The sequence below is a fragment of the Pipistrellus kuhlii genome, unplaced genomic scaffold, assembly GCF_014108245.1.
Source record: "Pipistrellus kuhlii isolate mPipKuh1 unplaced genomic scaffold, mPipKuh1.p scaffold_m20_p_5, whole genome shotgun sequence".
Taxonomy (NCBI): domain Eukaryota; kingdom Metazoa; phylum Chordata; class Mammalia; order Chiroptera; family Vespertilionidae; genus Pipistrellus; species Pipistrellus kuhlii.
This window is the reverse complement of record NW_023425551.1, coordinates 73,943,285-73,997,282: the sequence shown is the minus strand read 5'-3', so window position 1 is coordinate 73,997,282 and position 53,998 is coordinate 73,943,285. Positions and strand designations below refer to the sequence as shown.

At 52.7% G+C, this 53,998-nt stretch overlaps 5 protein-coding genes across 7 annotated transcripts in view; 3 read left to right on the top strand and 2 right to left on the bottom strand.

Annotated features, from left to right (window-relative positions):
• Positions 1 to 12,555: 12,555 nt before the first annotated feature.
• Positions 12,556 to 17,278, top strand: LOC118706009 (pre T-cell antigen receptor alpha-like). Its single transcript, XM_036415146.1, has 5 exons — positions 12,556 to 12,613; positions 14,066 to 14,386; positions 15,892 to 15,936; positions 16,515 to 16,661; positions 17,100 to 17,278. Exons 1-5 carry the CDS (start codon positions 12,556 to 12,558, stop codon positions 17,276 to 17,278), a joined length of 750 nt encoding a protein of 249 aa, XP_036271039.1.
• Positions 17,279 to 19,678: 2,400 nt separating this feature from the next.
• CNPY3 (canopy FGF signaling regulator 3) lies at positions 19,679 to 27,839 on the top strand. 2 transcript variants are annotated; one of them, XM_036413719.2, is made up of 6 exons: positions 19,679 to 19,913; positions 23,320 to 23,443; positions 24,182 to 24,437; positions 26,125 to 26,247; positions 26,403 to 26,520; positions 27,228 to 27,839. In XM_036413719.2, exons 1-6 carry the CDS (start codon positions 19,757 to 19,759, stop codon positions 27,431 to 27,433), a joined length of 984 nt encoding a protein of 327 aa, XP_036269612.1. In that variant the 5' UTR covers positions 19,679 to 19,756; the 3' UTR covers positions 27,434 to 27,839. The 2 variants fall into 2 exon arrangements, with proteins under 2 accessions (XP_036269612.1, XP_036269613.1); XM_036413720.2 differs by having other exon boundaries at positions 19,687 to 19,913; positions 24,341 to 24,437.
• Positions 27,840 to 31,881: 4,042 nt separating this feature from the next.
• On the bottom strand, positions 31,882 to 33,701 carry YJU2 (YJU2 splicing factor homolog). Its single transcript, XM_036413721.2, has one exon. The coding sequence runs from the start codon at positions 33,612 to 33,614 to the stop codon at positions 32,643 to 32,645; it is 972 nt and encodes a 323-aa protein (XP_036269614.1). The 5' UTR covers positions 33,615 to 33,701; the 3' UTR covers positions 31,882 to 32,642.
• Positions 33,702 to 46,822: 13,121 nt separating this feature from the next.
• GNMT (glycine N-methyltransferase) lies at positions 46,823 to 49,957 on the top strand. Its single transcript, XM_036413725.2, has 6 exons — positions 46,823 to 47,068; positions 48,088 to 48,215; positions 48,825 to 48,941; positions 49,152 to 49,294; positions 49,389 to 49,510; positions 49,597 to 49,957. The coding sequence occupies exons 1-6, from the start codon at positions 46,863 to 46,865 to the stop codon at positions 49,766 to 49,768; spliced, it is 888 nt and encodes a 295-aa protein (XP_036269618.1). The 5' UTR covers positions 46,823 to 46,862; the 3' UTR covers positions 49,769 to 49,957.
• Positions 49,958 to 50,041: 84 nt separating this feature from the next.
• The window catches only part of PEX6 (peroxisomal biogenesis factor 6), an 11,325-nt gene continuing 7,368 nt past the window's right edge, over positions 50,042 to 53,998 (bottom strand). For both annotated transcript variants that reach the window (XM_036413709.2, XM_036413708.2), the window contains 11 exons: positions 53,396 to 53,604; positions 52,803 to 52,998; positions 52,543 to 52,619; positions 52,261 to 52,393; positions 51,975 to 52,180; positions 51,829 to 51,890; positions 51,489 to 51,597; positions 51,098 to 51,214; positions 50,907 to 50,984; positions 50,635 to 50,774; positions 50,042 to 50,446 (listed from right to left, as the gene is read on the bottom strand). In XM_036413709.2, coding sequence (XP_036269602.1) covers positions 50,310 to 50,446; positions 50,635 to 50,774; positions 50,907 to 50,984; positions 51,098 to 51,214; positions 51,489 to 51,597; positions 51,829 to 51,890; positions 51,975 to 52,180; positions 52,261 to 52,393; positions 52,543 to 52,619; positions 52,803 to 52,998; positions 53,396 to 53,604 — 1,464 coding nt within the window. In that variant the 3' untranslated portion in view covers positions 50,042 to 50,309. The remainder of the gene's footprint in view (positions 50,447 to 50,634; positions 50,775 to 50,906; positions 50,985 to 51,097; positions 51,215 to 51,488; positions 51,598 to 51,828; positions 51,891 to 51,974; positions 52,181 to 52,260; positions 52,394 to 52,542; positions 52,620 to 52,802; positions 52,999 to 53,395; positions 53,605 to 53,998) is intronic.

Here is a 53,998-nt window from a genome sequence, read left to right as displayed (position 1 = left end):
GTGACTTATGGGAGGGCTCACCCACATCTCACTCTCCTGCTCTCCATGCACCCCTTCCCCCTCCCCCTGCCAGGGTGGAGCACAACTCTGAGTGAATGTGGGTCTGGGCACTGGTCTGCCAGGACCCGAGCCCTGTTGGACTGCGTCTCCCTGCCTTGCTTGGTGAGATTGGTCCTCTCTGTTGCCTGCCCAGGGACAGAGCGGTCAGACCCAATGGCTCCTTGTCCTCCGCCTTCTCTTCTCGGGGCTGGAACAGGTGTTGGTCCTTCTGTAAGGCTGTCTCTCCCTTTTCTCATCTGGCTAAAGGGAACCTCTGTGCCATGAAACACCCTAACTCTGCCTCCTTCTCCCCCCAGTCCCTGGCTGCTACTTTCCACATTCTGTCCCTGTGAGTTTGACCACCTCATGAAAGTGGAATTCCACAGAACATGCCCTTATGGGCTTGTCTGACTTTAGGAGGCATCATATCCTCAAGGCTCATCATCCATGTGGGATCACGTGTCAGAATGTCCTTCCTTTTAGAAAGCTGAACACTGTCCCACAGTCCCAGTCTATAATTCCTTTTGCTTCTTATCCTTCCATCTCTTAATGCACTTTCCCCCGGGGCTGCCTCCATTCTGAGCTGATGTGAACACCAATGCCCCAAATCCCTTCCGGACCCTGCTTTCCCTTTTATGTGTGAACATGCCCACAAGTGGCACTGCTGGCCCATTTGGTAATTGAATTGAATTTTTTTGTTTTGTTTTTCATTTCTTCTTCCTTACCTGAGGATATTTTTTCTATTGTTTTCTAGAGAGAGTTGGAAGGGAGGGAGGGGGAGCCCCAGTGGGGGAGGGGAGAGGCATCGATTGGTTGCCTCTAATACAGCCTTGCCTGGAAGCTGGAGATCAAACCCACCACGGAGGTATTTGTCCTTGAGTGGAAATGACAGCTGAACCCGTGATCATTGGGCTCCTGCTCCAAGCACTGAGAAACCTGGACAGTGCTGTTATTTTATTTGTTTCTTATCATCCGTATGATGTTTAAATATATATATATAAATTATATCTCTCAGAGGAAGGGAAAGGTAAGGGGAGAGAGACATCAATGATGACAGAATCGTTGACTGATGGCCCCTGCAGGCCCCGCATTGGGGATGGTGCCTGAAAGGCGGGCAGGTGCCAGGATCCCAAATCAAACCTTGACCTCCTGCTTCCTAGGTCCATGCTCAACCCCGAGCCACGGCAGGCAGGCACGAAATAAACGCGATGACAAATAGAACCACAGATGCACTCTAGTTTATTGAACCGATCCTTTATTGTTAGACATTTGGGACAGGAGACATGTGTGATCACCCAGTAACCCCAAATCCACAGGCACGTCCTGCAAACGCTGTGCAGCGCTGAGCGCTGGGTCTGGGCGTCTTGTCCAACCTCCCAGAGGACCCGGTGCTGCAGGCGCTGGCGTCCTCCATGGAGCTGTGGCCGTGCTCCCATACTGGATGCCGCGTCCGAGGTGCTGGGCCACGAGGCTGCACAGGGAGCGCCTGTCAAGGAGGCCCTGGGGGCGGGAGTGGGGGGGAGGGACAGGGAGAACCAGGAGTGTCCAGCTCGTGGCCCGGGGGACCTTCACGGCCAGCAGGTCTTGCAGGGTCCGGGCCTAGGGCTGGGGCCCAGGCCCCGCAGCCTGTGGCAGGTGCTGGCGGCCCGCTGGCAGTACTTCCTCTTCCTGGGGCTCTGGTGGAAGGCCGCCTTCTCCTCCTGGAGCGCCTTCTCTGGGGCTTCCTGGGTGGAGGGGCAGAACTGGGGACACTGGTCCAGGAACAGGCTGAGGGAGCGCTGAAGGGTGACTTTGTCCCCACCCTCTTCTGCTGGAACTGGCTGGTGTGGACTCTGCAGGGGTGGGCCTCAGGCCATGGGCTTGGGGGGCAGGGTGCTGGGGGCCACGGACGGCTGGTCTGACGGAGCGCATGTCTCTGGGAGCTGGCTGCCCAGCCCCTGGGTCTTGGCAGGCGGGCTGCTGCTGCTGCTGCTGCTGCTGGCCGGGAGGGGCCTCTTGGCACCTGCAGCCAGGCAGGGCTTGGGGACCAGGGCCACCCTCCTCCTGTCCCCGCCTGATGCTGAGATGTGGAGGAAGGAGAGCTTCGGGGCAGGATGCTGAGCAGCCCGGGGCCGGCTGACTGAGTACCTGGGAGGCTTCTTTGCCTTCAGTCCCTGGTCACACAGCTCCTGGGCGGGGGGCAGTGGGGTGCGGGGGGCCAGGCCTCTCCTCACCGACTGTGGCTGGATGAGGAGAAACTTGGGGGCCCAGCTGTCTCTGGGGAGAACCGCGGGCAGGCCGCCAGGGTGGGTAGGATGATGACAAGGATGCAGGGGCACAGGGATCTGGGCTGGGCAGGAAGCACGCATCTTCTGGGCCCTCCGAGCTTGCAGATGTGCGGGAGGATGACAGCTGGGTGCCGGGACCCTCAGCAGGGCTGGCGCTCGTGCTGCTCTTCTTCTGGGAGAAGACATGGTCCTGCTCTCCTGGGCTCTGCAGTCTAATGGCTCAGGCTGGGTGCCCTCCGCCCTTATATGGGCAGGAAGCCCCGCCTCCCCGCAGACTGACAGGCTAAGCCAATCAGTTCCACTGGACCTCATGCTTTCCAGTCTGCTGTTCAGATCACTACCCTGAATTAATTAATCTGATTTTCTCTGGATTGGCTTCTAGAGTGCCTGATCTCCCCTGGGACCACATCCACAGGAGGGAGCTTTCTGCCCAGGGGTGGGCTCCATCCTCTGCTCAGCCCTCCCTGTGCCAGCCCACTGAGTGCCCCTCACTGACCCCACAACCACTCCTGTCTCTCGGCCAAGGAGGAGGTCAAAGCCACACAGGGCATGTCGGGGCAAGGCAGGGACCAGGCACTGTGACCTTATGGGAGGGCTCACCCACATCTAACCTCCCTGCTCTCCAACCCCGCCAGTGTGGAGCAGAACTGTGAGTGAATGTGGGTCTGGGCACTGGTCTGCCAGGACCTGATTCCTGATAGACTGCGTCTCCCTGCCTTGCTTGGTGAGAATGGTCCTCTCTGTTGCCTGCCCAGGGACAGAGTGGTCAGACCCAATAACTCTTTGTCCTCCGCCTTCTCTTCTCTGGGGGCTGGAACACATGTTCAACCTCTGTAAGGCTGTCTCCCCCTTTTCTCATCTGGCTAAAGGGAAGCTCTGTACCTATGAATCACCCTAACTCTCTCCCCTTCTCCCCCCAGTCTCTGGCTGCTTCTTGTTGTGGGGTCGAACCCTGGGTTCAAAATAAAACCACCAGAGGCTAAGGTTGATTTTAAAAAGCAGGCAAGGATTTATTGAAAAACTGGCCAGGACAGCCGCAAGAGCACCACAGGCAGGTGGACTCACACGACCGTACCATTTCAGGTGTAGCCAGTCCTTTTATTTATTTATTTTTAAATATATTTTATTGATTTTTATCAGAGAGGAAGAGAGAGGGGTAGAGCGTTAGAAACATTGATGAGAGAGAATCATCGATCAGCTGCCTCCTGCACACCCCCTACTGGGGATGTGCCAGGAACCAAGGTACATGCCCTTAAACGGAATCAAACCCGGGACCTTTCAGTCTGCAGGCCAACGCGCTATCCACTGAGCCAAACCGGTTTTGGCGTAGCCAGTCCTTTTAAAGGGTCAAACCACAGGAATTTTCCTTTGTTCTAAATTCTAAATCCTAAAGACTACATTCTAAAGACTGGGGTCAGCCTGCAGGGTCGTTCCCAGTCACATCCCGCTGGACATTGGAGTGTGGCCCTATCTTGCCATAGCGGATAACGCAGAAGCAGAGCTCAGAGGTTATCTGCAGTTTCTATCGCTGAAGGTTACTGAGTCAGTGGGAAACAATCTCCTGTGGTCCTGGTCCCAGGCAAGGGAAAATGGCCTTAGCCTCCAGGTTTCCACCTGGAAGCTGAGGTAAACACCCTGTGTTTAGAGGAGAAGGGTTAAAATTCAAACAGCAGTTTTTACCTCAGATGTATATTCTTAATGTCTTTTTCACTACTTTCTGTCCATGTGCATTTGACCACCTCATGAAAGCAGAATTCAGGAGGAATCATCCCTCAAGGGTCATCATCCATGTGGGAGCATGTGTCAGAATGTCCTTCCTTTTAGAAAGCTGAACACTGTTCCACGGTCCCAGTCTATAATCCCTTCTGCTTTTTACTTTTCCATCTCTCAATGCAACTTCTCCCGGGGGCTGCTTCTATTCTGAGATGTTGTGAACACCGGTGCCCCAAATCCCTTCAGGACCCTGCTTTCCCTTTTATGTGTGTACATACCCACAAGTGGCACTGCTGGCCCATTTGGTAATTTTATTTATTTATTTTTCTTTGTCTTTCATTTGCTAATAATCTTCACCAAAAGATATTTTTTTCCACTGATTTTTTTTTAGAGTGTTGGAAGGGAGGGAGAGGGAGGGAGACGGGAAAAGTTAGAGAGAGAGAGAGAGAGAGAGAGAGAGAGAGATTAGTTGACTCCCCCACACCTTTTGCCTGGTAGGTGGGGATCAAACCTACCACTGAAGTATGTGCCCTTGAGCAAAAAAACCTGCCATATTTATTGGTTTAATTTCTATACTTGTTCCTAATTGGCTGGTGGAAATGGCTTGTGGGTGTAGTGGAGGTAAGATCAATTTGCATGTTTCTCTTTTATTAGATAGGAATGTTTGTGCTAATACTTTAATTTCTCCAGAATAGTCCTGATCTATCATCTCAGGGAGAATTTGAAATCATTTTACAGTCGAATTGCTTCTCCTCAAATTAATCCCATCATGCCCTCGGGAAGGGGAGCATGCAATGGCCTGAGGCCCCTTCTCCAGGGTCACTATGTGTCAGGAGGTGGACTTAGGTCCAGTCCTTTACTTCCCCGAGTGGCACGTTCAGGTTTCCAGTGGTTGGCTTTGGGACTGAGCCGCCGGAAAGGCTGCAGGGGGTCAAAAGGAAGGCCCCTCCTGTTTGGTGGGGCCGGGGCTGGCCCCGCTCGATGTTTCCCTGCCTAGGGGCATTAAATCGTCTTCAGCATCAGTCTTGGAGCAGTGGTCACTAACCCAATGCTTTCCTCTCCTCATCTGGGACACGGCCCAGGCTGCTTGTTTCCACTCCCTGTAGCCTTTGACTTCCATTTCTACCACTGCAGTCTCTAGCACAAGGCCCTAGCTCACACAGTTAAAGCACCCCCCCCCTTTCTCTTTCTGCTGACCAGTGATCATTTCTTTTAACGCGGCAGAAATACTGCTCCTTGAACAGAGGCTGGTCCAATGTCAGCACAAACACGGATGAAATCGGGTTCAGTACCATTCTTCCTGTAGGGACATAAAGCTTCTGGACATACTCCATTTGCATTTTCAACAGCCACTTGTTTCATGAGTATCATTCCAGCCTCAGGGTCAGCCACAACCCTGCCTACTGCTTGGAACAAGCAGCCACACATCCTGATACGGCTCCTCTGAGCCTTACCTAATTTTACTATGTCCAGAGATGTTTCCCCTTTTGCTGGCAGCTGCCTCCCGGCTGTGGTGGCACAGATATTTATCTGCTGAGAAGCTTGCATGGGGCATACTAACTGAGCCTGCAAAGCCCCAGGAGGTCCGGTGCCCATGAGCATATTAATTGTAATGGGAACCCCATGAGCTGGGTGTCTGCTAGTGTGCTTCCCACTAAGCTCTGCCCAACTAGATTTCCATAATGAGTAATCTCCAGGTGAGGGACAAGCGTTCGGGACAGTATTCCAATCACTGGGAGCCATGGCTTCCTTCGATATTGTCTCTAGTAAGCCTAGCACACAAGGGAAGTTGTTCCACACATAGAACAAGAGGCCTTCAACTCCTTCCAAGTTTTAAAAGGTATAGACTGAGGGCCACGGAGCATCTGACCTGCATTCTGATGATCAGACTGATCAAGGTACAGACTGAATCCTGAAGTATCTTCCTCGCCTGCCTGGCCTCATACAGAGACCGCTGGGGTAAAGACAGAGGCACTATATTGGTTTCTGCTTGTTTGGGGGTGAAAGGAGAGGCTTATGAGCATCAGTAAACTCCCCAAATGCTTGCACCTGACCCCCACCTTCCCATTCCCACAGGCGCTGTTCCCTGGCTGCCTCCTCCTGGGATTCTCTTTCACTTTTGGGAGGAAGAACATTGTGCTCAGGGCTCTCCCACAGCAGCTGTAGCCCCGGGACTGGAAGAGGCAGCAGAGGCATCCATGGTAGCTTTCCATTCTTACTTCCCCTGCACATCCACCCATTCCTTTTCCGGAGTGGGGCCCAGGCAGTCAGGCACCACAGACTGAAAGTAGAGGCAGGAATTCCCTCTGGACCTTCAGCTACGTAACGGTCTCTAAGTTGCTTTCCTACCTTCTCCCAAGTCTCTACATTTACCTTTCCGTCTTCTGGAAGCCATGGGCAAGTTTGATTTACCAAATCCAACAAACCAAGGAGCTGATGCTGTCTAACAGAACAGCCCCGTGCGTGGAGCACAGCTTTAAGCATAGATACATGTAAGTTCCTTTCTGCCATCCTGAATTTCCCATTTTTACACCTAGCTATTACTAAACCGTGTAAACTGCGCTCCTTACCTTACCTTTTGCTTTTCTGCATGTGCTTCCCTGGAGCGCCCTTTCACCTTGCAATTGTAGTTCCCCCGAACTCAGGCCCCGCGTTGGATGCCACAGGTGCCACGCCAGCACTGCCAGCTTTCCCAGGAGGGGCGATGGGGGAAGGACTGAAGAGAAGACAGACCAGAGAATACACTGGGCACCTCTGAGCCTGGATGAGGACACAAAAGGCACAGCCTGCAAGCAGATGCTTTATTTTATAGTCTGATTAAAACAGGGTAGATTAGCAGGTATACAATGTGTGGATCGAACTCCAGTGGACCACTGGAGTCCAGACCAAATTGAAATTTAGGGAGCCTTTATTAGCCCGCCGGCCGACTGCCCTGCCATCCTCCATGCAGGAGTCCGCTTTTAAACCCATTTCCCACATCCCATTTTTTCAGAACAAGCAACTCCATGTGGGGCAGAGTCCACGGCCTCAGTAGTGCTCAAACTCCAGCTCTCCAGCATACAAATGCTCTTTTTTTCTTAATATATTTCATTGATTTTACACAGAGAGGAATTGAGAGGGACAGAGAGTTAGAAACGTCGATAAGAGTGAAACATCGACCAGCTGCCTCTTGCACACCCCTCACTGGGGATGTGCCCGCAACCAAGGTACATGCCCCTGACCGGAATCGAACCCGAGACCTTTCAGTCCGCAGGCCGACGCTCCATCCACTGAGCCAAACCGGTCCCGGCATACAAATGCTCTTGTTTTGGCAACACATGCTGCACCTCTGATAGCCCATTTGCTGCTTAGGAAGGAATGACGGAGGCTACAAGGTCAGGGTTGATTATGTCAGGAGAGCTCTGCCCTCCAGACTGGGACTGATGTGAGGCCCTGCGACAGGTCAGGACAAGGCTTCACCGTAGAGACCTCCCAACAGGCCGCCGTGGCTCTGGGTTGACCTTTGACCTAGGAAGCAAAGGTCACGGTTTGATTTGGGGTCTGGGAACCAGTCAGGGTTGCAGGCTTCAACCACACGTGGGAATGCAGGAGGCAGAAAATGATTCTCTCATCATTGATGCTTCTCTCTCTCTCTCTTTCTCTATTTCTCTCTCCTTCCCTCCCTTCCAACTCTATAAAAAAAACAACAACAACAATAGAAAAATTATCATCTTGTGAGGATTATTAGAAAATTAAAATTTTAAAAATTAAGTTAAATTACCAAAGGGGCCAGCAGTGCCACTTGTGGGTATGTACACGCATAAAAGGGAAAGCAGGGTCCTGGAGGGATTTGGGGCACCGGTGTTCACATCAGCTCAGAATGGAAGCAGCCCCCGGGGGAGGCGCATTGAGAGGTGGAGGGATAAGAAGCAAAAGGGATTATAGGCTGGGACCTTGGGACAGTGCTCCCCTTTCTAAAAGGAAGGACATTCTGGCATGTGATCCCACATGGACGATGAGCCTTGAGGACATGATGCCTCCCGAATTCTAGTTTCACGAGGTGGTCAAATGCACATGGACAGAAAGTAGCAGCCAGGCACTGGGGGAGAAAGAGGGAGAGTTAGAGTGTTTCATGGGTACAGAGGTTCCCTTTAGCCAGATGAGAAAAAGGGGAGACAGCCTTATAGAAGGATGAACATGTGTTCCAGCCTCCAGAGAAGAGAAGGCGGAGGACAAGGAGCCATTGGGTCTGACCACTCTGTCCCTAGGCAGGCAACAGAGAGGACCATTCTCACCAAGCAAGGCAGGGAAACGCAGTCCATCAGGAATCAGGTTCTGGCATACCAGTGCCCAGACCCACATTCACTCACAGTTCTGCTCCACGCTGGCGGGGTTGGAGAGCAGGGAGGTTAGATGTGGGTGAGACCTCCCATAAGGTCACAGTGCCTGGTCCCTGCCTTGCCCCGACATGCCCTGTGTGGCTTTGACCTCTGTGAGCCTTGGCTTACACTCCTTAGACCAGAGACAGGAGTGGTTGTGGGGTCAGTGAGGGGCGCTCAGTGGCCTGGCACAGGGAGGGCTGAGCAGAGGATGGAGCCAACCCCTGGGCAGAAAGCTCCCTCCTGTGGATGTGGTCCCCAGGGAGATCAGGCAACCTAGAAGCCAATCCAGAGAAAATCAGATTAATTAATTCAGAGTAGAGATCTGAACAGCAGACTGGAGAGCATGAGGTCCAGTGGACCTGATTGGCTTAGCCTGCCAGTCTGCGGGGAGGCGGGGCTTCCTGCCCATATAAGGGCGGAGGGCACCCAGCCTGAGCCATTAGACTGCAGAGCCCAGGAGAGCAGGACCATGTCTTCTCCCAGAAGAAGAGCAGCGCGAGCGCCAGCCCTGCTGAGGGTCCCGTCACCAAGCTGTTATCCTCCCGCACATCTGCAAGCTCGGGGGGCCCAGAAGATGCGTGCTTCCTGCCGAGGCCCCATACCGGTGCCCCTGCGTCCTTGCCATCATCCTACCCACCCTGGCGGCCTGCCCCCGCTTTCCTCCAGAGACAGCTGGGCTCCCAAATTTCTCCTCATCCAGCCAGAGTCGGTTAGGAGAGGCCTGGTCCCCCGCACCCCACTGCCCCCCGCCCAGGAGCTGTGTGACCCGGGGCTGAAGGCAAAGAAGCCTCCCAGGTACTCAGTCAGCCGGCCCCGGGCCGCCCAGCTTCCGACCCCGAAGCTCTCCTTCCTCCACATCTCAGCATCAGGCGGGGACAGGAGGAGGGTGGCCCTGGTCCCCAAGCCCTGCCTGGCTGCAGGTGCCAAGAGACCCCTCCCGGCCAGCAGCAGCAGCAGCAGCAGCTCGCCTGCCAAGACCCAGGGGCTGGGCAGCCAGCTCCCAGAGACACGCGCCCCCTCAGACCAGCCGTCCGAGGCCCCGAGCACCCTGCCTGCCAAGCCCATGGCCCTTGGCCCACCCCTGCAGAGTCCACACCAGCCAGTTCCAGCAGAAGAGGGTGGGGACAAAGTCACCCTTCAGCGCTCCCTCAGCCTGTTCCTGGACCAGTGTCCCCAGTTCTGCCCCTCCACCCAGGAAGCCCCAGAGAAGGCGCTCCAGGAGGAGAAGGCGGCCTTCCACCAGAGCCCCAGGAAGAGGAAGTACTGCCAGCGGGCCGCCAGCACCTGCCACAGGCTGCGGGGCCTGGGCCCCAGCCCTAGGCCCGGACCCTGTAAGACCTGCTGGCCATGAAGCTCCCCCGGCCCTGAGCTGGACACTCCGTGCTCCCCGGCCCCCCTCTCCCCCAGGGCCTCCCCGACAGGCGCTCCCTGTGCAGCCTCGTGGCCCAGCACCTCGGACGCGGCATCCAGGACAGGAGGTCGGCCACAGCTCCATGGAGGACACCAGCGCCTGCAGCACCGGGTCCTCTGGGAGGTTGGACAAGATGCCCAGACCCAGCGCTCAGCGCCGCCCAGCGTTTGCAGGACGTGCCTGTGGATTTGGGGTTACTGGGTGATCACACATGTCTCCTGTCCCAAATGTCTAACAATAAAGGATCGGTTCAATAAACTAGAGTGCATCTGTGGTTCTATTTGTCATCGCGTTTATCTCCTGCACTTCCGCCGTGGCTCTAGGTTGAGCATGGACCTAGGAAGCAGGAGGTCAAGGTTTGATTTAGGGTCAGGCACCTGCCCAGGTTGCATATTCCATTCCCAATGGTGGGCATGCAAAGGCAGCTGATCAATGATTTTCCCTTATCATTGATAATTCTACGTCTTTCTCCCTCTCCCTTTCTCTCTAAAATGTACTACAATATATATTAAAATAATATTTATTTTTTATTTTTAACACAATTCAGATTTATTGTAGAAGATTTCAGAAATAAACAACTAGAAAGATGAAAAGGTAACTATTCAAAAATCCTACCATAGAGATATAAGAGTCGAAACATTTGATAAGCTTTCTCTAGGATTATGCAAAATTGAGTATATTATTTCTCTTTAGATTTGGAGCCTGTTTGTTTAAACTTCCTGTGTATGTAACTATGTATTCACATATATTAAAATGAAATAATATATGACTTCTTAGTATGCACCGTCAGTCTTCATTGTCAATAGGGTCTTCTAAACTGTCTTTAAGCAAAATGATGCATAAGAAGAGTAATCTTTACCATAGGCTCAGCAATATAAGCATGAGTTGTGTCTGCAGCATATTTGTGGGCACAAAAATATCACAATACTTCTAAAACCCAAAGTACTTCTAATACTAAACACTGAAAGAAATATGAACTTTCTGGTTCAGTGGTTGAACATCCACCCATGAACCAAGAGGTCACTGTTTTATTCCAGGTCAGTGCACATGCCCAGATTCTGGGCTGGAACCCCAGTAGGAGGCATGCAGGAGGCAGCTGAATATGACCCTCCCTCATCATTGATGTTTTTATCTCTCTCCCCCCCACTGCCCCTTCCTCTTTGCAACCAATAAAAATAATGTTTTAAACATGTGAAATATACATACATTTTTAAAAGATTAATAAAAATAAGATAATTATTTTCCAATCTGCTTATTCTAGTTCAGAAATGGAGAATTAGGGAAGTAAGTAATTTGGGGAAAGTCACATGACTCCTCAATGAACAGTCGGGGTTGAAAGCCAGGTGGTCTGCCTTCACAGCCCACACTCTGAAGCAAACTCTGTCCTAATCCCATGTCACTGAACATTCTTTGAAAACATGATTTGAAAAGCTGCTGTATAGTATTCACTAACATAAACATCCAAACATGCATTAATTTAACTCTTCCCCAGCATTGGGCAATCAGGTTGTTTATAATTGCGCTTGCATTTGTTTTTGGTTTTTGTTAATCCTCCCCCCATCCTCATCGGATATTTTTGCATTGCCTTTTTTTTTTCCCCTTTGAGGAAATGGATAAAATGCTAATAACTCTACTCTTCCCCCCCAAGCAAAGTTGCTTCCCTCAAATCCAATTAATCTTACAATGGAAATTACAATATACATTACTTTTATTTTATTTTTATTTTTTAAAATAATTCTTTATTGCTGAAAGTATTACATATGCCCCCTTTATTTTCATTGCTGTTTAGAAAGTGGGAGTGAGAGGGAGGTAGGGAGGGAAGGAGGAGAGAGAAATATCAATGTGAGAGAAGCATTGGTTTCCTCCCAAATGTGCCCTGACCAGGGATCGAACCTGCAACCCAGATATGTGCCCTTGACCGGAAATTGAACTCTCGACCCCTCCATGCACAGGCCAACGCTCTGACCACTGAGCGCCACCGGCCAGGGCCTGCTCCTGTGTTTTCTGTGTGCACACAGCTTTGTCTTGTAATGACCAAATCTCTCATTATTTCATTAGGGTGTACACCTAATGGGAAGTTTTAGCATCAAAATGATACCTACCTAGCTAAAGTTTAGTGGAGTCACTGCAAATGGCATTTGTAACAAGTTTATTTTTTAAGGGGTTTTACGTGACAGTGCAGGGAATACATAGGAAATCTTTGAACCTTCTGCTCAATTCTGTTGTGAACTTGAAATTTCTCTAAAACATAAATTGTATTTAAAAGGGGCAGAGTGACATGGACATGAGCTTTTGGGGCTTTTTGGCCAGCCACCAGGAACAGCTCCAGCCTGGCTCTGCCGCTGCCAGCTGGATGGCCTCGGGCAGGCCACTCCGTCCCTCTGGCCTCAGTCGCCTCACCTGTGAAAGGGAGGCACCGTCGCTAGGGGCCGGCATGCAGTGCTGTGTGTTTAGCCCTTGCCATGCTGCCTGGTGCTCTGTGGCCTACAGATGGCAGGGCCAGTGAGGGCGGTGCTCTGCAGATGGGAGGGAGGGTGGGCGCCCAGCTCCTGCTGTGGGGGTGGCAGCCTGAGCTCCCTGCCCCTGAGAGAGGAAGGGGTGGGGGCCCAGGTGGAGTGGGAGGGGCCCCTGTGGAGGGAAACGGCTCCCTGGTGGAGCAGCCGAGTGCAGCTGGGCCTGTGGCCTGGGAGGCAGCCTTGTGGGTGCCTGCTCCCCAGCCCACACCTCCGGGCTGCAGCTGCGACCTGCCTCCCGCAGATGGGCCATGGCCGGGGCTTGGCTGCTGCTTCTCTTGGCCCTCGGGTGTCCAGCCCTGCCCGCAGGTGAGTCCCTGCCTGCTTCTCTCTGTGCCCCGTTTGTCTGCCCCGAACCACCCTCTCCCTCTGGGCGTCCGGGTGAGATGCAGGGAGGCAGCACGGAGGCACTGGAGCCTCTGAGAAGGTCTCAGTAGCCCATTTCCCTTCCCCAGTCACTCTACCTCCCAGCCACCTTGCTCTGGGCCCCCGTCCTGCTCCCCTGGGGTCCACAGTGTTGGTAGGGAGGAGTCAGCTCGTGGGGGTACAGAGAGACAAAGCAGGCGGGCGGGTGTCCATGGGGCGGGCGGAGAGCCAGGGCTGCTATGTGATAGGGAGTGAGGGGACCTGGCAACACTGTGAGGCCCCCCCTGCCTGCCCGTCCTGTCCCGGTCTCCTGCCCTCAGGGCCCTTTCCAGCAGGGCTCCGAGTGCCTGCTGTTCACTCCCAGCTGCCCCTTCTCAGGGGGCTCTCAGGAGAAGGCCCAGGGCCTCAGTGACTTCCCGGGTATATGCACCCCAGGCTCCAAAGATCAAGGCTGGAGCCAAAGGATTAGAATTGTGAGCGTTCCAGCTTCATGTAGAGCCTGTGCAGATTTGCATGTGTGTGTGGGAGTGTGTTTGTGTGTGTGTGTGGGAGTGTAGGAGGGAGCCCTCGGCCTTTGAATGAAGACATCTCCGTGAGCTGGAGCTGACCCAGTGTGTCACAGCTCTCCCTCCCGAGGAGGCCAGCCATGCCCATGTGGAGCAGGGCATGCCCAGGGCAGGCGACTGAGCTCCTGGAAGGACGCAGCCAGGCTGAGGAGGAGCACTCCTGGGGGCCTTTGTGGAGGAGGCAGATGCTTAGCTCACTGTGGGGAGTGTCTCTGCATGTACCGCTGCGGAGGCTCTGGAGCTGTGGTTCCTGGAGCTCATTCCTCCCTTTGTCTGTGATGCCTCATTAATGACAGCATGGATGGAATCCGAATACTCATCCGCCAGGTGTTTTACATTCATCAGCTTTATTCTACCAACAAACTGTGGGGCTGGCGTCACTAACGCCATTGAGACTGAGGGCTTTGAAAGTGGGGACAATGTATATGTAAATTATTACATATAATATAATGTTGTATATAAATTAATGTTGTATTTTTAATGCCTTGCACAGAAAGGTTCAGATATGATAGATGGGTGATGGAAAGATGATGGATGGATGGACGGATGGATGGATGGATGGACGGATGGACATATAGATGGAAAGTAGAGAGAATCGCTGTAGAAAACATGGATGATGGAAAAGAGTGAATGAGTAGAGAGGTGGATGAAAGAGTGGAGGGAAGGAAAGGTGTTTCAGGGGAAACCGCAAGGAGAGAGGGCTGGTGGAGAGGACGGAGGGACAGATGGATGGGGAAGGACAGACAGAAGCATAGACGCCTGCAGTGAGGTGCGGGCCTGGGAGGGCATGGGCAGATCTGGGCGCCCACAGGTGCACGCTCTCTTACAGGTGTGGGTGGCACCCCCTTCCCCTCGCTGGCGCCCCCCAAAACCACGCAGGTGGACGGGAAGCAGCAGGTGCTGGTGGTCTGCCTGGTCCTGGACGCGGCGCCCCCTGGCCTCGAGAGCCCCGTCTGGTTCTCCGCTGGCAACGGCAGCGCCCTGGGCGCCTTCACCTACGGCCCTTCCCCAGCCGCAGATGGCACCTGGACCAGCCTGGCCCAGCTCTCCCTGCCCGCGGAGGAGCTGGCATCCTGGGAAGCCTTGGTCTGCCACACGGGGCCTGGGGCTGGGGACCGCAGCCAGAGCACACAGCCCCTGCAGCTGTCAGGTGGGGACGGAGCCTGGGCCCTGTGAGTGCCCTGCCCCTTTCGCTCTCCCTGGTCCCGGGGTTTGGTGGGAAGGAGGCCGGCTCAGACCATGAGGGCATGAGGGGTGTCCCAGTGACCACCAACCAGGGGAAGGGGTGCCTGGGCTCAGAGCAGGGCCACCTGAGGCCCTGAGGCCTGGGGTTTGCAACTGTGACATCTCACCCAAATCCGGGCTCTGTGCATGTGTCCCCCAAGGTGACAGAGCCTCCTCCCTCCTAGGATGGAGATGTACATTAAGGTACATAGCGTCACCTGCTACCTAGGCCACTGTCTCTATCCCCAGGATTAATATCTACACATCCCTGTATGTCACCCCACCTATTAGACCCAAACAATGAGTGAATAACTGATTGCTGCCACTTACTCAGTGCTTCCTCCTGCCAGGTACTATTTACTGTAAACACTTTACATTTATGAAGTCATATAATTTTCCTCATTGTATCGGGGACAGAGACGTTAAGTAATATGTCCAAGGTCATCTATTATTATCACTTTATTCTTTTAAAAAATATTTTTATTGACTTTTTACAGAGAGGAAGGGAGAGGGATAGAGAGTTAGAAACAGCCATGAGAGTTTTCATCTATCAGCTGCCTCCTGCACTCCCCCTCCCCCCACTGGGGATGTGCCGGCAACCAAGGTACATGCCCTGGACCTTTCAGTCCACAGGCGTACACTCTATCCATTTAGCCAAACCGGTTTTGGCTATTACTTTATTCTTTAAAAATATTTTTTTTATTGATTCCGGAAAGGAAGGGAGAGGGAGAGAGAGAGAAACATCAATGATGAGAATCATTGATCAGCCGCCTCCTGCATGCCCCACACTGGGGGTGGAGCCCACAACTCGGGCATGAGCCCTGACCGAGGATCAAACTGTGACCTCCTGGTTCATAGGTCGATGCTCAGCCACTAAGCCAGGCCCGCCGGGCTATTATTACTCTATGAATAACCAGATGGCTTCCTCTTTTTGGATTATGTTGGTTTTAACATAATTTTTGTTGAACGAACCCTCTGCCTTCCAAAGGCTGCTGAGAAAACGATTCCTTGTCCGGAAGTGCTGAGGCAGCTCGCCTCCCAGGGGCTCAGCACAGGGGGCGGCGAGAGCCAGGCAGACCTGGGCCCCTCGGAGGACCTGCAGCGAGTGGGCTCAGTTCCCACTGCCAGTTCCTTTGTGCATTTATCCAGCGTGCCATGAACAGGCCCGTGTCAGGGCAAGGGCACCGTACTGGGCCGGGGGGGGGGGGGGGCTCGGTACTGGGGCAGAGGGCTCGGTACTGGGCTGGGGGGCACAGTACTGGGGCGGAGGGCACGGTACTGGGCCGGGGGGGGCTCGGTACTGGGGCGGGGGGCTCGGTACTGGGCGGAGGGCCCGGTACTGGACGGGGGGCACAGTACTGGGGCGGGGGGCACCATACTGGGCGGGGGCACAGCCCATCCCAAGTCTCACTCCTTCTCCTTGGCTGGCAGGAGAGACGTCCTCAGCCAGGACCTGCCTCTGGGAGCCTCTAGGGGGTGAGTACTGGGGCCAGGACCGCAGGTGCCATCTGGCCTGGTGGGTCCGATGGGGGTTGGTAGGGTCCCTGAGGAGCTGTCTGTCTGGCTGGGTTGGTGCCCTGGCCAGCCTGGGCCTCTGTGCACCCGCGGGTAAGACCTCTGGCCCCAGCCCGGTGCCTGGCCTCCAGCTGGGAGCACAGGTGAGCCTGTGAGAGGGGCAGCCCAGGAGAACGGCAGCATCAGGGCCTCGGAGACCCCTGGGAGGCGTGGGAGCCGTCACTCCCACCTCCTGCAGGTCATGGTCACCCCCGGCCTCCTCCGGCCACAGGAGCTTCTGAGCGGCTCCTCTGCAGCGAGGCTGCCTCCTGCCCGGCCCGGCCCCCTGACTGGGGGATGTAAGAAAGGGAAGGTGAGGCGGGTATTTGTTATTCCCAGGAGGAGGTGCGCTTAGACACCAGGAATGACCTGCCCTGAAGTTGGGGGACCACATGGAGGGGGAATGGCCAGGGCAGAGGACCAGGCCCCTCTTCTCGGGGGACATCGTGGGGGTGGGGTGCTGAGGAGCCGGGGCCCAGCCTGCTCCTTCCCTCCCGCAGGGACGGGGGGCCTTGTGCTGAGGCTGGGGGTGCTGAGGCTGCTGCTCTTCAAGCTGCTGCTGGTGGACCTGCTCCTGACCTGCAGCCGCCTGCTCACCCCGCCCGCTGCACCCGGCTGCCCGCACTGGCCGCCCCGCAGCCTGGGCGGTAGGAGTGACCCCGCCCAGCCTAATGCAGTCGTCACCGGAAGAGGCCCAGGGCTCAGGCCTCCTGCCCCGCAGGCCTGGCAGCTCCGGGGTTCACCCCTGCCCTCTGGGTCCCACCCTGGCAGGAGCCCGGTCTAAGAACAGGGGTGCTCTCTGCCCACCCAGCACCCCGTGCTCAGGGCCTCCCGCCTCGGAGGGCACTGCCACCTGCTCCTCCTGGACCTGAGCTTCCTGGGGGCCGGCTGGTCTCCCTCCTTCCCCTGAGGCTGGTCTGGGGGAAAGGCTGGTCTCTCCCCTCTGACTGGGAGCCCCTGAGGGCGGAGATTGACACAGGCATCCTGGGACATTTGAGATGCAGAACTCTGAGGACAATTAAAGGAGAACTTCAATGGCACAAGCAAAGCACAAGTGTTTTCATTCCTGTCTTCTCTGGGTTTAGAGGAGGCAGAAATCTGGGAGGCCTTCCCAGAGGAGGAGGGCTTTCTGAGGGCAAGACCCTGGGAACTGCAGCATGGGGCTGGGGGCTGGGGGCTGGGGACTGTGCCTCCTGTCTCCTTACTCAGGGCCAAGCGGGAGGCCAGGCCCCTCTGGCTCCTCACCCTGGTCCATGCTCTGTGAGAGGTGGGGCGTGCAGCCCAGGAGCCCAGGAGCCCGGGAATGCGGGTGCCGGGCCTGATGGGAAGTCTTGTGCAGACACCACCGAGGTGAGCAGGGCCAGGATCCCAGAGGAAGGGGAGTGTGCTCAGCGCCAAGAGCGCTGACGGTCACCCCAAGCTTACTCTGATTAACCAAGTGAGGGTCATTATTCATTTCACAAGCATTCACTGACTGTCAGCTCAGCCAGGCACTGAAGCGGCTTTTGTTTGTTTTCTTTCCTGAAGAGGCTTCTTGTGGTGATAGGACATGGGGCTCCATGAGGGGTGTAGGCGGCGTGTCCCCTGTTCCTTCAGCACCGCCCTTCCAGAGGCTCCTCCAGGGGCTCAGCCCAGCACCGCTGGGCGCTGGGGCGTGGATGTCCCCGGGCCGCCCAGAGCAGCCGGCTGGGCCAGTGGTGCTACCGGTCTCCCCCAAGGTGTCGCTGGGAAAGCATGTTCTAACGCCCCTCCCCCAATGTGGTGTCAGTGACGTGTGCCCTCTTAGCTGCTGGTCCATGAAAACCCTCACTGTCTCCCCCACTGCCCACCTCTCACCAGCCTGTCAGAAGATTCTCCCACCTCTTTTTGGATTATGGGGGGGAGGGGTCCCACAACTTCTATGGATGAATCTGTCCACATCCCCACAGGGCCCGCTGCTTCCCCAACTCACAGACTGAGAAGGGTGGGCTGGTCAGGGTAGTCATGGCCTCAGACTTCCTCCAGTCATCATCCCTCCCAGTCCCAGCCCCGACGCTGACTCAGGGCGCCTGCCACACTAATTCTTGTCTCAGTAAATGTCCCCTCGTTCTGGAAGCCGTGTTCCCTTAGCTTCAGCACCCTCCCCATGCCCCCAGTCCTGCCTGCCCCGGACCACTCCCCACCGAGACAGGTTTAATGTTATCTTTCCGGAGGGCTCCTGGAAATGAAGTCCCTGCCTTCTATGCGCTCAGAATCCAAAGGAATAAATAATAGGGCATTAGCCGAAACCGGTTTGGCTCAGTGGTGGAGCTTCGATCTGCGGACTGAGAAGTCCCAGGTTCGATTCCGGTCAAGGGCATGTACATTGGTTTCGGGCACATCCCCGGTAGGGGGTGTGCAAGAGGCAGCTGGTCGATGTTTCTCTCTCGTCGACGTTTCTAGCTCTCTATCTTTCTCCCTTCTTCTCTGTAAAAAATCAATAAAATATATTTTTAAAAAATAAATAAATAATAATAATAGGGCATTAGAGGACCGATGTTACAGAGAATTAATGTGTGACCTTTCTACAATCTGCTCCATAAGCTTTAATCCCATTAACCTATTGGAACTTCCCAGGAACCGGCGAGCCTCCAACAGCCGCTGGAAGGATCCCTCAGTCATCACAGCGCAGACAGCGAGGCCAGAGAGGAAGTGGAATGTTTGGTTCTCACGGGAGAAATGTAGGGACTCTGGGCACGAAAAGAGCTATTTAGAGGCCGGGCATCTATGGCGGGCAGTAGCAATAACAACAATAATAAAACTTTAGAAAAGCTGCTCACAGGAGCTCTGCGTTATATCAACCCCGGGGAAGTGACGTGAGAGGAAGCGGAGAGGCGGTGAGGACGCATTTCCCACCTCTTCTAGGCCGGCAAGCCGCTCCCCCTCGCCCTTGCCCCTCCACACACACACACACACACACACACACACACACACCCCACACACAGACCCAGACACACACACACACCACACACACACACAGAGAGACACACACACAGAGACACACACACACACACAGATACCACACAGACACCACACACACATACACCACACACACACACACACAGAGACACACACACACACCACACACACACACACACACACACACATCCCACACACACCACACACACACACACACAGACACAGACACACACACACACCACACACACACAGAGACACACACACACACCACACACACACACACACACACACACACACACACATCCCACACACACCACACACACACACACACACACACATCCCACACACACGCCATACACACACTACACACACACACATATACACCACACAGACTTACACACAGACACACACACACACATCCCACACACACACCTCACACACACACACACACACACACACAGATACACACACACACACACACACACACACACACACACACACACACCCCGGTCCTAGTCCAGAGCCTCCGTTAGGGGGTGGGGAAAGACGTTGCCATTGGCCACCGAGGACACCATCCTCTCTCTCATTGGCCCAAACCGAAAGGGGCTCGTTCCCCCATTTGCTGGAGGGCGAGCCCGGAACGCCCATTGGCTGCGCAGCCCGCGGGCCTCGGCGCTCCGGGCGGCTGGCGGCCGGCGGCCGGGGCGGGAGGGAGGGGCGGGCTCGCTGCCCGGGTGCGAGGCACGTGTGCGGCCCCGGAAGCGCCTGCGGAGCTGGGAAGCGCAGCCCGGGCGGTCCGGCCGCCATGGAGCCCCTGCCTGAGCGCGCGCGCCGGCCCGGGCCCCGCTGGCTCCTGCTGCCGCTGCCGCTGCTGCTGCTGCTGCCGCCGGCCCCGGGGCTGGGCCCGCGCCGCGCCCGCGCCGAGGAGAGCGACTGGGTCCGCCTGCCCAGCAAATGCGAAGGTGAGGGCGGGGCGGGCGCCCGCGGGGCCGGGCTGCCAGGAAGGTCCGGGTCCGAGCGGGACCCCGGGGTGCAGGGGCGGCGACCGAGCGGGTGTGGGTGCAGCTGGAGCTCACAGACCCTAAAAACAAGCAGCTGCCATCAGGGCGGCAGGTGCCTTGCCGGGTGAAATGCAGGTTGGGGGCCTGTGAGCCCCCGCTGCCCTCCCGGCGGTGGGGAGGCTGGTGCGCAGGGGAGTCAGGGGGCTCCGCGGGGAAAGCAGGAGTTGGCGGCGGAGAGAAGTAACGGGAGGGCCCCGCGCAGGCCCGGCTTGAGGAACCGAAAGGATTCGTATGACTGGTCCGAGGGGAAGAGCCCGAGCCCCCCTGGGCCTCACCGCAGCTTCATCTGTGGGGCTGGCCGCCTCCTCACCAGCTGTGAGCTCCCTGAGGACCGGGACCTTCTCTCCGATATTTTTGGAATAAATATAAATAAACGGGCAGTGGTGGGGGGTGGAGGACGGAGGAGGAGCTGAGGCTTAAGGGGTCTCTTTGAGACTGAGGGAGGAAGGTTTTAGGAATGTGGAAAAGAGAGCATCCCAAAGACCTAGGGTGTAGGTGTGGAACCAGAGGGGGAGAGAGACAGGGTGGGTGCTGGCCCATGAAGCAGAGACCCGGGACTGTGAAGGGCCCCCCTTTCCTTCCTCCCCTTCCCACCCCTCTAGCCCCAGGCCACCCAGAAAGTGGGCTTTGAATCTGTTTCATCCCAATCCCCAGCCTCAGTCCCCAGCCTACAGCAGGCCAGATGGCCCCTAAGCACTGGGAGGTGGGGGCGGGGAGGGTTTAGAACACATAATCCTTCCCCTGGAGAGAGGGGAGGGGAGATGCTTCAGAGATGGGATGAGTCCGGGTAGGTCTCCCTCTCTCCCTTGAACAGACTCGGGGCTGTGATGCTTTCCCTTTCCCTCTGCCTCCGGTGCCGACCAAGATCCAGGGGGGGTTTCACTTCCTCTTCTCTTTTCACTATTTTATTCTGATACCAAAGAGCCCCTACTACTGTGTCTCATATTCTCCGAAGCTCACCTTTCTTTCCCTCAGAGGCATTCACAGGTGAGAAGTGTAGGGCTGGCAAGGATCTTTGAGACGATTGTAGCACAACCTTGTTTTGTAGGTAACTGATCAAGATTACTTCAGAATATTTTTAGTCACAGGATGGGGTGGCAAACTCCAACCCTTAGGCTCTTAATCGGGTATTTACTTTTATTTATCATTTTGTTATTAAATGCTGGCCATGTCTGGCCCACAAAGCCTGTCTCCGGGCTCGGGAGCCTGAGTGGCACAGGCCTTGGCACAGAGAAAGGGGAACTTGCCCAGAAAAAGAGGAAGTGCATGTCTGTGGGTGTCTGGGTGGGCGCCATGAGTCTCCCCCAAGACTGGATCCCCAGAGGGGGTCTTGAAGAGGGAAAGTTTGGAAGAGTTGAGACAGGCAAGGTTTGGCGGATGAATACAAGAGGTCGGTTGATGGGTTCCAACCTTCTGGGCCTGGAATATTACAGGCTGAAGGTGGGCACAGGAGCCAGAAAGGTGATGACTTTACACAACTCTGAGATCACCATCGTATATGTTGGAATTTTCGTGTGTCCCCAGTTCTCCAAGCTGCGTAGTAATGTGTATGTCATCCAGTTTCACCACGCAGGCCTCCAGGGGGTGCGCTTGTTTCCGTGGTAGTAATTGGTCTTCTACCCAACTCTACCGCCAGTGTTATAACAAGGCTGGTGGCTGTATTCTCTTCAGAAGCTGCTCAGCCACAAACACAGCCTCCCTCAGGACACGTCATGTATCCATTCCCAGCAGAGCCCCAGACCAGAGGAATACAGAGCAGATCAGGACATGCACTCACTCTGGGGACTCCTAGGTCTGATGAGAGGCAGGAGAAAGGACCAAAGGCCGCACAGTCCTGGGATGGAACTGAGAGCAGGTGGGATTAGCCCTGGCGGGGGGAGGGCTCGGTGGGTTGGAGTGTCCATACATTGAAAGGTGGCGGGTTCGATTCCTCGTTGGGGCACATACCTAGGTTGTGGGTTTGCTTTCTGGTCAGGATCGGTATGGGAGACAGCCAATGGATGGTTCTCTCCCACATCCATGCTTCTTTTCTTTTAAATAAATTTTATTGATTTTTTTTTTTTAACGGAGAGGAAGGGAGAGAAAGGGGGACAGAGAGCTAGAAACATCAATGGGAGAGAAACATCGACCAGCTGCCTCCTGCACACCCCCTACTGGGATGTGCCCACAACCAATGTACATGCCCCCGACTGGAATCGAACCTGGGACCTTTCAGTCCGCAGACCGACACTCTATCCACTGAGCCAAACCAGTTTTGGCCACATCCATGTTTCTTTCTCTCCCCGCTTCCTCTCTGGGTGAGGATTAAAAAAAGAAAGAAAGAGCAGGTAGGATTTGTACAAAAAAGGATTCCTGGGGAGGAGACTTTTATGGTGAAGGTGGGAGACTGGGCAGAAAATTCCAAGGCCCCTGGAGGGCAGTAAGCACTTCCTAAGGCTAAGGCACTGAAGTGGCAGCCTTCCTTACGCAGTGAGAACTGTCTGTTTACACTTCTTTCTGCTCCATTAGACCGAGTCCTGAAAGGGAGGAAAAGAGAGAAAGCAGCCTCCGGAGGGGGCCGATGCGGGAATAGAGAGCTGGTGTTTTCCAACGTGTGAAATCCAGCGATAAAACAGTCACAGGAGACACTTAGGGGCAGTTGGGGAAATTTGTATTAGATGGTCTTGGAATTATTGTCCATTTTCCAAGGAATCAAAATTTGTTTTGCGGTTAGGTAAGAGAAGGTCCTTTTTCTCAGGAGATGCGTGATCACGTATGCAGGGGTGAAAGATCATGATGTCTGCAACCTGCTTTCAAAATGGCTTAGCACAGACGGTGTATACAACAATGTACGCGGGTGTGGGCAAAGGTACTTCACAGCTGTGAGCATGCAAAACAGTGTATTCTTGTATTAATGAATGATTCACTCCGTAAATGGTAGAGAAATATTATCACATTGTTTGATGTTGTATATTGGAGACCACTGTTGAATGTGAACGGAAGGAATGTAGTGTATGTTCATGGCACCCTTTTGGCTTTTCTATATGTCTGAAAATTTTAAAGCTAAAGTGATGGTGGGGGCAGAGGAGCAGAAAGGAGCGGGGAGGCGTGACCTCGGTGGTAGAAGGGCCACGAGTGGACAGGGGCGCTGCCAGCTCCTCCCCTCCCAGCGGAGGGACGGACCACGGACCCACGGGGGCTGGGAGGAGGACTCAGCCCCGCATGCTGCTGTCCCCCCAGCTGGGAGAGGCGTGAACCTGAGTCTTTTGCTGGGAGCTGCTCCCAGAGGACACAGGCACTCACCGCTGTGCTGTGCCCCCTCTCCCAGTGTGTAAATATGTCGCCGTGGAGCTGAAGTCGGCCTTCGAGGAGACTGGCAAGACCAAGGAGGTGCTTGACACCGGCTACGGCATCCTGGACCGGAAGGCCTCCGGGGTCAAGTACACCAAGTCGTAAGTGAACGGGACCCACGGGCCCGGCCTGCTGTGTTCCTCAGGGCTCCCGCGGCCTGGCGTTCCCGTCTTCCTTCCAGCCAGGCAGACCCGCCAGGGGGAGGCAGCTCTAACGGAGGCCTGCATTTGCCCGCTGGTTCTGCGACCAGCTGATTGGGAGGCTTTCCTAAATCCCTCCGCTGCTCTGCTTCACGTCCCTCCTTTGTAAAAGCCAGACCATCACTCCCAGACGTTTGGATTTCATGGACCAACGCAATTTTAAAAATATTGGTAATGTGAGATTACCAACATTTAATTTTGCCAGATATAACTATCAAAAATAATTTAAAAAAAAAAAAAAAAAGCACATAAAACTTCCATCAGCTCCAAAACCGGTTTGGCTCAGTGGATAGAGCATCGGCCTGCAGACTGAAAGGTACCAGGTTTGATTCCGGTCAAGAACAGGTACCTTGGTTGTGGGCACATCCCCAGTAGGGGGTGTGCAAGAGGCAGCTGATCGATTCTCTCTCATCCGATGCCCATCTCGCTTCCTCTCTGTAAAAAAAAAAAAAATTTAAACTTCCATCAGCGATGGTCATCCTTTCAAAATTAAATGCTATTTTAACATCAAAATTGTATGCATTTTGCTTTATTTAAAAAAAAAAAAACCTACAGAATCATTGAGCTTTATAAAAATAAAAAAATAAAAAATCCTTCCCTAGAGCTGTTAAAACTTTGTCTCTCTGGTCTGTGTTCCAGCATGTCAGAGCACCCAGACCAGATGACCTATCTTCCTTCCAGCTCTGACCTCCCGTTGGTGAGATGCGCAGGCGCTGGGGCAGCAGGGCTGGAGGGACGGACCACGGACCCACGCGGGCGGGGAGGGGGACTCAGCCCCGCGCGCTGCTGTCTCCACAGGGACTTGCGGTTAATCGAGGTCACCGAGACCATTTGCAAGAGGCTCCTGGACTACAGCCTGCACAAGGAGAGGACCGGCAGCAACCGGTTTGCCAAGGTGGGACTGGGCTGGTCCTTGTTCCCTGCGGGGCGGGGCCTGTGGGGCTGAGTGCTCTGCTGGTGTGGCTGTGATGAAGACCCTGCCCTGGAGCTTCCCTCCGCGGCCTCCTCCCACTCTTTGTGGATTGGTTTGTGGATCCCGGGTGGCCTGCCTTTTCCTGGGCCATAGGCACACTCATAGCGGCTGGGCCTGCCCGTCAGGACCCTGCCTCTGTGCAGACTGGCGGGAATGCCCAAAGTGCGGCCGCCAGGGGGGCCTAGAGCCCGGTGCAGGGCGAGGGAATGAGGGTTTGGAGAGGAACCCAGAGCCTCTGGCCCTCTGGGGCCCGGGCACACGCCTCACCCTTCCCGCAGAGGCCTGGGGAGGTAAGGCCCTTACACCACCGCCAGTGCCTCTCCCTGGAGAATGCGCTTTTACAAAAGGCCCGCACTTCCTCCTCTGCCACATCGCTTCACCAGAGTCCCCTCCTGGCAGAGGAGATCAGTATGGACTCCGCCCTGGCTGGTGTGGCACGGTTGGGCATCGTCCGTACATCAAAGGGTCTCCGGTGGATGCCCAGGCAGGGCACATGCCTGCGTTGCAGGCTCCATCCCCGGTGGAGGGCACGCAGGAGGCAGCCTGTCGATGTGCTCTCACTTCGATGTTTCTCTCCCTTTGTCTCTCAAAATCAATAAACTATTTAAAAATAAAGAAATTTGCCAAAACCGGTTTGGTTCAGTGGATAGAGCGTCGGCCTGCAGACTGAAAGGTCCCAGGTTCGATTCCGGTCAAGGGCATGTGCCTTGGTTGCGGGCACATCCCCAGTAGGAGGTGTGCAAGAGGCAGCTGATCGATGATTCTCTCTCATCGATGTTTCTAACTCTCTCTCTCTCTCTTCCTCTCTGTGAAAAATCAATAAATTTTAAAAAATAAAATAAAAATAAAGTAAAATTTGTATGAGTTTTGTACTCTAGTTGATAATAAATTTGTGTTTGCTTTAATGTAAAAATGTTAAAAGTTAATTTTTCATAACAAGAAAGTTAGAAACAGCCTAACCATCCATCAAACAGGCGTGGCTAAATAGATTGATTGGCTGTGCACTGGCCTGTTCACAACTGAGGAACACAGGCTGAGGCAGCTCTGCCAAGACTGAGCTGAATCTTCTGCAGCGTGTGTCACTAAATAAAAAGGCAGGATAGTGTGTGACACACACATTGCTGCTGTGTAAAAAGTGTGGGAGGGGCGAGGAGGATGCATTTGTATGTCTGTTGGCATATATTTGTATGCATTCTCTCTGGAAAGGTAGTCTGCTGTCTCGGGGAGAGACCTAGGAAGCTGGCAGAAGAACCCCCAGCAGGGAGCAGGCCTGGGTGAGGGGAGTGAGCCCAGCCACAGTGCGGGGCGGGAGCCAAGACAAAAACGTATTTCCTGGAAAAGGAGTGTCCCTTCAGAGGACCTGAGGGCACAGCAGACCTGTGGGGAAGGATAAGGTGTGGGGAGGCAGGACAGGGCGTGTGTATGGGTATGTGTGTGTGCATGCGTGCATGTGTGGGGGTTACGGGAGGGACACCTAAAAGAGGGGAGAGGAGGGTGAGGACCCCAAGAGGTCTTGGCTTCTCAGACTGGCCTTCGGCCTCCGGCAGCCCCCGCCGAGGACGGCAGGAGGCAGGGAGGGACCCCCGCTCATGTCCGGTCACTCTTCCAGGGCATGTCCGAGACGTTTGAGACGCTGCACAACCTGGTCCACAAGGGGGTCAAGGTGGTGATGGACATCCCCTACGAGCTGTGGAACGAGACCTCCGCAGAGGTGGCGGACCTCAAGAAGCAGGTAGGCCCGGGGGTGGGCACGGCTCTGCCGAGGAGGCCGCCCCGGAGCAGGGGCCTCCCCTCCGGCCGCCCGCCTGTCGCGGTGGCCGAGCCCCGCGGAGCCCCTCGGGAGGGACCCGGTGCCGGGCCTTGCCAACGCGAGGGCTGTGGTTCCAGTGCGACGTGCTGGTGGAGGAGTTCGAGGAGGTGATCGAGGACTGGTACCGGAACCACCAGGAGGAGGACCTGACGCAGTTCCTCTGCGCCAACCACGTGCTGAAGGGCAAGGACACCAGTGAGTCTGAGGGAGGGAGGGAGGAGGCAGGGCGGCTGGCCCTTGATCTCATTGTTTGCTCCCCCGGGTGGGGGGGAGGTAGGGAAGGGAAACAGAAAAGAAGTACGAAAGAGAGGTTGTTTCCTAGCTGGGTGGGCAGCGTCCTATACACCGAAAGATGGTGGGTTCGATTCCCCGTCAGGGCACATCCCCAGGGTGCAGGTTCAATCCCAGGGGTGGGTACGGGAGGCAGCCAATCGATGTCTCTCTCCCCTGGAATCAGTTTTAAAAAATTAAAGAAAGCTGAAACCAGTTTGGCTCAGTGGATAGAGCATCGGCCTGTGGACTGAAGGGTCCCAGGTTCGATTCCGGTCAAGGGCATGCACCTTGGTTGCCGGCACATCCTCAGTAGGGGGCATGCAGGAGGCAGCTGATGGATGTTTCTCTCTCATCGATGTGTCTGACTATCCCTCTCTCTGGAAAAAAATCTATGAAATACATATTTTTTTTAAATTAAAAATTAAAATAAATCACTGCCCCCTGGGAGCTTGACGTGACAGGGTGGGTGAGAGGCACCGAGCAGGCACAGAGCAGCATGCAGAGAACTCCGAGGCCCCAGGAGCCTGGGTCCCGGGAGGTGGGATAGGGACTGGGATGTCAGCCATTCCAGCTGCCACTCCCCAAGCAGTGCTCCTCGCCAGCAAACCCGCCTCTCCTCCTCGCCCCAGGTTGCCTGGCAGAGCAGTGGTCCGGCAAGAAGGGGGACACGGCCGCGCTGGGCGGGAAGAAGCCCAAGAAGAAGAGCAGCAGGGCCAAGGCCTCCGGGGGCAGCGGCAGCAAACAGAGGAAGGAGCTGGGAGAGCCCGGCCCCGAGGAGGACGAGGGTGTCCAGCAGGCGTCCCCCCTCACACACAGCCCCCCCGACGAGCTCTGAGCCTCACCGGCAGCCGCTGAGCCCAGACTCCCGACGTGGAGGCTGAAGAATCCGAGACTCGGCTCTGGCAGCCAAGACGGCGCCCCGGCCCGGTCCTCCCGCCGCGCTGGGTCCTCTCCGGCTCCGGAAGCACTCTCTCCCCCTCTGGCAGGCGTTCTCTCCTGGCGAGGCTGCAGGCGGGCGGGCCGTGCGGCCTCGGGGCTGCCGAGCGCAGTGTGGACTCGGGAGCGGCAGGTGTCGCTGGGCCCCGGGACTGGAGCCCGCTGGACCCTGTGGGGAGGGCACGCCTGCCCCCACCGCGAAGCAAGACTGCAGGCCCCAGCCCTCCTCTCTCTCATCCTCCTGTGGACACCTTGTGCTCTGCCTGGCCCTCCCCAGGGCTCAGAGTAAAAGCCTTTGGCCTTTTTGTTCTGATTTCTGGGTCACCTTCAGCCCCTCAGAGGGGCCTCGAGCCCCTTCTTGCTGTTCCCTGCCCTTTTCCTTCCGGCCCAGGCTATTTTGGGGTAAAGGGCAGGCGTGGGGGGAGGCCCAGCACAGGGCCTGCCCCCTCCCTCGGGCCAGGAGGAGCCTCATTTTTGCCCCGAGCACCTGGCTGCCCTCATTCCCACCTCCATCCGGCCCTGCCTGTTGGTCTTGGACCTTGTTCCCTGATTGATCGCTCCGCTCTAGCTGTTGTCCCTGGAGCCTAAGGGGGAGGACAGCGGGTCACACCGTGTCCTCCGGGAGCAGGCGGGGTGGAGGCACTGCCCGCGTGTCCTGAGGGCAGGGACCGGGCGGGCGGTAGCAGCAGTGAGGGCAGGGGCGCTGTGCGGAGCGCAGTGCTCCCCCCACACTGCTCTGGGCCGGATGCTGTTCACCCCGTTTTGTAGGGAAGGAAACAGGCTCACGTCAGGGGACATGCCTGAAGTCCTACTGCTCACCGTGCAGCTGGCACTCAGACCCTGGTTTCCGGACGGCGAGCCCAGCATTGTCTCCACTGCCCCCCTGCCGCCAGGACACCACCCCAGCGCCTGGCACTGCAGTGCCATTCATATTGAACTGGTTGGTTTGGTTTGGTTTCTTGGCCATAACCTACCTCCACCAACAAGCCACCTTTAAAGCAAAAACAGGAAACAGCTGTTGCTTCTTAGGAGAGGACGGTGGGAGGTCCCCCTCTAGTCCTTGTGAGCACCCGCACCAAGACCCTCATCCCCTGGGCCGGCCCACTGGGCAGGAGGGGGCGCACTGCTGAAGTGCCCCAGGTTCGTCATCTTTGGGAGAAGAGGCTCTGGGGTATGATCTGGGGGTGAGGGGTGCCCTCGGCCTGGGCTCAGCCTCTTCCCCAAGTTGGGACAGCCAAGGCCATGGAGAGTGGGACAAACTGGGATTTTATTCCCTCTGTCAGCGAGGCCTGGAAGGACATTTTTTGGTCTGTCCCCCACTGCCCCACCTCCAGGACTGATAACTGCTCCGTGAGGAGGGCTGTGGGATTCCAGCATAGACTCCGGTTCCAGCCTCAGCTTTGTTCTGCGCACAGGAAGTGACGGGCTGGGGTTGGGGGCTGGAACGCAGGGCTGGAAAACCATTTGCAACCCCCTGGGCTGTCACTAATCCAAGCCCACAACCTTCAGTGCCTGGCTTACGTCTGTCCCCAAAGCTTTATTGATCCGTGGGGTAGGATGAGGCAAAGATGGGGCCTCTCACCAGGCGGTGGCCCCGTGGCCCAATCCCAGGCCAGGGCAGACAGCTGTGGCTGCCTTGCTCTTTGACCTGTGGCTGCCCCATGAGCCCTCTCCTCCCCCTGCCCCGCAGGGCAGGCATGCTGCACTCACTGGCACTCCAGCAGACAGCTTCTCCCTGCCCAGCCTGGGAAAGGCAGAAGGCTGCCCTGGCCGGGTGGCTCAGATACACCAAGGTTGTGGGTTCAATACCCAAACAGGGCACATACAAGAAGCAACCAATGAGTGCATAAATATGTGGAACAACAAATTGGTGTTTTTCTCTCTTCCTTCCTCTCTGACTAAAAACTTTTTAAATGGGCTGGTCAGAAAATAGGCTCCAGTCTCCCAGGTTGCTTTTCTGTCCCCAACACACATAGAAGCCTTTCTGAACTTAAATATTGCCTCCCACTTCCTCACACCCCTTCCCTCCACCAGGTGAAGGGACAGCCCCCGTTAGAAACCCTATTAGGATAGGGCTTCCTACTCTCACCTGGCCATGAAAGTCACCTGAAGTGCTGGTTAAACATGCAGGTGTCCGGGCCCACTTCGGGCTCGCTGGGTTGAAGACCTAGGAGCCTGCGGGCCGAGGCCAGCTGGAACCCACCGCACTTAGGGGGAACTCAGGAGGAACTCAGGGTGTCGTCCAAGAGGGAGCAGGGCTTCAAAGACGCTACACTGTCGGGGTCTTAGAAACATGACTTGTCAGAGCCCCAGAGAGGATCTGTCTCCGATGAGGACTTCCATCGTCCAGGATGGCAAATGATGGCGGACAAAGCAGGAGGCCAGTTTGTTCCAATTCAAGGATTAAAGAACCATAGGCCCAGGGAGTCCAGCCTCAGGGGTTGGGCCCCAGAAAATTATAGTAAATATACAAACCCATGCCTGGCGGCCTCTTAAGTATGAAGCCCTTGTGCAGTGCATAATCTACCCAGCTGTTCACAGCAGCTCTGCATCACTTAGTCCGCAGTGCTGGCAAAATCCCTCTTACTTTTTATATTAGAAAAAGAAGGCACATTTTCACCACCAAGGCATGAGCCATGTGTAATCGGTTTACGGAAGAGCTCTGAATTAATCCGGAGGCAGAGCCAGCTGAATCTCTCAATATCCCCCGATGGCCTGGTTTGCTTTATTGAGGAGTTCACTATATTAATAACAGTAGCCCCTTCCTGCGAGTGCTATGTGGCAAGCACAGCTCTGCATGCTTTACTTAACTCACTTAGTAAAGCCTGATCACAAGGCCATAGATTTTTTTTAAAATACTGAAGTAAATTATACCTACAGAAAAGTGCACATAAGTGTATACACCTCAGTGAATTTTTTTAAAGTATATATTTTATTGATTTTTTACAGAGAGGAAGAGAGAGTTAGAAACATCAATCAGCTGCCTCCTGCACACTCCCTACTGGGGATGTGCCCCCAACCAAGGTACATGCCCTTGATCTAAATCAAACCTGGGATTTTTCAGTCCACAGGCCAAACCGGTTTCGGCCTCAGTGAACTTTTATAAACACCCCCTAAGTCACCAGCAACCATGAAACATTACCATCACACACACACACACACACACACACCACAAAAAGAACAAGGATTTTTGTCTATTTTGTTCCCTGTTGTATCCCAGTACTTAGTCCAGAGCCTGGCACAGAGGAGGAGATGCTTAATAAGAAGCTGTTGAATGAATGAAATGCAGAAAGGTTAAGCAATGTGCCCATGGTCATACATTCAGCAAGTGGCCCAACCAGGGCGAGCCCCGGTGGGATGGTTCAGTGTCTGGGGCAATGCCATTCCACCACGGTACCCTGCAGCTACAGCTTGTTCGGACAGCATCTTCCAAAAGGCAGACCCGCTGCTCTCTGCTAGGCTGTTATGTCTTCAGAATTTAATGTTGGGAATGCAAGACCAAGTTAACCTTCAAGTCTTTCTCTCATTAAAGTTTACGTTTGTGTTTAGCTTAAACCCAGTTTGATCCTTAAGCTGCCCTCCAGGGCTGGCTTTCTCTCTTTGCAATTTGAGAGGAATCCAGTTTCACTCATTCTTTCTCTAAAATCGCACCCTCCATCTATTAAGGTTGTACAGGCCAACGGAACTTAAAATTCCATAAGTGATTGTGGTTGTGGATAAGGAGGTGTTGCTGCAGACTAGAAGCAGGCTGACTTCACCACCAGTTTCGGAAGAGGACAACATAAGTTACTACCCTCCACCCCCAATATAAAAGGCTTAGTACATCCTGATAAGGTTGCAGATTCAATCCTTAGGGCACACACAAGATCAACCAATGAGTGCATAAACAAGTGGAGCAAATAGATGGGGGTTTATTTGTTCCACATGTTCATGCATTCATTGCATAAACATAAATTAAAAACAAATTTAAAAAAAAATTAAAAACAAATTTTTTTTAAAAAGATTATTTTGTTAGCAATTACTTACCAAAGTGGTTTTGGCATTTTACTGTCCAGCTCATCGAGATGTGATGGCAGGTACTGTCACCTGTTCCGTGAGCAATGCTCAGCCTGTGACTAAGGTTCAAACAGCGGGTCATTTTTATGTAGAAAAACAGCTGAGAGAGCAGACTGGCACATACCTATGAGATATTACTGAGGTTAGCACACCTTAAAACTGCTTTTAACAAAGTGTGAAATAGTCAAAGAGAACCTCTCTTCGTATACATTGTTGGAATTCTCAGATGCACAAAGCTTTATAGACTGTAAACACCATTAATCAGTGTACAATCCAATGATATAGGGACCAACTCACTTCACAAAACTTTATTAAAGCAGACTCTTATTTGGTATATCAAAAAGTCCCAAAAGGATCCTTGTGATAAATCTGCTAGCAGAGTCCATGGGAGTGGATGGCTTCTAGCCCCACCCCCACCCCCACTCCAGTATCCCAGTGGTCAAGCTGGGTAAGCAGTCAGCAGAAAAGCTTTTTGCAGCAGCTTGGTCTGGAGTCTGGAGTCCATCCTCTGAAAAATGAATTTCTACCAGTTGTGAGTTAAAAACAGCCAGATGTCTTCCATTTGTAGTTACTGTGTGTATGTCACTCACTATTCTAGGATTTTAATGTGTCCTCAAATAAAAATTGACTTGAGTTATGTCCAATGGCAGCAATTGTCCCAAAATAACGTCTTGGTGTGTGTGTTCCTTTTATTGGTTCCAGACAATTTTGTAGTGGGAAGAGATGAAGCCAACAGGAGTGGGTTCACTCACATGCCCAAAACATGGCTAACATCTCAAGGACTTTCCAACAGATCGTGGATTCCTCCAGAGATGTCACAGTTTTAAACTTGGTACCAAGTGGGAATAGCATGAGCTTTGGCCCTAGAGGTCCAGACAGGCTGGAGGTTGGGGGACAGGAGAGAAACCGAGTTCCTCAGCTGAAATCCTGGCTGGTCCCACCAGCCTCCAAGACATTAATTTTTGTCCAGTTGTGCTCTGGTTGATGACAAGGCCTCCTGCCCCAAACACCAGCTGGAGTTGGATATATGACCCTTGTCCTGGAAAAGGGCCTCAGTTGCTGCTGCTGCTGTCCTCACTATCCGAATATGCACCCAGCAGGCTCAGAGAGGAGGTGCCGGGCGTCCTGGTTGCAGGGTCTTCGGCTTTCCCGTTGCTCACAGTGTCCAGTGTGGGTGCCAGCTGACCCTGTTGGGTGCTGCGATCCAGGCCTGTTTTCTTCACCACAACGAGGCCTGAGAGCTGAGGCCTGCTGCCAAGGGTGCCCACACTCCGCTCCCAGCTCTCCGTCTTCCTCTTCGCCCTCGGGCCTTCGTCCAGGATTGCTGTGGGTTTGGGGTTGGGCAGTAAGGCCGACTGGGGCGGGGCAGGAGCAGCATCCTCTTCCGAATCGGAGTCCTCCAGCAGTCTTCGTTTCCTGGCTTCTTCCACCAAGGCTGCCGTCTCCCTCTCATCCTCCTCCTGCTCCTGCTTCAGCCGCTCCTCCTCGGACAGGCGGTGCTGCCGCAGCATGGCCTCAAAGTCTACGTGGGCCTGCCGCTGGTTCAGGTCCTTGAGCTCCTGCAGATTCTCCAGTACCTCCATCTCCAGCTTGGAGTCCTTGGTTCGGTTCTCCAGCACCTTCATAGGATTGTTCAGCTCCTCATCCTCCCGCTCCTTCTGCACTCTCTTCTCCTCCTCCTCCAGGAGCTTCTCGGCCTGGAAGTTTCGCGTGGCTCCATGCTCCATGGTGTAGTCTGTGTTTTCGGGATCAGTCTTGAAGGTGATCTCTGCCAGGCAGCGCGTGCACTTGATATAGAAACGGAAGATGGGCAGGCCCAGGTAGACCTCGTTCTGCACCGTCTCTTTGCGCGCGTTGAACTTCTTACCCTTGTAGATGTATTCTCCGCACGTCTTACACCTCATATTGAAGGGGGCCATCAACCGCACCACGTACTGCCGATCTTTGGGGAGCTTGAGCTTGGGGATCTTCGACGGGTCAAAGTCGGGGGGGTAATACTTGTTTAAAACTTTTCGCTCCGACATTTTCGCCTTCTATTCTTCTCACCAGCACCGGAGAACTGTTCAGGACCGGTGTTTACCGAACTTCCGCTACGCTTCCGTCGACGTCACTCCTTATGCCTCTCTGATTGGCTGCGGCAGGCACATCGTGCCTTTTTCATTGGCTCCGATCCCCGTCTGTCAGCGTCCGAATCCTTCCGTCTATCGTCCCGAGTTGCAACCTCTGTAGCGCAACAAAGGTTCCGGGGGTGATCTGGATTCGGAGGAAGTTACGAAGAGACGCTGCGCCAGTTAAGATTTTGTCGTTATGTGAGGTAGCTGGTTCTTTCTTTTATTCACCAAAGAGAGAGCTCGGTTGAGTGCCTACCCCGTGCGCTGGCCTCTGGGAGCCCACACGTTCCAGGTCCCAGCGCTCACATCGGTACTGGGGACAATTCCCATGGGCTACACACACAGGTCGCGACAAAGGAGCACCTGGTCGCCCCGCCCCAAGTTTAGCTGGAGCCCCTGGCCTACTCCAGGACAAGGATCCAAGCCTACCTCCCCCAGGCACTCACACTAGCTGCCAAATGTCCCCCACCGCCCTCCTGCGTTCCCTTTAAAAAGAACATCTCACCCCATTCTTTCCCTGGCCGCCTCCCTTCCCATTTTTTTTAAATAATTTATTTTATTTATGTCTTTATTAGTTTCAGAGAGGAAGGGAGAGGGAAAGAGAGATAGAAACATCATTGATTGGCTGCCTCCTGCTGCACGTCCCCTAATGGGGATCAAGCCCCAACCCAAGCACGTGCCTTTGACTGGAATCGAACCTGGACCCTTCAGTCCTCAGGCTGATGCTCTATCCACTGAGCCAAACCAGCTAGGTCTCCCTTCCCATTTCCCCCCCTCCCCCAAATTGTGGTAACACTGGTTTTTAACATTGTATAAGTTTACCATGTATAACTTGGGTATGTACTACAACTTGATCACCACCCAAAGTCTAGTTTTGATCCATCACCATAAAATTGACCCTCCTTCCCCATTTCGCCCACCCCTCACCAACCCCCTTTTCCTTTGGTAACCATCAATCTGTTTCCCATATTTAGGAGTTGTTTTTGTTAGTTCTTTTTTAAAATATATATTTCACATATGAGTGAAATCATGTTATTTTTCTTCATCTGACTTATTTCACGTAACATAATATCCTCAAGGCCCATCCATGTAGTCCCAAATGGCAAGATTTAATTCTTTTAACTTTTTTATGGCTGACTAGTATTCCATTGTGTACATATATCACATCTTCTTTATCCATTAGGCTGACAATAGACTCTTAGATTGTTTCCATACCTTGGATATTGTAAATAGTGCTACAGTGAGCACAGAGGTCCATATATCTTTTTAATACATGTTTTTGTTTTCTTTGAATAAATACCCAGAAGTGGAATAGCTGCATCATAGAGTAGTTCAAGCTAAAGACTTGTGGTGGTGGTGTTTTTTAAACATGAAGAATTTTAGTCTTTTCAGTCAATTCCAAATAATAAACATTGCATATGTAAAATATTACCTATTTTTTAAAAATTTATTTGAGCCGAAACCAGTTTGGCTCAATGGATAGAGCATCGGCTTGGGGACTGAAGGGTCCCGGGTTTGATTCCGGTCAAGGGCATGTACCCTGATTGTGGGCATATCCCCAGTAGGGAGTGTGCAAGAGGCAGCTAATCAATGACTCTCTCATCGATGTTTCTAACTCTCTGTCTCCCTTCCTCTCTGTACAAAATCAATAAAATATATTTTTTTAAAAAATTTATTAGAGAGAGAGAGAGAGAGAGAGAGAGGAAGGGCAAGAGAGGGGGAGAAACATTGATTTGTTGCTCCACTTATTTAGGCATTCATTCGTTGAATCTTGTATGTGCCCTGACCAGGGATCAAACCTGCAACCTTGACGTATTGGGCTGATGCTCTAACCAACTGAATTATCCAGTCAGAGCTTAAAATAACTTTTATTAAGTCACAATAGATTGATTTATATTCTGTGACATTTTGTTCCATGATACAGGACCTCAGATTTGTATTATCTATTGCAATAAAATTCACACGGGAAAAAAAAAAAAAAAAAAAAAAAAAAAAGACAGCTTAAATATATGCCCATGGTCAGAGGACATGAAAAATTTAAAGATAAAGGACTGCAATTATTTGGTACATTCGATAGTAATTAAAGAAGATCCATCACCATGAAATTGTGATACAACTTTCTACCCAATGGAATATTAGAGAACAACATCTCATGTAAAGAGTTGAAACAACTATTTGGTTTTGGGGACAGTATCAATTTATGAAAAAATTCCAGCCCTGGCCAGTTTCTAAGGATTCAGAGCATCAGCCCATGGACCAAAAGGTCATGAGTTTGCTTTCTGGGCAAGGGCATATACCTCCGTTGCAGGTTCCTCAGCCCTATTAGGGGTGCAGCCAGTCACTGTCTCTCTCACATCAATGTTGCTCTCTCTCTTTCTCCCCCACCTCTCTCCCACTTTCTCTCTAGAAATCAATGAAAAAAAATATCCTCCAGTGAGGATTAAAAAAAACAAAAACAAACAGGAAAAAAAAAAACCTGAATAGGCCAATAACAACTGATGAAATAGAAGCAGTATCAAAAAAAAAAAAAAACTTCCAGAAAATAAAAGCCTAGGTCCAGACAGCTTCACAAGGAGTTTTACCAGACATTCAAAGAAGCACTAACACATATCCTCAAACTACTTCAGAAAATCCAAGAGGAAGGAACAATCTAAACTCTTTATATGAGGTCAGCATTATCCTAACTCCAAAACCAAATAAAAACACTACAAAGGAATAGAATTACAGGCCTATATCCCTGATGAACATAGATGCTAAAATCCTCAACAAAATATTAACAAATAGCATCCAGCAATATTAAAAAAAAAAAATCATACACCATGAACAAGTGGGATTTATTCCAGGGATGAAAGACTAATACAATATTTGCAAATCAGTAAACATGATACATCACATAAACAAGTTGAAAGACAAAAATCACATGATCATATCAATAGACAGAAAAAGCATTTGACAAAATCCAACATCCATTTTTTTTTATTATTGATTTTGTACAGAGAGGAAGGGAGAGAGAGAGAGAGTTAGAAACATCGATGAGAGAGAGTCATCGATCAGCTGCCTCTTGCACACACCCCCACCGGGGATATGCCCGCAACCAAGGTACATGCCCTTGACCGGAATCGAACCCGGGTCCCTTCAGTCCCCAAGCCGACGCTCTATCCATTGAGCTAAACCGGTCCCGGCCCAACATCCATTTTTTATAAAAACTCTCAGCAAAGTGGGAATAGAGGAGCATATGTCAACATGATAAAGGCCATATATGACAAACCTATAACCAACATCATACTCAATGGGCAAACACTGAAAGCATTTCCCCTAAGAACAGGAGCAAGACAGCGATGTCCACTTTTACCACTCTTATTCAACACTAGAGGCCTGGCACACGAAATTCGTGTGTGGGTATGGTCCGCAGCCTGCCCCACTCCCTGCCACCACTTACCCCAGGTTCCCCATTCACCATCGGGTGATTGGTGCCTGACAACCAGGGTAAGAGACGGAGAGGATGGCTGTTCCCACCCACTTGCCAGCCCCACCCCCACCACAGGTGGCCACAGGTGATAGGAGCCTGCCAGCAGAGGAAAGGGACCAAGAGGTGGTTAATGCGCCTCATAGTGACTGGTCCAGTGGTCATTCTGCTGTTAAGGTCAATTTGCATATTACCCTTTTATTAGATAGGATAGTACTGAAAGTCCTAGCCACATCAATCAGACAAGAAGAAGAAATAAAAGGCATTCAAATAGGAAAGGAGGGAGTAAAATTCTCATTATTCACAGGTGACATGCTATTGTACATAGGAAACCCTGAAGACTCCACAAAAAAACTGCTAGATTTAATAAACAAATTTGGCCAAAACCAGTTTGGCTCAGTGGATAGAGCGTCGGTCTGCGGACTGAAAGGTCCCAGGTTCAATTCCGGTCAAGGGCATGTACATTGGTTGTGGGCACATTCCCGGTGGGGGATGTACAGGAGGCAGCTGGTTGATGTATCTCTCTCATCGATGTTTCTAGCTCTCTATTCCTCTCCCTTCCTCTCTGTGAAAAATCAACAAAATATATTTTTTTAAAAAAGAAAAGAAAGAGAAACTAAACAAACAATCCCATTTACCCTATCAACAAAAAAATTAAGATACTTGGGAATAAACTTAACCAAGGAGGCAAATACCCATCCTCAGAAAACTAAGGGACATTGAAAAAAAGAGATAGAAGAAGATAAAAACAAGTGTAACAATATACCGTGTTCATGGATTAGTGAAATCAACAACATTAAAATGTGTGTATTACCCAAGGCAATCTATAGATTCAATGCAATCTCTATTAAAATACAAACAGCATATTTCACAGAGCTAGAACAAATACTCCAAAAATTTATATGGAATAAAAAAAGACCCAAGCCAATTTGGCTCAGTGGATAGAGCATCGGCCTGCAGATTGAAGTGTCCCAGGTTCGATTCTTGTCAAGGGCACGTACCTCAGTTGCAGGCTTCTCCTCAGCCTGGGCCCTGGTCCAGGCACATGCAGGAGGCAACCAATTGATGTGTTCTCACATTGATATTTCTCTCTGTCTTTCCCTCTCTCTTCCACTCTCTCTAAAAATCAATGGGAAAATCTCCTAGGTGAGGATTTAAAAAAATAAAATAAAGACTTGGAATAGGTGCAGCATTTTAAGGAAGAAAAACAAAGTTTTTCAAGTTAGACTGCAAAGCCACCGTAATCAAAACAGCCTGCTACTGGCACAAGAACATGTGTATAGATCAATGGAACAGTAAGAGAACCCATAAATTGACCCAAGCCATTATGCTCAATTAATATTTGGCAAAAGAGGTAAGAGCATACAATAGAGTCAAGAAAGTCTCTTCACCGGTTTGGCTCAATGGATAGAGCGTCGGCTTGGGGATTGAAGGGTCCCAGGTTCGATTCTGGTCAAGGGCATGTACCTTGGTTGCGGGCATATCCCCAGTGGGGGGTGTGCAAGAGGCAGCTGATCAATGACTCTCTCTCATCGATGTTTCTAGCTCTCTATCTCTCTCCCTTCCTCTCTGTACAAAATCAATAAAATATATTTTTTTTTAAAAAAGAAAAAAGAAAGTCTCTTCAATAAGTGGTGTTGCCTATAGAAATTATATAATGATCTGACTATAATGGAAATGCAGAAGAGTCCTAATTAATTGGTATAATTTTGCAAGCCAACATGGTACTTCTTGGAGAGTCAAAGATATTCTGCTTATAAGTCTAAACTGGAGGGCTTTTCCTTTATATTTGCTTATAATTCTTTTAGTGCTTTGAATTGTTTGCTAGAAATGCAAGGAAGTATTGCTTATCCCACTGAAATGACTTGAAATGACCTCTTGTACTTTGGGTGCAGGTTGATGCTGAAAAAGACACAAAATAAAAAGAAACACAGAGTTTGCCACACCAGTGTCTGCATTATAGGCTACTGGATATTAAACTACAGGAAGTTACGTAGTCTTCCTCCAGTCAGCTGCTGTACCCCTGGGCCTTCCAGGTCCTTTGTAGACTGCCTTAGTAATTTGTACTACAGACTGGGAGGAGGGGGAGCTGCCAGGTCCTGGTGAACCTATGCAAATGCAAAGGCTCCGAAGCACAATGCAAAGCAAGCATGAGTTCTGTGCTGTCCGAGCCTGGTTCTGCACGCTGAGCAGTTTTCATAATTATTCAGTTACTGTCATCTTTCAGATTTTTAAAAAGTATATTTTATTGATTTTTTACAGAGTGGAAGGGAGAGGGATAGAGAGTTAAAAACACTGATGAGAGAGAAAGAAACACCGATCAGCTGCCTCCTGCACAATCCCCACTCGATATGTGCTGGAAACCAAGGTACATGCCCTTGACTGGAACCGAACCTGGAACCCTTGAGTCCGCAGGCCAATGCTCTATCCACTGAGCCAAACCAGTTAGGGCCATCTTTCAGATTTTATAATCTGCTCTAGATGCTTAGTTTGTACGCCTAGGTTGTGAAATGTGTTAGTTTCCTGCCATCATTACTGTAAAATCTTCTTGTTCATGAACAATGGTTTTCTCCTTTAATTTTCTTTTTAACTGTTGAAGGTTGTCTTTGGGTGTAAGATCTACCTTATCAGAAAAGGAGACTTTGCAATGTTAAAAATAAAGTCCTCATTCAATAAAAATTGAAAAAAATTATGTTGGTAAAATTGGACAGATACATGCAAAAAATATGAAACTATGGATACATCTCCTAGGGCAAAGGAAATTCATGAGAAAATAAACAAATGGGACTACATCAAAATAAAAAGCTTCTGTGCACAGAAAAAGAAACCATCAACAAAACTAAAAGATAGCCCACTGTGTGGGAGAACATATTTGGCAATAATACATCTGATAAAGGGTTAATATCCAAAATATATAAGGAACTCATACAACTTAACAAAAGGAAGACAAACAATCCAATTAAAAAATGGGCAAAGAACTCAGACACCTCCAAAGAGGACCAAGAGACATATTTAAAAATGTTCAAAGTCACTAATCATCCAAGAGATGCAAATCAAAATGACAATGAGGTACCATCTCACATCTGTCAGAATGGCTACCATCTGACAAATGCTGGCAAGGATGTGGAGAAAAGGAAACCCTAGTGCACTGCTGGTGGGAATGCAGACTGGTGCAACCCTTATTAAGAACAGTATGGATGCCGAAACTGGTTTGGCTCAGTGAATAGAGCGTCGGCCTGCGGACTGAAAGGTCCCAGGTTCAATTCTGATCAAGGGTATGTACCTTGGTTGCAGGCACATCTCCAGTAGGGTGTGTGTAGGAGGCAGCTGATTGATGTTTCTAACTTTCTATCCCTCTCTTCCTCTCTATAAGAAATCAATTTTATATATATATATATATATATATATATATATATATATATATATATATATATATATTAAAAGAAGAGTATGGCGTTTCCTCAAAAAACTAAATATGGAACTGCCATTCGACCCAATGATCCCACTTCTAGGAATATATCGTAAGAAACCAGAAACACCAATCAGAAAGATGTTTATAGCAGCACAGTTTACAATAAGATCTAGAAACAACCCAAGAGCCCATTAGTAGATAAGTAGAGAAAAAAGCTGCCAAAACCGGTTTGGCTCAATGGCTAGAGCGTTGGCCTGCGGACTCAAGGCTCCCAGGTTCAATTCAGGTCAAGGCATGTACTGTGGCTGCGGGCACATCCCCAGTAGGAGGTGTGCAGGAGGTAGCTGCTCAATGTTTCTAACTCTCTATCCCTCTCCCTTCCTCTATCTAAAAAAATCAATAAAATATATATATATATATATATATATATATATATATATATATATATTTAAAAGAAGAAGAAGAAGAAGAAGAAGAAGAAGAAGAAGAAGAAGAAGAAGAAAGAAAAAAGCTGTGGTATACTTATACCATGGAATGCTCTGCAGCAGTAAAAAAAAAAAAAAAAAAAAAAAAAAAAATCTCTTACCTTTTGAGACAGCATGGAGGGACCTGGAGAGTATCATGCTAAGTGAAATAAATCAGAGAAAGACAAGTATCATCTGATTGCACTCATATATGAAATCTAAGTAACAAAATAAACATAAGCAGAAGGGATTCAGAGACATGGAACAGAGAGTGGAATCTCAGAGAAGGTGGGGGAGGTGGGTGGGTGGAAGGTTATCAGCCAAAGACCTTGTATGCATGTATGCAGAACCCATGGACACAGATAATAGGGTGCTGAAGGCCTGGGGCAAGGAAGGCTGTGTGTGGGCTGGGGGGGTCAATGGAGGGAAAAGGGGACATATGTAATACTTTAAACAACAAAGAATTGTTTTTTTTTAAAAAGAAAAATTTCATTTGGAAAATGATCTATACCTCTCTATATAAAAGCCAAGTGACTGGAATGACTAGAATGACCAGAAGGACTGGTTGCTATGAGGCGCACTGTGGCCAGCCATCAGGCCTAATTAGGGGCAGAGCCAGCCAGTCAACCTCCCATGGCTCCTCCCCCAGCTGGCCGGCCACCACCGGCCCAATTGGGACAGGCCAGCCTGACCCTACCCATGCATGAATTCATACATCAGGCCTCTAGTTTGATTATAATCACCCAAATGTTCATCTCTTGAAAAATTGTGGGAGCATTTTATTTTTGTTAAAATATTGATGTTTAAGATTTTTTAGAAATATATATTTTTATTTAAATAAAAACCAAATAGCCGAAACCGGTTTGGCTCAGTGGATAGAGCGTCGGCTTGGGGACTGAAAGGTCCCAGGTTCGATTCCGGTCAAGGGCATGTACTTTGGTTGCGGGCACATCCCCGGTGGGGGGTGTGCAAGAGGCGGCTGATCGATGACTCTCTCTCATCGGTGTTTTTAACTCTCTATCTCTCTCCCTTCCTCTCTGTACAAAATCAATAAAAATATATTTTAAAAAATATATAAATAAATAAATACCAAATACTTAAATAAAATTTCTTATCAGTATGGAGAAAATGGCCTTTAGCCTAAAGGCTGCAACCAATCACAAACATGCTGTCCAGGCCGGATTTCAAACGCTGTATAACCCAAGCCCTAACTGATTTTTGGCCTTCATGTTGCCATAGTGGCAGCCTTTTTACATGTGATGGTGATAGTCTCTTGGTTCTCCCCACCCCTAATGGCTGTTGAACCATAGCCCAGTGGCTGAGAATGGCCAGGGCTGTAGGTCAGGCTTTGTCCACGTGCTCTGGTAGATCCTCCCCTGGAGACAAGGAGGTTGAAGCCAGTTGCTCACAGTGGTCGCTTCTCTGACTTTGAGTGACTGTACCCACAACTCATCTTATTTTTTATTTTTCGGTTAGGAGAGGCATCTCCCTGGCATCCGTGCTCCATAGAAGCTCTGCTCTTCAGACATCCTGGAATGGAAGGATTTGGCTTCTGCTATTTTTATTAGACGGTTGCCTCTCCTCTCTTTCTCCCTACAGATACTTACTGCTTTTAGCCCTCCGAGAGTCCTTTGTAAGAGCGGAGAGCGAAGGGATGATGTCAGATCACTTGATGCACGAGAACTGAGCTCTTTAAGGGTCTACTTTACACTGCCGATCTGACTCGCATGGGACGGCACTGTTCCTTTTTTATGGTGGGGGGGGGGGGGAATCGTCCTTGTAAATCCTCAAAGTAAGAAATATTCACCTACATAAATGTTAAAAGATCATATCTTATGTACTAGATGTAATTAAGACCATAGGGAGTTACTGGACTAAAAGAATTGTTTACTTTTTATTCAAGATTTTTTTTTAAAGTATTTTGAAAATGCTGCTAAAAAAAAAAAAATGCTGTCCAAACATCCAGAGGTGTGCATTCAAATGAATATATACACACACACACACACACACACACATATATATATGTGTGTGTATGTATATATATATATATATATATATGTGTGTGTGTGTGTGTGTGTATATACATATATATATATATAGAGTGGCCAGATTATTATAATATGATCTCTGAACACATAATAATCTGGCCACATAATAATCTGTGTGTGTGTGTGTGTGTGTGTGTATGTGTGTGTGTAGATAGATAGATAGATAGATAGATATATGAGGCCTGGTGGGAGAGGGGACATGGGCGGTTGGCCGGCCTGCCTGCTGGTCAAACTCCTGGTCAAGGGGACAATTTGCATATTAGCCTTTTATTATATAGGATATACACTGAGTGGCCAGATTATTATGCATTCAGAGATCATTTTATATATATATATGTGTGTGTGTGTGTGTGTGTGTGTGTGTGTATCTATATGTATGCATATGTGTATGCATATATATGTATGTATATGCATATATATGTATGTGTGTGTGTATGCATATGTGTGTGTGTATTTTTTTTTTTTTCAGAGAGGAAGGGAGAGGGAGAGAGAGATAGAATCATCAATGATAAGAGAGAACATTGATCAGCTGCCTCCTGCACATCCCACACTGGGGATCAAGCCCACAACCCAGGCATGTGCCCTGACCAGGAATTGAACCATGACCTCCTGGTTCATAGGTCAACACTCAGTCACTGAACCATGCTGGCTGGGCCAAACAACTTTATTTTAAAACAGGAAAGGAAAAAAAAATAGTTTCTGGACAAGAAAATAAATTTTCTGGGTACAGTATGGGTAATTATGTTACACCAAATCAAAACAAGACACTTAAATAGTTGTTCTATGTAATTTTGTTCTTTTTTGTTTCAAGGTAATTTTATCAAAGAACTTCAGAGTCTAATCTTTGAATGGCAATTTCTAAATGAAATGGTGGACAAAGATGTCTACATTTACAAGTCAGTGCTCTTCCCCAAGTCTTCACTATTATATATAAAAAATGTTAGGAGGAAAAAGTATTCAAAGTCACAGTAGTATTTGTCCTTAAGTGTTTCGAACCAAGGAGTCTGGTAACCCTATGGACATGATTACCCTTGTCTTTCACTGCTGGCGTTCCCCTAACGCACATGGAGCCAGAGGAAAGCCCAGGCTTACCGCAGCCCCATTCAGAGGGTCAGCGGCGAAAGCGGATGGAAAAGAAAGCGAAGGAAGGGGCAAAACAAACTGTCCTAGCCACATAGCTTCTCAGATATTTTATATCCAGTCAATCCATTTATAAGTAATGGCAAAATGTTATTTTCCTACCATTTTGGTTGTTATTCCAATTGAACATCATTCTTCATTTCTCCTCAAATTTCTTAAGTGCATTTTAGCACTCCAATATGCAAAAGTAGGTAATCTATTAAGTCTATTTTTCCCTAAGATTGTATATCTTATGGCCAAATTAAGTTAACAGATATCACTCTCAGCTCATCAATTTATAGCCAAACAATTTATTTTTTTCCTCCTGATTTGGAGTAAAATAGTATCAAGTTTAAGTAAAGAATGCATCTTCCTTTTAGAAGAAGAAGAAGAAGAAGAAGAAGAAGAAGAAGGGTTAAAAACAACAACCAAAACCAGAATGCATACGTGCGGAGGGGTTTTGGATGGGAATGGGGGGATGAGGACAATTATGTGATACCATAATCAATAAAGAAATTTTAAAAAAACAGAATGCATTTTCCTACCCAAGGAAAGAACTAATTTCCTTGGAAAGGACTCATACTTAGAAATTAATAAATAATAGGATAAAGAGATAATGAGATAAGGGGATAAACAAATAATTTTAATAAATAAATATAAAAAGCCACTCCATGGAGAGGTAGTTACATACCCACAACTGAGAAGACCATTCTTTTCACCTGAGTTTTTTAGTCTAGGAGTGATGGAGTAGATTTCCCCTGGAATATTCTGACAAAAGAAAGCTGGGTTTACTTGCAACTCCCCAGTACAGTGCTTGCCAAAGACCTGCCTGAATGGTCAGGATAAACATGGTCAGGCCCATTCCAGGCGGTCTGTACTAAGAGAAGAAGGATTACATGCGTCCTGGCCCAGTAGCTCAGTTGGTTGGAGCATCGTCCTAGGCCAGATCTCATACAAGAATCAAACAATGAATGTTTGAATAAGTGGAACAACAAATGGATGTTTACCTCTCTCACTATCTCTCTCTCAAATCTATGTTTTAAAAATGATTACCGTATTTTTCGGACCATAAGACGCTCCGGACCATAAGACGCACCAGTTTTTAGAGAGGGAAATGAAGAAAAAAAGATTCTGAAACAAATAGTGTCCTAAAATATTTTATGTGCATTAAAACCCAACATCACAGTCATAAACACATGTAATCAACCCTGTAAAGTAAACAGCAGCATTTAGAACCATTTTAGAGCCGGGCAAGCACACAGAGACCACACAGAGCCGGGCAAGTAAAAAAACTTTTTTTTTAAAGTATATGTGTAGGCTATATTTGGACCATAAGACGCAGGGACTTTTTCCCCCCACTTCTGGGGGGAAAAAAGTGCGTCTTATGGTCCGAAAAATACAGTACATGATCTTTGGGGTTCCTCCAGCTCCCAGATTCTATAGACAATAAAGGGTGAGGAGCCCTAGCCGGTTTGGCTCAGTGGATAGAGTGTTGGCCCACGGACTGAAGGGTTCCTCGCTATATTCAGGCCAATGGCAGGTACCTTGGTCCCCAGCCTTGGTTGGGGCATGTATGGGAGGCAAACAATTGATGTGTCTCTCTCACATTGATGTTTCTCTCTGTGTGTCCCTCCCTCCCTCCCACTCCTCTAAAAACCAATGGGAAAACGTCCTTGGGTGAGGATTCCTAACAACAGCTTGGACGAAAGGAGAGGCTCCTTTGTTCTGAGGTCTGTCTATACCTCACTCTCCCGCAGCCGTGGGGGCAGACGGTGGGAAGGCTGCTCTTGCTGTCTTGGGCTTTGCTGGGTGGAATCCTCTTACTGAGTCCATCTCAGTCCAGAGTCTTGTCCTAGGTGAAGACCTGCTTTAGGAGGAAGGGCGGATGTATACACTAGCCAAACCAAGACCAATTTATGATGTGACAATGAGCAAGACATGGCAAGAGTACTAGCACTCTCACGCTGACCCTGACTTCTCGTTGGGCATCGCCGCGGAAAGCAGGTGGTTTGTAGAAGCTTGCGGACTGCTGAGGACCACACTCCTTCAGCGACTCAGGGACACGCTCGCTGCATCCCCTTCAGGACAGAGGCGCACTGCCTCCAGGTGGGCGGACTGGCCCCTGGATTCACAACTGCTCCTGGACCTGGGGGGCCAGACCCGCCTTCTCCGCAGAGACTCCCCTCCCCACCTCGTCCTTCCCCAGCTGGCCAGGCCACTCCTCCTTTAGATGTGCTGATGCCTGTCATTCCCAAGGGATGGTCCAGTCCTGGGCGCGGAGCTGTGTGTGGACCCGCCTGGAGCTCAGAGGACCTGCGTGGACACCAGCTGGCGCTGAAGAAAAGTCTTTCCTTTCTTTCCGGTTTGGGGTGGGGGTGGAGTGGGCAAGTGGGCACCCTCACTGCCCTCCCACCCTCTCCTGGCCCCCCTCCCGGTCCTCCTGCCGGCTGGGCACGGGGCTAGGAGGGCTCGCCCAGAGGCCTGGGTCCCCGGCGGGCGGCGGGCGGGGAGGGTGCGCCAGGTTTGGAGGAGGCCCTCCCCGGGCGCCGGGCCGGGGCGGCAGGGGCGGGTCCGCACGCTCACCTGCCATTGGGCAGGTGGGGCCGGGCCGGGCTATAAACGCGGGCCGGCGGCGGCGCGGGGCGCAGCAGGATGGTGGACAGCGTGTACCGCACCCGCTCGCTGGGGGTGGCGGCCGAGGGGCTGCCGGACCAGTACGCGGACGGCGAGGCGGCGCGCGTATGGCAGCTCTACATCGGCGACACCCGCAGCCGCACGGCCGAGTACAAGGCCTGGCTGCTCGGGCTGCTGCGCCAGCACGGCTGCCAGCGGGTGCTCGACGTGGCCTGCGGCACCGGGTGAGCGCGGCGGGGCGCGGGCGGGGGCCGGGGGCCGGGGCGCGCCCTGCAGACCTGGCCTGGCACCGGGGGGGCAGCCCCCGCCGCCGGGCCGGGGGCCGGGAGCCGGTCTGTCTGTCCCGCCCGCCGGCAGGCAGGCCCGGCGCCCGGGCGAGGCGGGCGGGTGGGGGCGCCCAGAGCAGACGAGGGTGCGGGTGGTGGGCACAGCCGGTGGGGCAGGCGGCGCCCCAGCAGCGCCAGGGCGGGTCGGGGCCAGGGCGATCGGATCCTGCTCCCGCGTTATTCCTGGGGTGATGGCAATTGTTGACAAGTAACATTTGCTCAGCATTCGTCCGTGCCAAGAGCTGTGCCAGGAGCTTTTGAAACATGTTTTTTTGGAAATCCTCACCAAACCCGGGGAGGTCAGTGCGCGGTGGAATCCCATTTGCAGCGATGGAAACTCAGATCCTCCCTCTGGCGGAGATGAGAACAGACCGGGGCTGCGGAGTCGGCCAGGGCTCAGTCCACACCACCTGCGTGCAGCCTGTGCGCACGTTTCTGGGCTTCCAGGAGCCTGTTTGCCCCGGCTCTCAGAGGGGGCACCCCCTTTTTGTTTGTTTGTTTTTCAACCCTCCCCCTGGAGGATGTATTGATTTTAGAGAGTGGAGGAGAGAGAGGGAAAGAGAGAGAAATATCAATGTGAGAAAAACACATGGATTGGTTGCCTCCTACACAGCTGGGGCTGGGGAGGAGCCTGCAATCCAGGTACGTGCCCTTGACCAGATGCGAAGGCCAATGCTTTTCCCACTGAGCCAACCCAGCCGGGGTGGATTGCTGAGTTTTAATGCACATTTGTAGAATATCTGACTCTGAATAGGTGCTAAAAACCAAAACACAATGCTGCTGCCTGGTGACAAGAAACAGATTTGCCAGGTCATTTGAGGTCAGCGGAGAGGAAGTGGAGGGATGGAGCGTGAGGGGCCTCCCGCCTTCCCGGGCCCCCTGATTGCCCTCTCTGCCTCTCGTCCCCCGTCTCCCAGGGTGGACTCCATCATGCTGGTGGAGGAGGGCTTCAGCGTGACCAGCGTGGATGCCAGTGACAAGATGCTGAAATACGCGCTTAAAGAGCGCTGGAACCGGCGCCATGAGCCTGCCTTCGACAAGTGGGGTATGCGATGGTCGCGGTCCAGGCCGGCAGGCCCGCCCGGCCCAGCCACCAAGGACTCTGCTCTCTCTGCCCCGGGCTCCTGGGGGGTGTTTTGTTTTCCTAAAGGACTCATTTCCCTTAAAAGGGAGGCTTAGGTGCCAGAATGAGACATCAGGTATGAGGAGCCAGTTATTTTATATATAAATTGATTTCAGAGAGGGAGAGGGAAAGATTGAAACATCAGTGATGAGGATTGGCTACCTCCTGCATGCCCCCTACTGGGGATTGAGCCTGAAACCCCTGACAGGGAATCGAACCGTGACATCCTGTTCACAGCCGGATACTCAATCACTGAGCCACGCCAGCCAGGCTTAATTTTATTTATAATGTCTTTCCCTCCCCCCAAAATAAAAGCCCATAAGCACAGAGTCCTCCTTTTGAACCATGGCTTCATTCTCTCTCGGCCCCTCTTCCCCTTCACCCTCCATGTCCATTATGATCCCCTCCCTCTAACGCGATGTGGAGTCCCTGCGTGTCTCTTGAGGGGAAACTGAGGCAGAGCTGCACTTGGTGGCGATGGGGACTGGTGGCACCAGGGTACCCGCCTGATCTCCCCTTCCCGGCCCCCAGTCATTGAGGAAGCCAACTGGATGACTCTGGACAAAGACGTGCCCCAGCCACCAGAGGGCGGCTTCGATGCTGTCATCTGCCTTGGGAACAGTTTTGCTCACTTGCCAGACTGCAAAGGTGAGAGGGTGTGGCCTTGGCACGGCCCTTGCTTTGAGCTATACCTCCTTTCCACAGAGCCCTGGGCACCTGCTCTCCCGCCGGAGCAGACTATGCTTTCTGTCCCTCTCTGCCTTGGCCCTGGCATCCCTGGGCAGTAGAAAGGTGGAGGGGAGACGGGTGCCGGGGGCCCTAAGTGGACACAGCCTCTCGCCCCTGCCGGGAGCTCAGGGGACCAGAGCGAGCACCGTCTGGCGCTGAAGAACATTGCGAACATGGTGCGGCCGGGGGGCCTGCTGGTCATCGATCATCGGAACTACGACCACATCCTCAGCACGGGCTGCGCACCCCCAGGAAAGAACATCTACTATAAGGTGGGCCCCCGAGGGAGGGCCCCGAGTGGGAAGGGTGACCCTGGGGTCCAGGCCCCACGGCGGCTGCAGAGACTAATGCAGCCGCCACTTACAGAGCGACCTGACCAAGGACATCACGACCTCAGTGCTGACCGTGAACAACAAGGCGCACATGGTGACCCTGGACTACACGGTGCAGGTGCCGGGGGCCGGCCAGGATGGTTCTCTCGGCTTGAGGTACCCCCTTGGCCAGGTGCGGGATGAGTTGCGAGGGGGGCATGCGGAGGCCACCAGTGCTCACGGTTGGTCCCTCTCTGTTGCAGTAAGTTCCGGCTCTCCTACTACCCTCACTGTCTCACGTCCTTCACGGAGCTGCTCCGAGCAGCCTTTGGGGGCAAGTGCCAGCACAGCATCCTGGGTGACTTCAAGCCTTACAAGCCGGGCCAGGCCTACATCCCCTGCTATTTCATCCACGTGCTCAAGAGGACGGACTGAGCCTGGCCTCAGCTCCCGCGGCCCTCTGCCCGGGTCCTGCCGGCTCTGTCTGGGGAGCCCCACACCAGCAGCTCCACGCGCAGATCCTGGCGGCGTGCGGAGGGAGGGGCCGACTGCAGCTGGGGTGCGGAGATCGGGGTTCAGCCTGATGTGAGGGTGAACAATACAGTCTGTGCCTTTTTCAGTTCCTGCACGTCTTGTGTTTGTGTCAGAGGATCAGGCACCCTGCCCTCCTCCCGTCTTGCTCTACCCCCACAACCACCACTCCACCAGCAGAGAGCAGCATACACTTTATTGTTTGTTCCCCACCGGCCCCCTCAGAGCCCAACTCCCAGAACTCCAGGTCCCCACCCCACTTCTGAGCAGATGGGCCTTAGTGTTGGGGCTGCCCTGGGAAAATGGGGCGGGGATGCCTCTTGAATTCTCCCAGGCCTGGAGGTAGGCAGCCCGAGACGGAGCCCCTTGCTCTCTCAGGTCCGCGGCGACCCCCAGGTAGCTTCAGCCACTGTGGGTGCGGCGGGTCCCGGGCTGCAGGAGGCCCCTAGCAGGCGGCAAACTTGCGCTGGATGCGCTTGTACCGGAGCAGCTCCTGCTCGCTGACCGAGGGCTCCAGGCGGGCGGCGGCCTGCAGCAGGTCCTCCATGGTGAGCAGCAGTGCTGCGCTCCCGGGCTCCAGCCCTAGGGGGACGGCATGGGGGAGGGGAGGCCAGGGCTCCCAGACTGTAGGGAACTCTGGCTCTGTCCCAGTAAGGAGAGCCCTGCCCAGAGTCCCCGAAACAAAAGGAGTCCCTCTTCTGGAACCCAGAACGGGGCCTGGTCTTCCCTCTAGCTTTTTGGCTGACCTCGGGGGCAGGCGAGTGGCTCACCTTCCTCCAGGTCCCGGACCCTGCGTCGGAGGGCAGCTGTCATGGCATCAGAACAGAGGGAGTAGAGGTCCGCACCGGTCAGCTGGGGCGGGCAGTGATCCAGCACGGCCACCAGGCTCACGGAGGGCTCCAGCTTGAACCTGTTGCAGGGCCACAGGAGAAGGAAGTTTGGCCCGGCGTGCCCTCCTCCCTCACAAGGCACCCCTGACCAGTGTGTTCTGCACGTCGCACTTATTCCCCAGCCAGACTCTGGGGGTCTCCTCAGGGCGTACTTGCGTGTGATGGCGCTCAGAACACGGAGCTGGGAGGCGCGGTCCTCGCTCACCCCCACAAACACCAGCTTGTCAAACCTTTAGGGAGAGAGGTGGAGGGAGCCCAGCACGAGGTGAATGAAGAAGGCACAGGATGGGGCCCAGGGACGAGCCTGGCTGGGTCTGGGGGAGGAGGGGTACGGGATGGGCACCTGCCAGGCCGCAGGAGGGCAGGGTCCAGGAGGTCTGGTCTGTTGGTGGCTCCGATCACAAACACGTCCTGAGTGCTGTGGAGCCCGTCCAGCTCCGCCAGGAGCTGAGACACCACCCTGCGAGGGAGGAGTGAAGGGGAGTCCTGCGCCAGCCTCGCTCCGCCCTGCCTGCCTGCAGGGCCTCTCCGTGCAGGCCTTCCCCACGGGGCCCCTTGCTGAGTCGGGCCTGTGCCAGGCACCCATTCTCCTCCATGTCCCACTCCCAAAGCCACAGCCCCTTTTAGCTTCTGTCTCAGAGCCGGAGGACAGCACTCTGGGCCCCGAAGGCTGCTGCACCCCATCCGGCACCCCTCCGTCCGGGCCCCGGCTCCAGGCTGGCTCAGACCCCCACCTGTCCATCACGCCTCCAGAGTCTCCACTTCGCCCCCGGCTTGGGGCCAAGGAGTCCAGTTCATCAAAGAAGATAATGCAGGGAGCCGCGGCCCGGGCCCTGGCAAACACTGAGGAGAGGGGGGCGCAGGAGGAGAAGCTCAGCGGGACTTTAAGTCACGGTGGGAGGGAAGAAAGCCCGGGCGTGGTAATTCATTACCAGCGCCAGGGAAGAGGCCCCCCTGGCAGAACTGGGGCTGGTGGAAAGGAAGACTGGGATGCCCATGAGCAGCCCGAGGGCGGGGGGTGGGGGTGGGGGACGGGGGCCTTCGGGTTCAGGACTGGAAGCCCCGTCCACTCACCTTCCCGGACGTTCTCCTCGCTTTGGCCCACGTACATGTTGATGAGCTCTGGCCCCTTCACGCTGAGGGAGAGATGTGGACACCCGGTTAGACACCCGGTCACCATCGGCTCACTCCACCCGGCCCCTCTCCAGACCCCTCGCCACCTGAGGAAGGTGAGGCTGCACTCGGTGGCCACTGCCTTGGCCAGGAGGGTCTTGCCAGTGCCGGGAGGCCCGTGGAGCAGGAGGCCTGAGCGCCTCAGGCCCAGGCTCAGCAGCTCGGGGTGCTCCAGAGGCAGCTGGATGGTCTCCAGGATCTCCTTCTTCACCTCCTGCAGCCCGCCCACGTCGTGCCAGGACACCGAGGGGATCTAGGGGAAGGAAAGAGCCCGGCTGGGGACATGCCAGAGGACGGAGCTCCGGCCCACCTCCGGGGGCCTGGAGTCTGTACCTTAGGGGCGCCGATGGCCTGGGAGTGAGCCGACTGCAGCTGCTCCAGGGCCTGCCCAAAGTCCTCCGCCAGGAGCAGGAAGCCAGCAGCGCACAGCTCCCGCTCATCCTCCTCACTCAGGCCGCCGGCCAAACTGCAAAGCGAAGACCCCGGGAGGCGTCTGGGGGACCGGACCCGAGGCCTCCCCCCATCAGGGCCCTGCTCCCTCCGCCCTGCCTTACCAGCTCCCACCCACCCACATTTCCTCTTGTCACCTTTGCCTTCGATACCCAGTTTTCTTACCCAGAGTTCCTGATCCTGGTGCAAGCTGCCCGGCTGCTGTGAGTCACGAGGGCATAGAGATCGCCCACCACAAAGCCCTGGGAACCACAGGAAAGGACGCGTGAGCAGGGCACAGTAGGCAGGAACCCGTGGGGGGCTGGTCCTCCAGCCGGAGCTGAGGCCCAATGCTGGTGCCTCGGGGTTTTCTACCCGCACTTGCAGGGCAGCAGGTCTGAGCTCCTACGACAGAGAACGTGGGAGGACCCTGCCTGGGTACTCACCGCACACCGCCGAGCCAGCTGTGCCAGGTCCACCTCTTGGCCCAGGGGCAGGCGGGCAGTGAGGGCCTGCAGGACGCTGAGCCGCTGCCCCTCTGACAGCACGGGCACCTCCAGCTCATGCGGAAATGCCGTCTGCACGTCAGCAGGCACGTCCTGGGCCCGGCTCGTGGTGGCTACAACCATCAGTGGAGGGCAGCTGCGGACAGGGAGGGGGGCAGGGAGTGAGGACTGGGGGAGAACTCTGCTGGCGACTGACACTGCCTTGTCCTGAGGCAGGTGCAGGAGAGCGGAGAGGTTTGTGGGCGCTAAGATAAGGAGATGAGCCCCCCAGGCTTCCTGGATGGGCTCCATGGGAATACCTCGAGGGGGACCTGTGCCCCCCCTCACACAGGGAGCTCACTGAGGGCAGAGGCTGTGCTTTTTTTTTTCAACCTAGTGCTCCCCAAGAAAAACTAGGGACCACATCTTTCTCCCTCTGGATACCCCTAAGCTCCTCAGGGCTATCAGGAGGGCAGTAGACACTGGAGAAGCCACGGAACGGGTGAAGGCTCAAGGATGAAGGAGGGATGAGGGTCGGGCCCAGCTCTGTGTACCTGGTGAGGGGGTCCTCATCGAGGAGGAGGCGACGCAGCGTGGCCACCACACGGGCGTCCTCACCCAGCCCATCGCGATCCCGGCCCAGAAGGTCCAAGGCTGTCAGCAACAGAACCGCAGGCCGGCAGCGCCGGGCCCGGGAGAAGGCGGCCTGCAGCTTGGTCTCCACGGCCCCGCTGCTGTCTGCACAGAGGCTGGAGCAGGGCACCTGGGGAGGGTCCCCATGTGAGCCAGGGCCAGGCGGGACGGGGCAGAAGGAGGCAGAGGTGCGAGCCACCTCTCTTTTCAATATGTATTTTATTGATTTTTTTACAGAGAGGAAGAGAGGGACAGAGAGTTAGAAACATCGATGAGAGAGAATCATCAGCTGCCTCTTGCACACCCCCTACTGAGGATGTGCCCACAACCAAGGCACATACCTCCGACCAGAATCGAACCTGGGACCTTTCAGTCCGAAGGCCGACGCTCCACCCACTGAGCCAAACCGGTTTTGGCCCGCCTCTCTTTTAAGGGTAGGATGGGCAAAGAAGGTATTGATGGCCAGTCCTACCTCTTGACCCTAATCTCACTTTTGGACTGTCCACCAAAATCTTAAAACCCCT

Bases quoted from the DNA above. Each gene is read 5' to 3' on its own strand.
- GNMT (XM_036413725.2), top strand. From the start codon at position 46,863: ATGGTGGACAGCGTGTACCGCACCCGCTCGCTGGGGGTGGCGGCCGAG. The intron at 47,069-48,087 runs GTGAGCGCGGCG...CCCGTCTCCCAG, and splicing joins GACGTGGCCTGCGGCACCGG to GGTGGACTCCATCATGCTGG. The intron at 49,295-49,388 runs GTGGGCCCCCGA...CGCCACTTACAG, and splicing joins GAAAGAACATCTACTATAAG to AGCGACCTGACCAAGGACAT.
- YJU2 (XM_036413721.2), bottom strand. From the start codon at position 33,614: ATGTCGGAGCGAAAAGTTTTAAACAAGTATTACCCCCCCGACTTTGAC.
- LOC118706009 (XM_036415146.1), top strand. From the start codon at position 12,556: ATGGCCGGGGCTTGGCTGCTGCTTCTCTTGGCCCTCGGGTGTCCAGCC. The intron at 14,387-15,891 runs GTGGGGACGGAG...CTTGGCTGGCAG, and splicing joins ACAGCCCCTGCAGCTGTCAG to GAGAGACGTCCTCAGCCAGG. The intron at 16,662-17,099 runs GTAGGAGTGACC...CTCTGGGTTTAG, and splicing joins GCCGCCCCGCAGCCTGGGCG to AGGAGGCAGAAATCTGGGAG.
- CNPY3 (XM_036413719.2), top strand. From the start codon at position 19,757: ATGGAGCCCCTGCCTGAGCGCGCGCGCCGGCCCGGGCCCCGCTGGCTC. The intron at 23,444-24,181 runs GTAAGTGAACGG...TCTGTGTTCCAG, and splicing joins GGGGTCAAGTACACCAAGTC to CATGTCAGAGCACCCAGACC. The intron at 26,521-27,227 runs GTGAGTCTGAGG...TCCTCGCCCCAG, and splicing joins GCTGAAGGGCAAGGACACCA to GTTGCCTGGCAGAGCAGTGG.